Genomic DNA, 57,848 nt, shown 5'->3' with positions numbered 1-57,848 from the left:
AATTTGTATGTAAGAGAAATATGGAAGATAGAGGCTCTTTTGAGTTCAACTATGGCAAGTGAAGATGTTGTGATCCAGAAAATGGCCACAAAAATGAAAGACAAATATGACAAGTATTGGAGTGATTATAGCATGGTGTTGAAATTTGGGGCTGCACTAGATCCAACAAAGAAGCTCAATTTCTTGTCATTTGCGTATAAACAAACTGATCCATTACACTTTGAAGAGAAGGTGAAAGTTGTGAAGGATAATTTGACCAGGTTGTATGGTGAGTATGTTAAAAATGGTAGTCATTCCGATTCTGATGCAAGACATTCAAATCAAGCACAATCTTCATTTAGAGGAGGCAAGGCAAAGATGCCAAAGTCATTGTATGTATGCGATGTAAGTTGTGTTTAGTTTCATTTTTTCAATTTACAATGTTCTTAATTCATTTGCATTTTTATTTGTCAATTTACACGATTCTTAACTCAATTGCTTTTTTATTTGGTAGGAGTTTGAAGAGCATGAAAGCCAAGCGGTTACTGTTGCCGGAACATCTGAACTTGATATTTATTTATCCGAGCAAAGACTTCCACCATCAATTGGTTTTGACATATTAGCTTATTGGAAGGAGAGAAGTCGTAGATGCCCTGATCTTGCAAAGATGGCTTGTGATGTATTAAGCATTCCAATAACAACTGTGGCCTCTGAATCCGCTTTTAGCATTGGTGCTCGAGTTTTAAACAAATATAGAAGCTCTTTGAAAGATGAAACAGTTCAAGCTCTCATGTGTGCACGTAGTTGGCTGCATGGTTTTGATGGTATGATTTTTAATTCAAGAATAACTACTTACAATTAAATAACTATATATATTACAAGTTATGATATACTACCATTTTTTTCTTGTAGAATATGATAGTGATAGTGATGAAGATGAAGATAAGCAGGAAATCATCATACAAGAAAATATGGATTTTTCACAAGAAGGAACAAGCCATTAGCTCCCTCCCTGTTATGAATTATGATGGTATGTTGTGTGTAAATTCATATATTTTGTTCCACTTTTAGAAGCATGTTGCAATGCTGTTTTGTTTCTGTCAATTGTGGTATGTTGTGTGACTATGAGTGTTTCTGTCAACTGTGGTCTGTTGTGTGACTGTGAGGTGTGGCTGGTATGATTTGCGCCAGGTTTTTTAGCTGCTTCTGCTGTGTTCTTGTGTGACTTTCTGCAGTCTGGCATTTCTTGCTTGTTTCGGGTGTTAGCTTGTATAATTCTGCATCATTATTTTGGGTTGTGAGCCATCAATTGTTGGAGACAATTTATGTATGTTGTGCAACTACTGATTTTGTTTTCTGGTTTTTGCAGTTAATTTTTGTTGTAATTTCATTCTTTTGAAGTTGAACAACTCCTTTGAAATTGAAGTGCACTGGATTTTTGAAGTTGAAGGCACAGGATTATTTCTGAAATATCATATTTTGCTCTTTTAATTGTATTATTGAAATTGCCGTGCACCTGGAACGTTGAAGTTGAACTTTATGTCGCTCTTTTGATTGTATTATTGTCGATTTGAATGTAATTCATTGACAATGCCTACTTTAAAATGTAATATTTGGCACATAACAAATTAACATTGGTAATTTGTGAAGTTTAGCATTGATTTGTATTTTTTAGTGTAATTTTTAATTAAAAACTTTAAATAACCGGGCTAGCCCGAAAGCCCGTAGCCCGCAAAGGGCCGGGCTTGGACAATTTTTTTTGAGCCCGTTTATCTTCCGGGCCTTTTTGGCCCGGCCCGCAAAAGCCCGAGCCCGTCATGGGCCGGCCCGACGCGGGCCGGGTAGCCCGTTTTGACAGCTCTAACCATAGGTAGGATATGGAACCCTAATCATGCCAGCAGGAGGTTGACGAGCTGGTGCAGGACCCCTCATTGGTGTTTGCTTAGGCCTATCAGCTGAAGGAACCGGTCCTCTAAGGCCATACCTCCTTGGTGCAACACTCTGAAATTGCAAAATCAATCAAATTAGTCCCTAAAATCATACATAATCAATCATATCAGTCCTTCAGTTAATATACTAGTTGCCAAAACGATCCTTAAAAATTAAGAGTCATACCTGTCCAGCATTTGCAACATTTCCTACAGTTTCTGCATTTCCAGGCACAACATTTTGTGGCACAGAGTATGAAGCATTTCCAGGCACAACATTTTCTGGCACAAAGTTAGGAGCATTTTCTGGCACAACATTTTCTGGCACTTCATTAGGAGCATTCCGAGAATTTTCATCCACAACATCTACATTGCCAGCATCAATCCAGTCCTTTGGTCTTCTACTAACACCTTGCTCCATACAACTTCTTGCATTATGACCAACCAATCCACACCTCCCACATTGCATGATGATGATTTTGGAGGGGTGAGAATGGAGAAATTTTTAGCGGGAAGGAGTAGGTTCAAGGATGTGTTTGATGGTTCAGACTGAAATGTGAAGAAGGAGGAATATGTAATGCAGGGGCAAAATGGGAAAAGCAGGAAAAAAATAAACTGAAAAGTGAAAAATGAACTTTTTCCAAATCAATCAAATTAGTCCCTGAACACGTGGCTTCCTTCTTGCCACGCGTACAAGACAACACAGCATGCAGGGCGACATGTCAGCATGGCTAACGGAGCACTTTGACGGAGGGACCTTTTTGATCGACGTTTCACAAATTCAGGGACTAATTAGAAATTTCGTATAATTGAGGGACTAAGTTGGCCGACGCGTGAAAATTCAGGGACTAATTTGATGGTTTAGTCCTTCCAAGTTGCTTATATTTCTATATTAAAGGTACAAAATGCTTATTTCTAATTGCCATTAAAAAAAAAGGTACAAAATGCCAAAAACATGTTTGTAAATTGTATCGCACGTCATCAAAATTCAAAGTGCAATAATTTTAAGTCTTAAATCCAAAAGATTATTTCCCATTCCTCGATTTTTTTATTAAAAAAACAACAAAATATATTAAAAAAAATAATTTAATGAAAGGCAAAATCACATGAAGTAGCATATAGAGGATGATGCACCCATAGCACTTATTAGTAACCAAATAAATAGAAATAAGGGTAAGTTACATTCACCCCCTTGAGGTATTGTTAAATAGCACTAACACCCCCTCTAGTTTTCAATTAAACATTAACCTCCTTTAAGTTTTATTTAAAATGACAAACACATCCCCTCCTTCTAACTAGCCGTTAACACCGTTAGTTTGTCTTCAGTTAATTAACTTCATATGATTTTCTTCATAGTGGTGTAATTAACTTCTGCCTTTTATTTGCTTTGATCCAAGATTCCATAGAAATTGCAATGAACTCAGTAAAATGGTATTGAAACATAAGGAATAATACATTTAATTGTATCACTATTCAACATGGATAGATAGAAGAATAAAAAGGACCCGGAGAGAAGGAATCCAATTGAAAACCATTGGAGTAATTCAAATTCATTTTCACTTAAAGAGCAATCAGAAATCTCCCCCTATTTTTATGCTATTTCTCCTCCCACTTCTTCTTCTATCTCGAGGGAGAGATTTAAAGAGCAAATCCATCAGCAAATATATTTCAATTTTCAATTGAATTTGACTATGTTGGCTCCGTGACTTCTTCCAATTTTGATGATTTTATCTCTGATTAAGTTCTAACTTAGCGTTTCTCTCAACGATTCTGTCTCAGATTTAGTTCCGTTTTGGTTATTCATATAGTCACTACCTAATTTCATGAACAAAAAAAACCTTAAATGTGTAAACTGTCAACATTCTGATTTCAATGACGGCTTTGTCAGCGGTGAAGACGAAACAGGGGAAGAAAATTTACAAGGTGCTGCTTTAAAAGAAAGGTAACAACGATGACAAAAACATGATAATATTGTTGAGTAAGTGAAGAGGGTGAGGTTTTTGAAAGGGTTATTTAACTGAGAGCTAACGGTGTTACATGGAGGGGAGGTTAGTGTTTAGTTGAAAACTAGAGGGTGGTTAGTGTAATTTAAGAAGACCTCAGGGGAGGTGAGTGTGATTTACCCTAGAAACAATGATTAACGTATGGGAAATGTTAACGAGTGCCCCCGGGGCACTCTTTAAGCACTTTAATTAGTAAGTTCTTTATGAAAAGTTGTGTATTGAGTGCATTGGAAATTGTAATAGTTGACTTTTTAAAAGAATAATTTCTAAATTTGGTATGCTTAAAGAGTGCCCCGGGGCACTCGTTAACAAGACCCTTAACGTATTAATTCTCCTAAAAAAGTTGATGAAGTAGCAATTCTTTCTCTCTTTCCATAGTATTTTATTTTGCTTATCAATTCTTTCTCTTTTTAAATCCATAAAAAACGCACAATAAATGTAAAGTAGACCCACAATCATTATTATTATTTTGGATTTTGGGTTCACAAAAAGTGACTATTCACAAGTTTTTTTTTTTTTTTTTGACAAACTATTCACAAGTTATTTACCGCATAAGAAAATATATGTGTGAAATTTGTTATCCCAAAATTATCGAGATACATCAAACATAAGAACATGATACATATGCACCCCCCAAACAAATTAAAGAAGAGGTTGCAAACTCCACTAATGGAGATTAGAAAGAAAGAAAGAAAAACCTTAAATCTATTGCTAGTTGACAAGGTTCATCGCTTGCTTAAATCTAATGGAGAGGGAGGTCGCTAGTTGACAAGATTCATCGCTTGCTTGCTCTTGATTGGGAAGTTGTTGTTCACCACTCTTACCTTGAAACAATGATTTATATAATTTACAACATGAATCTTTGAACCAAATATGAGAAAGATGCCTACAGAGACACATATGATCGTGCAAATGTTATTTCCATATTTGCAATGATACATTTGTCACTTTCATTCACTTTATACTCATTTGATATCTTTAAGTTATTGAATTTTCCATGTCATTGCTTAGGAGTTTATTTTAGACAATACAAAGATTTGTCTAACTTATAGAACTTGTTTTCTTGTCCATGAATCACAAGACCATTTGGTTTTAGTTTCTTTTTCAAAACACAAATGCAAATAATTGATTTGCAACCATAGGCAAGTCTATTAAGCGTCATGTTTCGTTAGGCTCTAGAGAATCCATTTCATCGTTTATAGCTTCTTTCAATAATTTAGCATCCAATGAGGATATAACTTCTTTAAGGCTTAATGGATCTTCTTCGAGTGTATAAACCATATAACAAGATCCATACTCCTTAGCAAGTCTTGATTTCTTACCTCTTCGGGGTTCTATAACATCTCATACGATATTTTCATAACTATTTCTGATTAATTGAAATATGATCAGATTTAGTGCTTCCAATAGCGCCTCCACTAGTGCTCCCACTATTCTTTAATTTTCATAGAAGTCGACATTGTTTGATTCTATGATCACTTTAGAATTTATGTCATAAAACCATATGTTTTGCTATTTATAGCATTCCAAAGAATACACATCCATAGACTATACTAGTGTGTTTAACTCTCTTGGATTCTTGCATCAAAATATTGGCCTAACAATCTCAAGTTAAAAAATAAAATAAATTGGGTTTTATTTTCTTGAAAACTTCATAAGTGTAAATTTTGTTCTTATACTTGAAAACTCTATTTAGAACAAATCAAACAGCTAAGAAAATTTCCCTCACCAATGCGACATAGTGTCAAAATTAAGCATGAATGCAATAACTAGCTCGGTAAAGGTTCTAATTTTCTCCTTTTCAACTTCACCGTTCATTTTAGGATAATAAGATATAGTTGTTTCATGAATAATTTTGCACTCTTCATAAAACTCATGTATTATTTTATTGTTTCATTTTATTTTCTTGTTCCCAAAAAAGAAACATGAATTGCTTAGTTGGAATGACAATCTATGTGGATATGATACTTTACTTACACTTTATTATTTGGTAAACGATTTGATACACTTTCCTAAATCAGAATATCAACAAGCGTTTAATTTAAACTTGATTGACTTGGATTGAATTCCAAAGTTATATGTAAACAATTTTGAAAAATAAAAGTGATGATGTATTCAATTTTTTATAAAGGAATTGAAATTTATTTCAATAACAAAATCAATATTTTCGTAGTGATAGAAGCACATAATATGATCCACATTTTCAATGGGTTTTGCAATTTAGTCTGTTTGCAGCAGAGCAAGAGTTTATGAGTTATCCTGGTTATTTATTGCATAATGTTAACAGCAGTTAGGATTCTTTGAATCCCCTTTATTCGTTTGTTGGAATTAATTAATAGTCAAGCCTTATTCAGTTTTTAGTGTTTTTTCTCAAAGGTTTGGGTTTATTGCCCTCAAGATGTCAATTGCAACCTTCCACTAGAGTTTCAACGTGTTTCAGTGTTTAGGGTCGTCAGTTATGTAGGAAGATACACTTACGTGCGTAGAGGTACGTGTAGGTTCTTACTTTCTCAAAGGTATTTGAAAAAATAACATATAATAGGGTTCCTAAATTCTCAGTGTCCAAAAGGTACCCCCGTCTATTGATCTTAGAAGGAAATCAACACACTCACCTCTCGGTATAGTTCTACAAACGGGAAGTCCTATCTCGTCTACCTTACCAAGGATGAAAGAAGAATGAAGTTACTAGGCCGATTTAAGTCATGAAGTCAATGTGCTTCGCTAATTACCGTAATCGTTATCTTAGTTACTTCCTGATTCGGGCAGGTTTACACCAATATTAGGTTTGTCACCTTCCTAAGTACCGTTATCGCTAGGTGGTTAGCTTCAAAGGACACAAATAAATGAATAAATACTTAAAATATATATATAAAAAAAACAAAATAGAGGTTCATCTTAGAACCCCAGCTTAAAAATATTTTGTTACTTGGGGTGACTAAAGACAAATTACAAAAGAAATAAAACATACCCTAGAGACTTATAGTGAGGGGAGAGACTCCTCTCTTGAAGCTCCTAGTGTTTAGCTTCCTCTTGAACCACTTTGTTTTGAATTAAAAATTATGAATGAGATGAGTGGTATAAATAGGGAGAGTTTCCACCTGAAGTTGGACTTAAAAATTGAGCTTTTTCCACTAAAAAATAGAAAAAAGCATTATGGCCCGCTCATCCCACACTTGGGGCGCATGGCTGGGCGGCCAAGTGTATTTTTCTCGCACTTGGGGCGCACAAGTGTATTTTTCTCCACTCTTGGGGAGCATAGCCCACACTTGGGGTGCATGGTGCATGCTTGATTTGCATGGACCAGTGTATTTTCTTGCGCGTAAACGTCTGTTTCTTTGTCTTCTTGAGTGTTAGCTTCCATATAAGATGTCTTGAGACTTGGAAACAGAATTCTTCCCTTTGTAATATCTTCTTATTTCTTCGTAAATTACATCAAAACACCTCGAATTTCTCGGTTTCGGGAAAAGTAGAATCACATGACTCAAATATAGAAAACATTACAAATGTCACAAAATCATAGACAATTACTCTAATAGCTCTTTTAATTTATTCTAGATGAAAAACCTGCTGAAAATAACTGAAAAAAAGCATTGTATTAAATAATTTGAACGAAAAAAGTTCGTGTCGTCACAAAGGCAAAAATTTAAAATGGGATAAAAGAATTCAAACCATTTCGACCACTGAGAAGCTTACTGCAATGAGAATATATAATCAGTTTTAATATAGTTGCCAAAAAATACAATAGTAAAAATACAACTTCACCACATATATTGTTTATGGTTTCAAAGAATTTGGATTACAAGACTTTAATCAAGTAAGAGTTATGTTATCCAGCATCTTAACTAAATATAAATCCATATAAACTATAACTATACTCCTACGGATCATATCCAACATCTTATTTTAACGTCGTGTATTGGAAATAAGTTGTTTCTATGGATCTTGCGTCAGTTAACCTTAGCTGGAGATGTACACTGAGGGAAAGATGAAGTTATAATTGAAATAAAATAAAAGGAGTATATAATCGATTAAGGAAGAATATTAGACGAATAATTCATGAAGCTTAATCCTGACAATATAATCTTTGTACTCTTGTTTTATCATATAAATTGCAAAGACTAATTCATGAAAACAAAGAAACTCTTATCTTTTCCTACTCAAAACAATTTTAGTTGTTGAACGACTTTGATATTGAACGATCCTCTGTAGTTCGACAAATTATTTTGGGATAAACCGACATACTTACTGTTGTACAAGGATTAGTAAAATCCTCTTTATCAACTAGCGAGAAAAATATATATTTATGTATTTTATTATTCAAAGAATTGTTAAATTAAATATTTCATTTAAACATTATCTGAAAGTGTTTCCTGAATCCTAAAGTGTTGCTAAAATAATTTAGAATGCTATCTGAAATATTTTGGTGCACAAACTGTAATATTTGTGTAATCTAAGATATTTTGGTACTCAATATGAAATATTTTGGTACCTAATCTGAGATATTTTTGTACTCAATAAGAGATACTTTGGTGTTAGATCTAAGATGTGAGTTACTTTTTCACAAAGTTGTGTTAGATCTAAGATGTGAGTTACTTGTTTACAAAGTTTCTCACATATTAGTAATGAATTTTTTCTATAAATATAGAGAATTCACATAGTTTATTCTACACATTGAAAAAGGGTTTTGAGTTATTAATCACCTTCTTCTCTTCTCCCTTTGACTTGTTTTAACGAGTTATTCTCTTCTTCATCTTTTCTTTCTGTCCCTTCAATTTCGAGGTAATTCGAAATTCCAAAACTAATATTTTCTAATTAATTAATTTTCTTTGGTTTTGTGTTTGTTTATGATCGGTGTTAATTTTTTTTCCCTTCCTTTTCTCTATTTTTTCTATAAGCTTGAGACTTTGGCAAGTAAATTAGGTTAATATGTAATAATTTATGGGTGTTGCTTTGTTCATCCGTGACCTAGCAGCATCATGCTCCTCCTTCTAGATAGATGATGTTGTTGTGTTTGTCATGTTGATGAAACTAAAAATACTTAATTCGAAAGAAAAAAAACTTAAATTTTGCCTACAAATAAATTAAAATTGATTTCTAATACGTGTTTGGCATGGATTCTCATACTAATTTTATAAATATGCATCAAATTTTTGAGTAGCATGCATAATCGTTCTAAGATTTAATTTTAATTTTTTTTTTATGGAAATTTTACTTTAATTATAAAAAGAGTGTTTAAAATATAGCTTGTTAAATTCAAGCACGAGAATCAATTTGTCAAAATTTGTTTGTAGCCCTTATTTTTATTTTTATTTTTTATTTTTAGAAGAATGGGGGATGAACAAAAGAAGGCTTTGATGGATATGTTGTTTGACGCCAACACAGTAAACAACAACGACCTTGTTAGCAACAACATTCACGTTATTTTCATAATTGGAAATGATGGAGCTGAAAGGACTGCACTTGCTAATCTTGTATACAATGATGAGGAAGTCAAGCAATATTTTGAGTTGAGAAAATGGGCATCGGTTTCTAAAATAGAAGATATATTTAGTATTGGCAAAAAAATTATACCAAATGAGAATGAGGATTGGGTAGACCTATCCTATAAACTCGTCGAAAAATTTAAGGAAAAGAGATATTTGCTTGTGTTGGATGATTTGGAGTTTAAGACTTCTTTTTATTGGTATGATCTGATTTTACTTTTGAGTAAAGGAAAAAAAGGAAGTAAAATCATTGTAACCGCAAAGAGCGAGCAGTTGGCATTGAGAACGAGAGCAAGCAAGATTTTTCTATGAATCAACAACATTTTGCGGTACGGAGGATATGGGATATGGAAGTTACTTTAGCATTTTTCTATGTTTCAAAATAATTGTTACTTTAGCATTTTTCTATGTTTCAAAAGAATATACTCTTATTTATTGATTTCAACTCTACTTGACTTCTCCGCTAACCACAGTTGATAATGATGTTTTAGTAAATTGCACTAATATACCCTTATGACGTATATATAGGATTTGAAGTGATGTGTGTGATGAAAGTTAGTTTTTTTTTTTTTTTTTTTTACTACACGAATTCTATGTTATTTGTGATTAGAGTTTGAATTGTTAATATGTCTAAAAGCAATGGTATTGGTATGCGTTTTCAGTAGGAAAGTTTTGTTCCAGACGCTTAAAAATCCTGCTGAACCGTTATTGTATTTCTTAACAATAATTCTTAGCCATGATCTACGAATACACCAGAGTGAAATAGGACAGGACAACCACGTATATCTCTGTTAAAGCAAACTATGGCAGTAAGACAATTAAAATCAACTATAAAAATAAAAATCTTCCCACAAAAGATCCATAGCAGCTGCAGCATTGTCAATTGCTTTGCAAAGCTTCGTGTAATGATCCATGCGATGTTGTCTTAAATCAAAAACAAGTAGCATGAACAAGTGATATCGCCAACATGAAAATATAACTGAAGGATAATTCTCTTAGGTCTAGTATAACATAAAAAGATGTGAATGAAAAATAATTACTTTTATTCTCTATACACCAAAAGATGAATTTGCTGCGACAACACTATGGCGATACTATCATCCAGATCCAGCTCATGATAATCATGCCTAGCTTGTAAACATACTGTGAAACAATGCTATTTATTTTTGCCTTTGAACCACAATATCGTGAAGTAAACTATTTTCACAAGAAAGGGGGGTTTGAATTGTGACCTGTTTAAAATATGCCTGATAAAAATTTCTCAAGTATATATATACTTGGATTAGGTTAGTATGTTAATTAATAAAAAGAATAATATTGTGAAGTGTGTGAGACAAAAATAAAAGAGATAGGGAAAAGAAAATCACACACAAGAAGTATCCTGGTTCACCCAATATGGGTTAGTCCAGTCCCCACAATCCTGTGAGATTATCCACTAGGTAGTTGTGTTAAGTAACGTTAACCACAACTCCTCTTTTATCTTCTTTTTACACAAATGAGTAACTTTTACTCTTTGCTAGATCCGACTGATCTTTCCTGCAACCGAGTAAATCTACCTTTGCTTTTACAACCAAACAACAAACGAGTACAAATCACCCTTGCTAGATCTACCTGATCTATCCCTACAAACGAGTGATTTAACCCTTGTTTTTTTTACACACTTGTTACCTACAAGCTTTACAACCCAATAAGAAATAAATTCTTACTTGGACCAAATATCAAATAAAATTGAGTAGTGCTTTACTAAAAATAGCTCAAGAACAAAAGAGCAATTTCTAGTTCACTGGAAATAAAAAGAGAGAGCTTTGTGTATTTTTGCTTGTGTGTATATTGCTTTGCTTTCTCAAAAATTCGGTGGTTTGTTCTTGCACCCAGCATGTGTATTTATAGGCACAATTGCTCAAAGAATTTTGCTTGCTCTTTCTTCCCACGTGAGGAGCGTATAAGATTGCAGGATTACAGCTCATGCCTTTTGTGTTCTCACGTGTGTAGTGTTATGAGCATCACAGCTCATTGTAATTCATCAATGTCCACGTGTAACAATTCTTGTGGCTTAAAAGATAAATATCCATCTTGCAAGCTATCAACCTTTTGCTTTGTCCCTTTTCACCAAAAAGAAGTATTTTGTTTGTACTTTGCAATATGTCATTTGATTGGATAGAGAGTGGTTTAGGAGACATAATATACCAATATTCAAAACCAATATTCAAAACCAGTTGTTGTATTGAGCTTGTGTATGCCAACGTGCTGCTCAATTTTGGGCATGTCTAATTTCATCCAATTCAATCTTAACCAAATATTTCTTGCTTTGATCATTGTATGAGGTGCTCAAATAATTTTTAAGGAACTTAGTTATATCAATCCTTTTGAGTTTAAGTTCCTGCAACTAAAAATACTCATACAAAGATGTTAAATACAATAATATCAGAATTCATTTATAAAGTAAAATCTAAATATATTTTTTCATCTTTAAAACTAAAATAGGAATTTATGAATATTTTCTCAACATTCTCCCCCTTTTTGACGATGACAAAATATATTAGAATTTGATTTATAAATGTGTTCCGATTAAGCTCCCCCTCAATTTGATGAAAATCTTTTGAGGTCTTTTTAAAAGAAAAGGATTACTTAAAAAAAACTAGGCTCCCCCTCAATTTGATATTCTTTGTAAAAAGAATTAAATTATATTAATAAGATATAACAAGTCTTTTTACCGAATTGATTTGAAAAGGATGATAGGGACCCCTTTTTTTTTAAACATAGTCATACTTTTCTTAATAACAAGAATATTTATGTTCTTCAAAGAAGCTAAGTGACTAATTAGAACAAAATGACTTGTATTTAACAAAGATAGAATACTTAAGATGCATAAATCATTAAAGTTCCAAATATTATTACATAGGCTAAATGACTATTAGAACATTCAGAACTTGCATTTAACATGGATAAGGACCAAAATACATATAACTTAGAGATTCCATTTTTAGCAATAACTTGCTAAAGTACAAAAGACCATTTCTAAGATTCTTAGCTAGAAACAGAAAGACATATAAATAGTAAAGGAAAAGGCACCCATGTGCTTAACAGTCTACAACCAAAACATATAAAGGGCATTTTCAAATTCGTTTCATGCAAGTATTCACGTAAGACACTTGCTTTCTCCCCCTTTTTGTCATCTTCAAAAAGATAGCATAAGATACCATAGACATAGCATGCTACTGCTGATTTGGAGGTGGGTTGGATGAAGAACCGGGATCATGGACAGGAACAGGAGCAGACATGCCAAAGTATTGGAACATGAATGACACAAAGCATTCACGCAAATTGTTAACATTTCCTCGAAGAGAGGCAACCTCAGCAAGTATCATCTCATTGGAGATGATTGAGTTTGTTGGTTCGATTGGAGTATCCCTTTTTGGAGAAGTTTCAGTGGACTTGAAGCTGTCAAAGGAGCTGAAATGCGAAGGAATGGGAAGATCACTCAAAAGAGGAGTGTCATTCTTTGGAGAATTAATAAACCTGTTCAAGCAGGAGGAACCAAACAGAGCAGAATTTTCGCAGTCAAAAAGAGGGGTTGTAGGATTTGGTTCGACATTGCCATCAAGTGACAGTTTAAGATCAGTTGAGATGTTTGGATCAACAAAGTGATGATAAGTGTTAGGAACATCTAGAGGAGCGGATTGAGAGGACAAGTGACTTTCCACGATAACTGCATTCACGAGACTTAGGAGTGGATTTTCTTCTTCTTCCTCTTTGAGAAATTCTTCTTGTGGAAGTGGAATCTGATGCAAACCTAGGGTTTCAATACCGTCATGAAGTTTGATGTGAGCGATGTTCCTACGATTGAATGGTTTCAGATTCTCTGCGGCTGTTTCTCCTATGAAGGAAAGTTTGAATTCATGGAAAATTTTGGTAAGAGCCATAGAGTAGGGAAGACCACCGTTCCCTTTTGTGTCTTTGATTGCAGCAATCATGTGTCTAATGATCAAATATGGAAGATTGATCCTTTTTCCACGAGTTAAATGATACAAGATCATGAGATCATTATCATTAACTTTATACATGTTGCTGCTCCGAGGCAAGAGACAGTGAGTGCATATATTATGCAGAATTTTGTACTCGTTTTTCAAAGAAGTTACAGCAAAGTCTTTGGCTGGCTTGATTTTACCAAAAAACTCATATAACACAGTGTTCCTGTCAGAAATAACCTTATCATACCATTTCCTTCCAAACAGTTTTACACCAGAGTTAGGTATATTGAGGACTTTAGCAAGGATGTCAGTGGTTACAATGATTTGAGTTTGATTCATGAAGCAGATGATAACATCATGTCCTTCAAGCACTTCAGCAGATGAGTAGAATTGTTGAACAAGATTTGGATAGATTACTTCATCTAACTCGCAAAACTCTTTCCACCCAATACTGGTCATTACATCATCAATCACGATTTTCTTAGATTTCATATCCTCAAAGTCAAAGGATTTGCTTTCGCAAAGAGGTCTTGAAAGAATTCCAGGAGCTGGGTTTGTTAGATAAGGATTCAAGATCATTTTTTCTTTAGTGTTGACAGGTTTTGAGATGATATCTTCCAGCAATTTTTCTTTCTTGGCCACTTTTCGATCGTACGGTAAACAGGCTAAAGGAGATGTTTTGAGTCGTTTGGCAGGGTGTTGAGTTTGGATGCAGGAGTCTGATTCATGTTCAAGATCAATGTAGGAAACTTTTGAGGGTTTAGTTGATAATCGAATGGATTGTCTGAGTTCATTTGAGAAGGATTGTTTAGGTTTGTCGTTTGGTGTTGGTTTGAAAAACTCATCAAAGGTTTCAGTTTTCACTGGAGCTGAAGTTGTGATGCTTTTTGGTGGTGAGAAAGAGTAAGGATCCTTTTGTGATTTGAGAATGATGTTTGAAGGAATGGAGAGTGATTCAGAGAGATAGGTGAATGAAGCTGGAGGGGTCGATGGTGGTGAACGATTAGGAGAGAAGGGAGTGGTTTGATCAACCGAAAGAAGAAGTTCAGAGAGGGTTTGTTTTGAGTTTTCCATTTGGTTGGGTTTTGAGAATAAGGTGAATGACTATGGATGAAAGGATTTTTATGGGGAGGAGAAGGATTGGTGGAGTGGACAAGAGTGATGGGTTTGAGTTGATGTTAAGCGCAGAGTTATGTCTGCGTAACCAGAAAAGAAAATGATGAAATTTTAGGTTAGCCTTTTGTTTAAGGGGAGATCAAAGAAATGAACGGTCAAGATTTGTTTAGGGGAAAGGATCTTGTCGGATTAGTGTTTTGAAAATTGAAGAGAGAGAACGCGTGAGTTGAGATAAAAAAGGAGAGAAATTAACTCAAATGAGAATTTGGTGGAGTAAAGGAACGATTTTTATGGAAAGAAAAAAAAATGCAGCATTAATTTTTCTTTTAAAAATAAAAACCGATCTTCCACTAAAGGTTTTGTAAAAATATCAGCTAATTGATTTTCTGTGTTAATGAATAAAAGTTCAACTTCCTTTTTATTCACATGATCACGAATAAAGTGATGTTTTATTTCGATGTGTTTAGACCTGGAATGCTGAATGGGGTTCTTTGATAAATTTATAGCACTGGTATTATCACATAATATTTGAATATTTGCGTACCTGAGGGAGAAATCCTCTAATTGATTTCTAATCCATAATACCTGAGAGCAGCAGTTTGCAGCGGAAATGTATTCAGCCTCTGTGGTGGATAGTGCTATAGTACTTTGCTTTCGACAACACCAGCTGACTAAGGCTTCTCCTAAGAATTGACATGCGCCACTTGTACTTTTTCTTTCGATTTTATCTCCGGCGTAGTCGGCATCACAGTATGCCATGAGGTCAAAATGTGATCCCTTTTTGTACCACAAACCAACACCTGTAGTGCCTACAAGGTACCTGAAAATTCTTTTAACCGCAATGTAGTGTGATTCTTTTGGTGCAGTTTGAAATCTAGCACATAGACCAACTGCAAAAACAATGTCAGGTCTACTAGCAGTTAAATATAAAAGAGATCCAATCATTCCTCTATATTCTTTTTCAGGAAAATCTTTTCCATTTTCATCCTTGTCAAGACTAGATGAAGGATGCATGGGAGTAGTCATAATTTTGGCTTCATTCATCTTGTATTTTTTAAGAAGATCTTTGACATATTTTTCTTGACAAATGAAAATACCATTTTTATGTTGTTTGATTTGTAATCCTAAAAAGAATTTCAGTTCTCCCATCATGCTCATCTCAAATTCACTCTCCATGAGTTTTGAAAAATCATCACACATTTTTTCATTTGTGGATCCAAAAATGATATCATCAACGTACACCTGTACAATTAATAAATCATTTTTGTCAATTTTTCTAAAAAGTGTGGTATCAATTTTTCCTCGAGAAAAACCATTTTTGATCAAAAAGATACTCAATCTTTCATACCACGCTCTTGGAGCTTGTTTAAGTCCATAAAGAGCTTTGGTTAGTTTAAGCACATGATTTGGTTTTTCTAAATTTTCAAAACCTGGAGGTTGATGAACATAAACTTCCTCATTTAAAAAACCATTTAAAAAAGCGCTTTTTACGTCCATTTGAAAAAGTTTTATGTGTTTATGAGATGCATATGCAAGAAGTATTCTTATGGCTTCGAGTCTAGCCACAGGAGCATAAGTCTCATCATAGTCTATGCCTTCTTGTTGATTGTAACCTTGGGCTACCAATCTAGCTTTGTTTCGTGTTACTTTTCCTTCTTCATCCATCTTGTTTCTGAAAACCCATCTTGTACCAATGATGGAATGAGTTTGAGGATTAGGTACAAGAGTCCAAACTTGATTTTTTTCAAATTGAAGTAGTTCTTCCTTCATTGCTTCGATCCATGATTCATCAATGATTGCTTCCTTTATCGATTTTGGCTCGATTTGAGATATCATTGCTAAATCATTTGTTTGAAAGGATCTTCTTGTTCTTACTCCATCTGCGGTTTCACCAATTATTTGATCTTGTGGATGGTAATCAACTGTTCTCCATGATTTTGGAGGACTTTGAGGAGCTTCTTCGTTTGAAGATTGTTGGTGAGAATTGTTGATGATAGGGTTGATTTCTTCATCTTCTTCAATGATTCTTTCTTGATTTTCAATTTCCTCAAATTCATCAAACTTAATGTGCATACTTTCTTCCAAGATTCTTGTTCTTAGATTAAAAACTCTGTACGCTTTTGAAGTTGTGGAGTAACCAAGAAATATGGCCTTGTCTGATTTTGAATCAAACTTACCCAAGTTGTCTTTGCTGTTTAAGATGTAACAATAACATCCAAAAATATGAAAGTAAGAAATGTTTGGCTTTCTTCCTTTCCAGAGTTCATACGGGGTTTTGTTTAAAATCTTTCTTATTGAAACTCTGTTCAAAACATAGCAAGATGTATTTATGGCTTCAGCCCACAAATATTTCTCAACATTTGATTCATTTAAAATAGTTCTTGCCATTTCTTGCAAAGTTCTATTTTTTCTTTCTACAACACCATTTTGTTGAGGTGTTCTAGGACAAGAAAAATTATGAGATATTCCACTATCATTGAAGAATTGTTCAAAGGATGAGTTCTCAAATTCTCCCCCATGATCACTTCTTACAGAAATGATGTTGGCTTCTTTCTCATTTTGAACCTTTTTGCAAAAAGTTTGAAATGCTTCAAAAGAATCATTTTTGTGTTTTAAAAATAAAACCCAAGTGAATCTGGAATAATCGTCAACGATTACAAAGCCATATTTTTTTCCACCAAGACTTTCTATTGAGATTGGACCAAATAAATCTATGTGAAGAAGTTCAAGAGGTCTTTGTGTTGAAATAAAATCTTTTGAATGAAAACTACTTTTGACTTGTTTTCCTTTGACACATGCTTCACATATTTTGTCCTTTTCAAAGTTGATCTTAGGAAGTCCACTTACTAGATCAAGTTTTGATATTTTAGAAATTGTTTCCATACTTACATGGCCAGCCCTTTTATGCCAAATCCATTTGTCTTTTTCAAGAGATATAAAACAGGATTCGACAGGGAGTTCATCTATGTATAGAACGTAAACATTTTTAAACCTTGATCCCGTAAATAGAATTTTTCCTGAAGATTTTTGTCTTACTTCGCATGTGTGTAGTTTGAATAATATTTCATATCCACTATCACACAATTGACTGATGCTAATTAAATTATGTTTTAATCCTTCCACAAACTGAACATTTTCAATTTTTGCAGAATCTTTCTTACCAATAACACCTGTACCTTTGATTTGAGATTGCTCATTATTACCAAAGGTAACGAATCCTCCTTCCTTTTTGATGAAGGAGAGGAAGCTTTGTCTATCTCCAGTCATATGTCTTGAGCATCCACTGTCCAAGTACCAGGGCTTTTTCTTGACTGTTATGAGACATTCCTGCAGTAGAAGTTAGTAGTGCCTTAGGTACCCATATCTTTTTGGGTCCTTGATGGTTAGTGTTATACTCAGAAAATTTCTTTTTATGAAACTTAATGGAACTTGTTTTGTGATTAACCCTTGGTTTTTGAAAGGTTTGATTCTTCTTTTTCCTAAAGCAGAAAGGTTCTAAATGTCCATATTTTTTACAAAATGTACATTTGTATTTTTCACAAGTTTTCTCATTTCTTTCAGGAATAAAAAAATTCTTATAAAGTTTTTGTTTATGATTAGTTCTGAAACCTAATCCTGCTTTATCAAAGACACTTACTTGAGATCCCATGATTTTTTGAAATGTTTCAGTTGATTTAACAAAATTTGAAATATCATTTTTTAATTGTAAAACATTTTCTTTTAAAATAATGTTTTCCTTTTGAGAGTCATTTTTATTTTCAGAGACTTCTTTTGATTGAGAATTTTGAATATTTTCAATCAGATTTTTGTTCTCTTTTTCCAACATTTCTTTTTCCCTTTGTAGTTTAAGATTTTCACTTCTCAATTCTGCACATGTTTGTTCTAAGATTTGAGAGTTATAAAAAAGATTATCAAACAAATATTCGGTTTTTTCACATGATGAGCAAGGATCAGGATTTACCTCTTCATTGTCTGATTTTGCCATTAAGCAAAGATCTGCTTGTTCATCTTCATTTGTTGATTCTTCCGGTTCATCCCATGTAGTTAAGAAGGATCTTTGATTTGATTTGAAGTTGTTTGATTTTGTTTTGTTTAATGGACATTCATTTTTGTAGTGTCCAAGTTTGTAGCAACCGTAACAGGTAACCTGACTTTTGTCAACTTCAGTCTTTGTGTTTTCTTTCCTTGCTGAAAAGTTTCTTTTGTTTTGATCTCTTCTGTGAATCATTCTTTGAAGTTTTCTGGTGAGAAGAATGATTTGATCTTGATGATCTTCGTCATCGGGTTCTTGTTGTTGATTGTCAAAATCCATTTCTAGTTCTTGATTTTGTGATTCTTGATTTGTTTTGAAAGCAATCATTTTACTTTTGTTTGAGGACTTGTCCTCTTGCAAAAGAACTTCATGTGCTTTTAGAGATCCTATAAGATCTTCTAATCTGAGTTTTTTCAGATCTTTTGCTTCTGTTATAGCTGTTACAATATGTCTCCAAGATTTTGGGAGACATCTTAGAATTTTTCTTACTCTTTCATGGACTGTAAAGTCCTTTTCAAGAGAACGTAACTCATTCATAATGATAGTAAACCTTCCATACATTTCATCTATGGTTTCGGTTTCTTTCATTTCGAATAGTTCAAATTTACGAACACCAATGTCAATTCTTGTTTCTTTTACATGACTGGTGCCTTCATGATGTATTTTTAGTGTATCCCAAATTTGTTTGGCATTTTTGCATTCTTGTACTCTATCGTATTCTTCCCTGCTCAAAGCCATGGTTAGAAATAATTTAGCTTTAAAGTTTAATAACATGCGCTTACCTTCCTCCTCTGACCAGTCTTCTTTACTCTTTATATTTAGATCTTCATCATATGGAATATAGTCTCCATTTTCAACTATGGTCCACATGTGATTATCTTGTGATTGTAAAAATAGTTCCATTTTTCCTTTCCAGTAATAGTAGTCTGCTCCTTCAAAGAGCGGTGGTCTATTTGAGGAGCCTCCTTCGGACATAAATTTTATTTTAGACATATTTCCTTTTCTTGGATCTTCTACACCGTTGGGTGTTTCGGTTTTGAATTTTCTTCCTTCTACACCGTTGGGTGTTTAGGTTGTGTTGAGACTTTTCTTCTGAATCTTTTTCCTCCTGCACCGTTGGGTGCGTAGGCTTTTTAGAGGCAGAGCTCTGGTACCAATTGAAGTAAACTATTTTCACAAGAAAGGGGGGTTTGAATTGTGACCTGTTTAAAATATGCCTGATAAAAATTTCTCAAGTATATATATACTTGGATTAGGTTAGTATGTTAATTAATAAAAAGAATAATATTGTGAAGTGTGTGAGACAAAAATAAAAGAGATAGGGAAAAGAAAATCACACACAAGAAGTATCCTGGTTCACCCAATATGGGTTAGTCCAGTCCCCACAATCCTGTGAGATTATCCACTAGGTAGTTGTGTTAAGTAACGTTAACCACAACTCCTCTTTTATCTTCTTTTTACACAAATGAGTAACTTTTACTCTTTGCTAGATCCGACTGATCTTTCCTGCAACCGAGTAAATCTACCTTTGCTTTTACAACCAAACAACAAACGAGTACAAATCACCCTTGCTAGATCTACCTGATCTATCCCTACAAACGAGTGATTTAACCCTTGTTTTTTTTACACACTTGTTACCTACAAGCTTTACAACCCAATAAGAAATAAATTCTTACTTGGACCAAATATCAAATAAAATTGAGTAGTGCTTTACTAAAAATAGCTCAAGAACAAAAGAGCAATTTCTAGTTCACTGGAAATAAAAAGAGAGAGCTTTGTGTATTTTTGCTTGTGTGTATATTGCTTTGCTTTCTCAAAAATTCGGTGGTTTGTTCTTGCACCCAGCATGTGTATTTATAGGCACAATTGCTCAAAGAATTTTGCTTGCTCTTTCTTCCCACGTGAGGAGCGTATAAGATTGCAGGATTACAGCTCATGCCTTTTGTGTTCTCACGTGTGTAGTGTTATGAGCATCACAGCTCATTGTAATTCATCAATGTCCACGTGTAACAATTCTTGTGGCTTAAAAGATAAATATCCATCTTGCAAGCTATCAACCTTTTGCTTTGTCCCTTTTCACCAAAAAGAAGTATTTTGTTTGTACTTTGCAATATGTCATTTGATTGGATAGAGAGTGGTTTAGGAGACATAATATACCAATATTCAAAACCAATATTCAAAACCAGTTGTTGTATTGAGCTTGTGTATGCCAACGTGCTGCTCAATTTTGGGCATGTCTAATTTCATCCAATTCAATCTTAACCAAATATTTCTTGCTTTGATCATTGTATGAGGTGCTCAAATAATTTTTAAGGAACTTAGTTATATCAATCCTTTTGAGTTTAAGTTCCTGCAACTAAAAATACTCATACAAAGATGTTAAATACAATAATATCAGAATTCATTTATAAAGTAAAATCTAAATATATTTTTTCATCTTTAAAACTAAAATAGGAATTTATGAATATTTTCTCAACATATCGCTCAATTCCTTCAATGTGTTTCGCCAAGATATATCATGGATGTTGTCTTCTGGTGAATTTTGTTGGCACATTGGCATCTCTATCAAGTGGTCCGTGGCAGATAAAACCAGACGTGTTGACATGACTCCTCTCAATGCATAAAGACGATTGACAACAAAATGACAGGTCCCCTGCATAGATTGAGGTCTAGCAGAACGATTACGAGTATTAAGTCGATATATCTGACTAGGTAGTATCTCTCCACCCACCACATAAACTTTGGACAAAAAATGCCTTCATATAGACCAAAAATCAACATCAAAACATAATTATTGGAATCCTAGTCGTTCAAATAAGTACTTAACTATCAACCTATTAGTTTGTTATTATGCTATGCAATCTATATTCAGGGCAACAAAAGGAAGATGGTTCAAACTTATGATATTTGTAACCTTAGGGAATTTAACAAGGATAACAACAAGGGTTAATCTAGCCATTCGACGAGTTTTGGATGGGGAAGCATCCAAAAAATGTGTATTTTGCGGAAAGGTGGAGGAAACGGCGGTACAGCTTTTTCTTCATTGTGATGTAGTATCTAAAGTTTGACTTCGGGTGATGAGTTGGCTCCAAGTTAATTTTATAACCCCTCCAAACCTTTTTGTTCACTTTGAGTGTTGGGGGAATGAAGCAAAATCAGGGAAACTAAGACTTGGGTTCTAGTTGATATGGAGCGCGACGATTTGGGCAATTTGGAAGAGGCAGAATGAGATTATTTTCAATAATGGCACTTTCGAGATGGATGAAGTAGTGGAGAGGATCAAGATGTTAGCTTCGTTTTGGAGTATGAGTCGGTTGAAAATTGCTTGCTTTGTGTTTGTATTACAAGTGATGTTGGAACCCACGGGAATGCTTATCTCAGCCGTATCTGTTTTTGTGAGCGGTGGTTTTTTGTTGTTTTTATCCTGTTTTGAGGTTCTGTTAGCGGTGGTTCGGTTGGTTTTTGTTTGGGTGCCCTGTATTGCATTCATACTGGGGTTTGTATGCTGGTATGCTTGGCTTTTTGCAATAATATTGGTTGTTTCAAACATGACAAGATAAGCATTGAAATCCTGATTGTGCACATGGAAAATAGAAACTTCAGACAGCAAAAGGAAAATGGTTCAAACTTACCAACATGTGAAACATTACATTACTTAACAAGGATCGAAATTTCTGCAAGGGAAACATGAAAGCATTTTACACGACCAAATTCTAATGCTCTTCCATAGATAAACTAAACGAGCAAGAGAATTTTAGAATATATTTTTTTAAAATGTCACAAATGTTAAACAATCTTTTGATCACATACTAAAAGAGTGAAAAATATATTACAAAAACAATAAACATGATCATACTAATTTTTTATAAAGTGTAGGAAGCAAGGTAGAAACTCACAGCATGTACTCAAGATATTCATCATCCTTGTACTCCTTCAAGGTGCAAATAGTTTGTTTCCTTCTTCTCTCGAAATGAAACTGAGTCGGGCAAAACACATTGGAGCACTCACCAGTTATAAATCCATAAACTCTATCATAACAAATAAAGGCTCACCATGGTGTTCTGGTGGGTCTTTCAAAGATATCTTCCCTTACTATAGCCCTTGTGTCTCTGTATTCTATCTAATAGTATATCGCCACCAACTTTATTACTAAAAATAAATGTACACTACTTTCAACCCCCCACATAATACATAAGTTCATGTCTCTCGGAATAGCTCTCTTCTTTGCTAGATTGTCTTTTGTTTTGCTAGTAACCTATAATTATCAGCATGAAATACCACCAAATTCCTTGTGTTGGGACGTGCCTGATGTGGATTTAGATATCTTATTTTTGTATACCAAGTAATGAGTTAGTTTGACAGGTTAGTATTTATTAGTTTGACAGGTTAGTATTTAATTCTTTGTATAAGTAGCAAATGTTCACAATGTAAATAGTAGTGATCATAATTAATAAAGAAAATTATGATTTTATCACTCATTCTCTCAATTCTCTACAATCCCTAAAACAACATTTTCTTAAAAATTACTAAAGAGTTCTATCAAATTGGCGACGAGACCCTTGTTCGATTGATCAATCCTCGAAGCAAAAGTGTGTGCAATATGTGAAAGATTGCGTCTTCAAGTTAAAATAATGGAGGTTTCGGCGCATTTACTGTTTCTTATCGCGAAAAACTACGATAACTGGATTATAAATATGAAAGTGATCTTTCAATATCAAGATGTGCTTGATATAGTTGGAGATGATATTCGTGTGCTTGAAAAAGGCGTTACTAATGCGCATACCACCGCGCATTAAAACACGAAGAAAAAAGTGGGAAAAGCATTGTTCCTTATACATCATCAACGTGTTGGTTTTGATATCTTTGAGAAGATAAATATGCATTGTGAAGGTGCAAGGGAGGCAAGGGATACAAAGAGAAAGTGTTTGATGGATATGAATAGTTGAAAAAGGTGAAGTTACAAACATTAAGAAGGGAATATGTGCCCCTTTAAACGATTGATAATGAAATTAGGAGTGGATACTAACATGGTCTGGTTTATGTTGTACTAAGCTACAAAAAATGACTATCTTTTTTTGTTTGAAACTAATTAATTTGGACAACATACCTTTTGTGAGGAACCATATTCACTCAAAAAATAAAAAAGTGAAGAAATCATATTGAATCTTCTAATTCTTATAAAATAGTTCATGTTTTTAATTATCCTCACTACTAAAAAATTACACAATAAGTTGTAAGTGTTTTTCATAACAAACACATGATCAAAAAGACATGTCTTCCAATACCATACAAAATGCCATGTGATCACTTTATTATAAGGGGAAAAAAATTCGAGTACCACTTTTAGTCCTTCCCAATTGTGGCCATGGTCAACGCAATCATTACCCTTTCTAACATTTTAAGTTGATTCCCCCCCACTCCCCAAATCCATTTCAATAAATAAAATTCAGTTTTAGTTTAACATAATTATAAAAAAATATTTACGATAATATATATTTTAGTGTTAATAAAATAATTAGTTGTATCAATGAATATGTTAATAAAAGTATCTTTGTGCATCCGTCAAAAAAAAAAAAGTATCTTTGTGCAAGTACAGCAAGGATCAGCCATGTTAGTCAAATGTTGTTCACTAAGGATCACGCACATAACTAACACATGAATTAAGCTCAAAATTCTGACCAATAATATGCCAATAATTTTTATAAGTATATAACAAATAAACTCAAGAACAAAAACATCCAAGCTAAACAACAAAACAAAAAATGGTCCATGGAAAGATCTATCTCTCTCAGTAAACTAAACACTTGAAAGGACTTCAAATTAGAACAATGGAGATAGTACAATATAAAATGATTCAATAAATGAATATTTAAGCTATCATATGACTTCAAACTAATAAGTAAAACCGACCACTACTCTGTCTCTGACTTCATACGGACGGAATTGCTTCTATCGCCAACGACGAACCATGCACATAATCGTAGCAATAACTTTGTTTGATGGTGATAGGATGTATGCTAACTCTTTCAATATGATCTAGCATTTGGTGGGTCCAAGCCAATGACACGTCCAGCACAAATGAATCGTCCACTGGCTTTCTCCATAGGTCCATCAAATCCTCTTCAAACGAATGAAAAGACAATGACGGTTGATAACCTTGAAGATTTTCACAAATCATGTTTCCTTTGATGACATGCTTGCAAAGGTTACCTTGCAATGACCAAGAACAATTACAGAATGCAAATTCAGATCCCGGATTCCTATCTGCGTAAGCTGTTGTCTTTCTTGCTCGCAGCTTTGGCAAAGAGGCGGTCTTAATCGTCCAAGGTGACAGCAGAGTTGGGAATTTGAAGTGCTCGATGCCGTGGCGTAGAAGCAATATATCACTCCTTCACATTCTGGAAAGAATCACTTAGCGAAACGATCAAGCCAGTAGCTTGAATGCAACTCAGTTGTTAGCTTGTGGACTAACCAATCTACTCTTTGCAGCGCTTCGAGGTGTGAATCATCAAAAAGTTTGGCTTTCAGTTTAACATGGTAAGCTTCTAATGCTCCAGAGGCTTCCTGGCTTGCCTGTGGAAAATTTCTCATTATCGAAAGACACATTTCTGCACAACAGAGGAAAGGAAGGGTAAGGACACCACAAGCAAACATAATCAACGACTAATTAACTACAAGCGAAACATTTGAAGCAAAATGAAGAAAACATTTTAGCTGTAATATATTGTGAAGCCTGGATATGTAGTCCTGGCACGGCTGCAATATGATACGGATACGAGAAATTTTTAAAATTCAAATATTATAAAGCTTAAGATACATACATTATCAAAAAAAATTATTCAAAAAAAAAAAGTATATAAATGTAGAATACTTTTAAGAAAGAGACAGTGATCATTCTACATTAATTTTTATTTTTATTTTTGAAAGAATCATTCTACATTAATATACACCTATAATGATCAGAATTTACAAAAAATAATACTTGTAATCAAAACTAGTTTAAAAGATATATCTTAAGTTTTATTTTTATCTGTCTAAATAAATTGTAAAAGATGATAGTTTTTTAACTTCTAAAAACATGATGTGTACTCGTCCGTATCACCTGTGTATCACCCCCAATGAAGTCATATCCTGCAGTATTGTGTTTGTATCATATCAGGATGTATCTCATATTTATCAGGTAAAATACTTTTTATAAAATAAAATATAGTTCTGGTACTTCTAGGATACTTATCCGAGCGTTCCTTAGGAGTATTGGTATTCGAGATGTATCCGATCCCGAAAGTACGATACATCCCCTACTGTGCTATATCCGGATATGTATGCTAATATGCCTTCATCCAAACAAGTATATTTTATGTGTATGCAAGAGAAAAAACAAGGAGAAAGATCTAACCAATCATGGGCACTCAGGAGACTCTGAAACATTCCAATCCAGTATAAATTGTTCATGGCAAGTGAAGTATTAGTGCCTCCCCAAATGCTGTATACTATTGTCCATAGACGCTTAAAAATCTCCCGCTGAACCTCGATATTATTGTAATTCCTAACAAAAATCTGTCTCAAAAGATCAATATCAGCTGCAGCATCATCAATTAAAAATCCACTGACTTTCCACCCAGACATAACACTACGAGCTTGAACAGTTAAAACTTTCAGCCACTTAGACACATCAACCCTTGCAAACCTGTGTGTTGTCTTGAATCAAAAACAACAAGTATGAACAAGGGATACTGCCAACATGAAAAGAGAACTAAGTTAGGTTGGATGAAAATACACTGCAATGTGAACAAGATAACTAAAGGATAATCATGAATCAGCTGCAAAGGATTACTTCGAATCTCTTTACACCAACGGATGAGTCTGCTGCAACAACACCACGATTACCAAACCATTTTCTGTAGCTGCCATTCTGTTTGGATCTATAAGATGAAAGGATCTCACTCTGAAATATCCTAATGAAAAAAAACAGATTCACTATTGTGTTCGACCCACATGCGGATTCTACCTTGATCATCCAGATCCAGATAATGAGTAGACCTTTTGATAATCATGCCTAGCTTGTGAACATACTGAGAATCAAGGCAATTGACTTCTGCATTTGAACCACAATATATATCGCTCAATTCCTTCAATGTGTTTCTCGAAGATATTCTCTTCTGGGATGCTGAGATATATCATGGACATTGTTTGCTGCTGAATTTCATTACATATATACGGAATTTTCTTGGCACCTGGACCAATGGCAAGTGGTCCATGGTAGATAAAACTAGACATGTTAACATGACTCCTCTCTTTGTATACAATAAGCGCAAGTGATGGACAAGCATAAGTTTGACAACAAAATGACAGGTACAACCACGCATTGATTGAATCTAGCAGAACGATTACGAGTATCAAGTCTATATCTCCGATTAGGTAGTATCTCTCCATCCTCCCCCGTAATCTTCTGATCCGAATGAGCACCAGTACCTTCATAAACAGCAAAAATTCAACATGAAAACATAAGTATTGAAAACCCATTTGTTCACATGACTTCTTAACTATAAACTTATCAGTTTGCTAGTATGCTATGGAATGAATCTAAATTTAGGGCAACAAAAGGAAAATGGTTCAAACTTATGATAATTTGTACCTTAGGCAATTTAACAAGGATAAGTTTTCTAAAAGGAAAATATGACATCATTACACAGAGAACAAAGTTCAACATGATAAGATAAGCATTGGAATCTTGATTGTGCAAATGGAAAATGGAAACTTCAGACAGCAAAAGGAAAATGGTTTAAACTTACCAATATGTGAAATCATTTATTTTAAACTGCACACCACCAAATTCTTATGGTCTAATACTATTTTTTTTTATTTCAGTTATCATAATTTCAGAAATGGTTTATGGAATAATACCTGGTCTAAATTTTGAACTGCTGGAGATAAATCAATTGATTCCGTCGGTGAAGCAACTTTGGAAAGTACTGAATAATAAACCTTGTATTTTTCAGGATGAATCTTTGCTACGTTCTTCAACCTTATCAATATAAGCAACTTGAAGTGATTAGCACTTGGAATTATAACATTAGTGCAAAAAGTAACAGGACATTCTTGCTTAAGCAATAACAAGTTGATTTGAGACTTACTGAATCATTGGATTCAAAATATCTTCGGCCCTAGGATCACCAGATTGCTTGTACTAGTTTACGTCAATACCTAGGCCCTATACAATTCCTGAAAAAGGATTTCTTCTTCTGACCTTCCTGAGTTTCTTAGTTCTTATAATCAAAACATTGAAGGAATTATTTCCATGCATCAGAAGTAAATCATGATCTGAGCAAAAGTATACTACATCATTATAGTATGAGAGGAATAAAGTACATCATAAGAGGAGAATGGACATAAGTTGTTGATAATTAGCATATGGATCCCACTAAACTTACTACTTCCATAGTATAACTTAGACTCCAAAATGGGGACAGATTAGAAAATGTAAAAGAAAATATGAGTCTTACCCATTTCTACCGTGGTTGGTTTCAGCTGTTGTGCTTGATAAGACATACAGGCCAAGATATTGTTACGGTTCTGTTTGTGCCTACTTTGGTCTTCTAATGAAATTTTAACTTAAAGAATTATCGTAAGGTAATCTTTTGCATGGCAGTGCATCCTACAGTTAGACATATAAAAACAGTGCTTTTACTCTTTTTATGTGCTCATCAACTCTTTAAAAAATATTTTGTATAACTCTTCATTCATGAAACCGTTATGTGAAAATGTCAATATATCAATCTTTGTCAAACTTATTTCTGGATGTATATTGCAGTTAACAAGAATTTACATTTTCTCGCACTCCTCAAGAAACAAAAGTAATAATATTTCAATAAGAATCAAAGAATAAGAGAAACATATTTCATGTACTACTACCTTAAAATCTGTTTACCATAGACTAGACACTGCTATCAAGATCTATGCGATAAATGCAAAGTTATAACTGAATTAACCAGAACACAACTTAATTGTCAACTAACTCCCAGAACAATTGGACATAAATAAATGTACCTTACTAGCAAGTAAGAAAGGAGACCATTGGATGAGGTTCAATGAACGATCATTCCATCATGGTACAAGCACAAGGTACATTTCCCTAAATATTTGGTTGCAGTGACTTATTATCAAAAAAATCTCAATATTGAAATTTTTAATTTTCACCATGGACAGAGAATTACAGTATTGAGAAATATTCCATCATTGTACTACCTGCTGCCCATTATATCCTCCTCCCTTAAGCCGGTAATTATTATGTTCCATAACTGTCCATATTCATTGCCTTTACCAGAGGAGACCTGAAACACAACCAGTTTTCCAAGAAAAATTCATATATGTTGATAGAGAAAGTATAGATTATGTTAAACAGCATATTTAACATGTGTTTATTAGGTAAACAATAATAGCTAGGAATTAACGATAGATTTACACAATTTAAGTTACAAGGTTCCTACTCTGATTATGAACATTTGGGTAAGTCATCATAGTTTCTCCATCATGCTTTACACCTCATCAGGTCCGTCCATACGAAAAAAAGTCCAATAGAGTAAATAGAACGCAATCCAGTGTTGAAAGTACACTGAAACAATTCTTCAAATCATAAAAATCAGAATGGTCAAAAACAAATTCAAAAAAATCAGAAGCACACCCTGGCTAATGTATCATATATTGGTTTTAATACTTTAATCAGAATGCCTCATTTTCACCACCATAGACAGGCTTAACATGTTAACCCTGTCGAAGAACTAACATCCCAAATTCGGGTCAAACAAACAACCAAAATTAGCTAAAGCTCAGCACACTGATAAGCTTCACGTTAAGAATGTTAACCACCACCTCCCAATCCATCTCAATAAAGAACAAAGTTCAACATGATAAGATACGCATTGGAATCCTGATTAAGCTTCCAATTATTAGTTTTTTGCTCTGTTATTGATTCAAAACTTCAGACAGCAAAAGGAAAATAGTTTGAGCTCATCAACATGCAAAACATTAGGTAAATTAACAAGGAACAAAATTTCTACAAGGCAAACATGTCATTTCACACCACCAAATTCTAATGCTCTACAACAGACAAACTAAACAAGCAAGCAAATGCTAGAACATTTTTGTTTAAATGCCACAAAAGTTGAACAAACAATCTTCTGATAACATAACCAAAAGAGTAATAAAACAATATAAAAAATAAAAAAACTTGATCATAATGATTTGGAATAAAGTGTAAGAATGAAGGCAGAAACTCACAGCGTGTACTCAAGATATTCATCATCCTTGTGCTCCTTCAAGGTGCCAATAGTTTGTTTCTTTCCTCTCTCGATATGAAATCGAGTTGGGCACAACAGATTAGAGCACTCACCAATTATAAAAGCATTAACTCTATCATATCAAATAAGGACAACCTCATCATTGTGTTCAGCATTTCCAAACTTAGTCAAAGTCAACGGTAGAAAACTCCTCCTCTGGTACGTCTTACAAAAGCATCTTCCCTACTGATAAGTGTGTTCGTAACCCACTTGTCATTAGATTAGTCGGTGCTTTAATGCGAAGCATAGATAAAGATGAAGATTGGGAGGCTATGACGCGTATGGATCTTTGCAGGATAAAAAAATGATCAAGATGTCATATTTCAATTAATAAAGTTGAGCTATGATCATCTTTCTTACCTTTTTAAAAGGTGTTTTACGTTCTTCTCACTCTTTCAAAAGTATAGCTTCATCAACGAGACAGCTTTAATTCGACTTTGGATTGTTGGAGTCTTCATTTCAGATGGTGATGTTGAAGACTAACTATACTCCACATATCCTTCTTCCAAGATGTTCATAGAGATGGCCATGACAACATATTTGGATTGAGAATACACGATTTGATGCATGATTTTGATAATGCAATCCATAATAACAAGTATGTCCAGATCAGCTGAAAGAAACAAGGACAATCAAATAATATCGATTAAGTAACTTGTCATATTTCATTTGTCGAACTGATCTGTTCAGATGCATGGTAAGCTCTAAGTGGTCTTCTTGAGGTGGACAAACATAAGACATTCTTGTTACTGCGTGATCATACCTGATCCGGTTATTGAAGAACCTGCAACAAAACTGATCATATCCACATTCAAAAAACTTGTATTGGTGAGCTCAGTTATACGCGTTATCTCGACATTTTCGATAGCATTTGTATTCAAAGTCTCCCATACTCTTTGATAAAACTGTACAATTTGGAGACTTTTTACTCAATGGATGGATGTATGCAAGTGGATAAAGGACACCACATAAACTATAAATGTTTCATTTTAGTGAACTTTCATGTCTTTTCCTTCCATTTTATAAATCTCAAAAGTTAGTACAGTTTGGTGAAAGAGTTTGGGATACTTTGAATACATGTGCTATCGAAAATGTCGAGATAGAGTGTATGAATGAGTTCACCAATACAAGAAGGAAGTTTGATGGTGAACATATTCTAAGAGTCGGGACACCTATTTTTTTAAATCGGAGATGATTAGTTACATTGAAGGATTTTCAAACCGCGAATCAGCATCCTATAACAAGAATGTTTTTAATATGTTCCCTCATGAATACCACTTGAGGTTGCAGTGAATCTAAACAGAATGGTTAGAAAACGAGACATGACGGTTCCTTAATGGATATTACTTAGTTGCGTTCGGCTAATCTGGACAAACTTGTTATCAGAAATTGCAATAGCAAACTCATACATTTAGATCATGCATGTCCCATTATGTTGCGATGACCATCTCTATGAACATATGTTGAATAGAGTAATGAAGTGCTCTTCGGTATCATCATCATCTGAAACGACGCTTTCTGCAACCCAAACGGATTAACGTTGTCTTGCTGATGAAACTATCCTTCTGAAAGAGTGATCAGAATGAAAAGCACCTCTTAAAAAGGTGAGGCGGCCTAAAAACTCGCGGGTTTCTAAAAAAACAATGAAGTCAATGCCAAAGTTTATTAAAATAGGGAAAATGTCGGAAAAATCTTCAAAACAAAAAAATAAGGTCTTTGAAACCAGATTTTAGGTTCGGGAGTCGATTATGCATATTAGCACCCCTACGACCTCTGTTAAAAAACGGTTAACTCTTGTTATTGTGCAAGATTTGTTAACTTCTAAAATATTTATTTCTCCTTATTAAAATTAAGTTTTTAATGAAAATGCAATGTTTAAATATAGAGGGAAAAAAAGGTTTTTTATTATTGTGCTTGACAAGATTTTGATCTTGCTCCTACGTATCTACTGGTGCGATGGAGAATTCAAAGATATGTAGTTCTGGGATAGAAAATGTTTGTGTGTTGGTTTGTTTTAAAGAAAATGATTTTTGTTGTGATTTGTTTGGTAAAAGTTAGCTTGATAAAAAGAAGTTGCTGATTTGATGAAAATTAATGTTAGAATGTGGGAAAATTAATGTTTGATGAAAATTAATGTTAGAAAATGATTTTGATTGAAGTTTGCTATGATCAAACTAAAAGAGGATTTAGGGTAATCATCGACTTGGAGATTTTTGTGATGGGCAAACCAAAAAAAAAGATTTAGAGTAGTCACCTGACTTTTAGATTTTTGCAGTGAAAAACCAAAGGAGGATTTGGAGTAATCACCGAGTTTGAAAATTACATAGTGACAGAATCAAAGGTGGATTCGATACATTGACTACTTTATTATTATTTTTTAAAAAGGATTGCGAAAAGTTGATTATGATTAGTTTGATTGGTTATATAAGCGAGTTTGAGAACGAACAAGTTGTAAAACTTAGTTATAACAACTCGAGGATTAAAGAGATGTGCATCCAATTAACCCTCTTAAAATGATATGAATCGAAAGTGAGCTTGAGATTGATCAAGTCATACAACTTGTGTCCTGGCAACTCGAGGATCAAAGAGATATACATTCAATTGACCCTCAATTAACCCACTTCCTCATGATTTCTACAGCAATTGGAAGCCAAATAAGTCCCAAATTAGTTCTCGGCAAGACTCTTCATATTGAAGGTTGAAGATGAGAGTGTTACAGAGGCCACCTCCTCACTCACTTCTCGTGGTAACTAGTATAGCTTACTTCCTCAAAATAACAGTCAAGCAGTGTTGTCCCTCGACTTTTTGGTCCAGTTTTACGCGAAGCTTTTCCGGATCATAGTCATCAGAGTCAGGGATACAAATTTAAAAAGGGAAAAACCCAAAACATCATTTGAAATGGATAACCATTTATCAAACTGAAAGCGTTTTTACAACTTGTTTAAAAGAAGCTTAAGTATGTAACTAAATAAACTCATGCAAACATATTTCATAACCTCATCATGTCTCAACCAGAAAAGTGGTTTAGCACGCGATGAGCTTAAACGCAAAAATAGAAGTGAAATAAGAAATAAATAAAAACACCATTGCATAAATCAATTAGTAAGTTTAGAGTTTACAAAGGTGGATTACAATCTAGGATAGAAAGGAAGGAGCTTTTTTTTATTAATCACTCAAAATAATCTTAAAATTCTAACTATATATGAGTTAGCTATCATGCATTTATAGAGAATGGATGAAGGGTATACTATGAATTTGAGATGTGAAGTGTGGTTGCTAGGGTTAGAAGCTTGAAATGGCCGTTGAATTGGATTAGAATTAAGACTCTAGACACGACAAATAGATTGTCTTTTAACAGTACAAGTATTCCTTCCTGCATGTGCCTTTTGTAATTTCTCATGCGAGTTGTCCTTGTCCTTATCCTTCGGGAACCAACAAATTCCTTATCATTGCATTGAACTAGCAATCATTGCTTTTTAACTTTTTTGTGAAAATTTAAATGTTCATTTGATAGTCATTTGATTTTTGTGAAAATATATTCAACATAAATCAAGTTACATTTCACTACTTTTTAACCAAGATAAATTTTACTTTGTCAAAAAACTAATATTAGTTTTACAGTCTTTTGACCAAATAAATGTCAGATAGTTTTTTTTTTAGGTAATTTTGTTTAAGGGAAATTTTAGATAGTTAAATAATGAAAAAAAAAAAAACAATTTTAATTATATAAATGTTTACCTTGCAGCGCACCTTTCGAGCAAAAATATTTATCATATAAAGGGTTGTTCTAGCCAGTTCAAGCCACAAACAAATACATTTAAAATAAAACCTTACATTCATCATAGTCAAGCCAAACCAATCTCTAGAAAAAAAAACAAATGAACAATCGAAACTATAAAACCAATATTTAAGGGTAAATAAATGAGAGTAGAGAATAAATCTATTTACTCTTTGTCTTCGGCTTAGGGTTTCTTTTCTATTCAAAAAGAAAGTTGGTGATTAATTATGAAAGAAAAATGTTAATCCATTAAATAATTTTACTAAAACAAAAAATGCATAAAGAAATGGATGTTTGGACAACTAAAAAAGAGAAAGAAAAAAAATTCATCTTACTATTAACCTTGGCCACACTAAGGAAACCATTAGTGGAAAATGACTATAAATGAACAAAATGTGCACAAAAACACTCTAAAGGACATCGAAAGTATTTATGGACTTTTAATTTATTAGGAAATGAGATTTTTGAAGAAATTAACCTCAACCACGAGAACCGAAGAAATGTAAAGAACTGGTGGGTGGTGGCTACAACCCTTCTTTCCATTGTAGCAAATCAACAACCTCAACCTCACCCTCAGCCTCGCCCTTGTCTACTTAATTGTTAAATAAATCCCCTTAATCATGAAAAGATATGAGAAGTGCATGGAGACAAGCGAGGAATGCACATTGAGTAGACTACAAAAGAGACTAGCATAGGAACGATGTGCAAGGAAGAAATGTGCACAGAACTCACTGAAACCAAGAGGAATGCAGGAACGACGGAGGATCGAGCGAGGAAAGAACCGACTAGAATAAACTCATAAGGAACAAAGTAATTTTCAATTTTGTTGGAAGACACAATGGGTTGGTCCTTTATAGTGTTTGGTGATGGAGGAGTTGTTTTACCTCATTTTCACCAAGAGGGAAATATGTTGGAGAGATTCTAAATCTATGTTTTCGTGAAAGAAAGGTTTTAGGAGCCAAATCGGAGGAATATTTTGTTTTTAATTTAACTTTTAGTAAGAGATGGATTAATTCAGAAATAGGGACAGAGTTTATTTGATATGGAAAAAATCTGCCTTATCACAACAACTTATAGCATATACAAAAACAATTTAATTTTAGTTTATCTTTTGCTATAGAAATACCTTAAATAAACTTACACATAAGTGATTATCTTGATACATGTTTGTGCTACAAGCTGTAAATAAGTTGTTTATCCAAATAGGGCATGATCACCCATATAGATGGATAACACAAGAATCAAGCTCAAAATTCTGACCAATAATATGCAAACAAATTTTATATGTACACAACAAGTAAATTCAAGAACAAAAACATCACAGCCAGAAAACAAAAAGAAATGATCCATGGAAAGATCTATCTTCCTCAGTAAAATTAGAACAATGGAGATCGTACAACAATATAAAATGATTCAATCAATGAATATTTAGGCTAGCGTATGATTGTGGAAACTAGAGAAAAATATGAAACACTAAGGAATGACTTCAAACTTTTATGTAAAACCGACCACTACTCTGTCTCAGGAGTGATCACCTAGAAGTATTGTCAAGCATAAAAGCTAAACAAAACATACGGACCGGAATTGCTTTTGATTCCTCCATTCTATCTCCTACAACGAATCATGTGCATAATAATAGCAATAACTTTATTTGATGATGATAGGATGTATTCTAACCCTTGGTAGAAGTTGCTACTTCAAAGTAGAGAAGAGGCAACAGAGCTAGAATCCAGAGATATATATTTAAAGAAATTCTTTAAATGAAATCCACTTTTCACTAAGTAGAGTTATCATAGGTTAAAACATCATGGACAGAATCAGTCATCTTAGTTTTGACAATCTTTTCCTTCCGATTCTTCTTATACATAACAACACTTTTCGTGTTACGGTTACCAGAATGAGTAGCCGAAATTGAAGATCGTTTGCCAATGATGGTTCTTCGTTTCTTTGAAACCCATTTCAGAGGCATATTTTTTACTACAGTACCAACCAATATCAGTGGAATTATTCAGTTGAACAAGTTTTTGAATTTGATCTAGCATTTGGTGGGACCAAGCCAATGACAAGTCCAACGCAAACGAATCTTCAACTGGTTTTCTCCATAGATCCATTAAAACCTCTTCAAATGACTGAAAAGACATTGATGATTGACAACCTTGAAGATTTTCACAAATCATGTTTACCTTGATGACATGCTTGCAAAGGTTACCATGCAATGACCAAGAACCTATCACAGAATGAAAATTCAGATCCCCGATTCCACACTATATGTGTTAAGCTGCTGTCTTTCTTGCGCACAACTTTGGCAAAGAGGCGGTTTTTATCGTCTAAGGTGACAGCAGAGTCGGGAATTTCAAGTGCTTGTGCCATGACGTAGAAGCAATATAACCTTCTTTCACATTCTGGAAAGAATCACTTTCATCAGCGAAACGATCAAGCCAGTAGCTTGAATGCAACTCAATTGTTACCTTGTGGACTAAACAATCTACTCTTTGCAGCACTCCGAGATGTGAATCATCAAAAAATTTGGCTTTCAGTTTCACAGTGGTAGGCTTCTTGGCTTCCCAGTAGAAAATTTGTCATTTTTGAAAGTCACGTTTCTGCACAGCAGAGGAAAGGAAGGGTAAGGACACCACAAGCTAACATAATCAACGACTAATTGACTACACCCGAAACATTTGAAGCAAAATGAAGAAAACATTTCAGATGTAATATATGGTGAAGCCAGAATATGTGGTAACAATACGGCCTTGTAACGTTATCAAATTTTTTAATAAAAAGTTATATACATGTAGAATACTTTTAAAGAAAGAGACAATGATCATTCTTCATTAATATATAACTATAATGATGACAATTTACCAAAAAAGACTAATACTTTTAATCAAAACTAGTTTAAAAGATATATCTTAACTTTTATTTTAATCTATCTAAATAAATTGTAAAAGATGATAGTTTTTTAACTTTTAAAAACATGATGTGTACTCGAGTGTATCTCGTTCTTATCACACCCATTGAAGTCATTGATGTATCTAATATTAATCCGATAATATCAGTGATGTACATGATAGCGATAGCCGGTACTTCCCCTACTTTGTTGTATCCAGATATGCAAGGCTATTGACTTTTGCATTTGAACCACAATATCGCTCAATTCCTTCAATGTGTTTCCCCAAGATATTCTCTACTGGAATTCCGAGATATATCGTGAACATTGTCTGCTGGTGAATATTTTTGGCACCTGGACCATTTGCATCTCTATCAAGTGGTCCGGCAGATAAAACCAGACGTGTTGACATGACTTCTCTCAATGTATACAATAAGCGCAAGTGATGGACGTGCATAAAGACAATTGACAACAAAATGACTGGTACAACCCCGCATTGATTGAGGTCTAATAGAATGATTACAAGTATTAAGTCGATATCTCTGACTAGGTAGTATCTCTCCACCCTCCCCGTAACCTTCGAAGCAGAATGAGCACCAGTACCTCTATATAGACCAAAAATCAACATGAAAACATAAACCCTGGTCGTTCACATGAATACTTAACTATCAACCTATTAGTTTCCTAGTATGCTATGGAATCTAAATTCAGGGCAACAAAAGGAAAATGGTTCAAACTTATGATAATTTGTAACCTTAGGGAATTTAGCAAGGATAAATTTTCTAAAAGGAAAACACGACATCATTACACAGAGAACAAAGTTCAACATAATAATATAAGCATTGAAATTTTAGACGGAAAAAGGAAAATGTGTCAAAGTTACCAACATGTGAAATCTTACGTAACTTAACAAGGATCGAAATTTCTACACTGGAAACATGAAAGCATTTCACACAACCAAAATCTAATTCTCTACCATAGACAAACTACACGAGCAAGAAAATTCTAGAACATTTTATTTTTAAATGTCATAAAAGTCAAATAATCTTCTGATCACATAGTAAAAGAGTGAAAAACACATTATATAAACGAAAAACTTGATCATAATAATTTTTAATTAAGTGTAAGAAGCAAGGAAGAAACTCACAGCCTATACTCAAGATATTAACTATCCTTGTACTCCTTCAAGGTGTCAATAGTTTGTTTCCTTCAGCCAGTGATGTGGCTCTGCATAGTAAGTTGGAAACTAGCCTCTGCATATTAATTCCCAGCCAGTGATGTGGCTCCATCAAAACCATTGAGAATCCTAAACATTCAAAAATAGATGTGCACTACTTTCAACTGCTCCACTCCCACAAACACATAAGTTCATGTCTCTCAGCATAGCTCTCCTTGTTGCTAGATTGTCTTTTGTTCTGTCGGTGACCTATAATTATCAGCATGAAATACCACAAAACTCCGACCAACATATTCCTCATTTTGGATTCAGCATGTGCCTGATGATTTTGTTGAAGAAATTTCTGTGACTCTTGTGTGCCTATGTGAATTTGGATATCTTACATAGTACTGAGATTTAAAGAGTAGATTTTAACGTATAATTTTGTGCAGATTTTTTATCAATTACTATTTTTTTTATTTCAGTTATTATAATTTCAGAAATGGTTTATGGAATAATACCTGGTCTGAATTTTGAACTTCTACAGATAAATCAATTGATTCCGTCGGTGAAGCAGCTTTGAAAAGAACTGAATAATAAACTTGTATTTTTCTGGAACTTTTCCATGCATTCGAAGTAAATCATGATCAGAGCAAGAGAATATTACAGCATTATAGTATGAGAGGAATAAAGTACATAATAAGAGGAGAATGGATATAAGTTGTTGATAATTAGCATGTTGTTACCTCTAAATTTACTGCATCCGAAGTATAATTTAGACTCCAAAATGAAGACAGATTAGGAGATGTGAAAGAAAATTAGGATGCTACCTCAAAAAGATATACAGGCCAAGATGATTGTTAAGGTTCAGTTTGTGCCTACTTTGGCCTTCTAATGAAATTTTAAGTTAAAGCATTGTCTTAAGGTAATCTTTTGCATGACAGTGCAAACTACAGTTATACATATACAACCTTGCTTTGACCCTTTTTACGTGCTCATCAACTCTTAAAAAATATTCTGTATAACTCTGCATTCTTGAAAGCACTACGCCAAAATGTCATTATATGTATAAACAAGTTCACTATCATCATGAACAGATGGTCCTAGCTGACCGTGAGGAATATCATTAAACCCATTCTGATTCCGAGTTTCGAAAGGTTCAATTGAAGGTTCTTTCGTGATCTTTTCTTCTTCAGCAAGATCACCTTTTCTTGGTGTGTGATCAAAAACAAGTTTCCTGAAACAAGTTTAACTGACACCGGTGAGGTCACAAGCTTCCTCAGCAGGGATGGTATCAATTTCACGTTCATTATTTAGCGTCAAAACATCATCAACTAAAGAATCTTGGCCCTCTTCGCAATTATGTCTAGTCTTATTTGCATAGGTGTCTACTACATCCTCCACGATGAGATCTTCTGTTACTGTAGTGATTATTTTAATCTCAGCACAATCATCTTTACAAGAAACATCGATACTCATCCCTTCTTCTTGCTTTAATTTTTCATAATCCCTATTTTCTCCATCACAAAGTGAAACCATGTGCTCACCAGTCTTCTCAATACTAACAACAGGTTCGGTGACAGAATGTTCTTCAACCGATTCCACAGACGTCGAAAACGCTTGGGTCATCCAAGCAGCGTCGATCTCCTCTTTCAACGGCATAAGAATTCTTATAATATACGTTATCAAAACAGAGTGTTTAAAAATATCTTTAACCGTCTTACGCGAGTTATCTGCCATTTTGAAAGCATGTCTCAAAAGGTCGGTCAAGGAGTAATCTTTGTTGTAACAAAACGGACAACGATATATTGAATCAAAGATTTTAAATTTGTAGTAATCATCCTTCAACTTTGTGTAATATCTATGCTCATAGTATTCCAAATCAGATTCATGGGTATGTTTTGATTTTCGGTACGTAACAATAGTAGGGATGTTATTATATGAACCCTAATAACCGGAATTGGTTCTCCTCCTTTTGTTCAGATTGTTTCTGTCGTTGTTGTTGTTGTTGGCGTTGTTGTTGTCAACCTTAATTGTCCACGCTGCCATATGATCTGACAGCGCTTTGATGTCGTGGTAAGAGTCGCGGTTATGCCGGCAAACTCTGCCCTCGTCATAAGTTGATCTCCCATGGCTGATCATGTTAGAAAAAAGAACAGGAGAAACCTGCTCTGATACCAACTGACGCAGTACGGAAGCAAGGGTTAGCAAACGCTAAACCTAAAAGATAAAGAGACAGGTTGCAAGCCGCAAACCTGTCAAATAAGGGTTTCCGAAATCCACCAGAATCGAGAGAAAATCTCGAATAATTTTATTGAATCAAAAAGCTATAAGTTGTCTCTTAGATTACAACTGTTAAGCATACATAGGGAAATAACAAACCCTAATGGGCCTAAAATAACAAACTGAAAACAAAATAGAAAATTCTAGAAAATTAGGCTGAAATAATAAATACTACTAAATTACTAATAAAACCCTCAGGCATCAAGAACACATAACAAATAATGATTTAGAGAAATCATTGTTAGTTTGTATAGTTTTATTTATTGGATCGGTAATCATTAAATGAACTATGTTAGAAATAATCTGCTCAGTTGATAGTATTGGAATGTGGCTGAGAACAAAAACAAACATCAAACATTATCTATGAAGCAATGACACCGAACATGACATGGATCTCCTTTGGTTTTTTATTTTATTCATTAGTTTTTTTTTTTGAAAGGATTATTTTATTCATTAGTGTAGACACCAATAATAATTTAAGAAAATGAAAGTGATTAAATGTAACCGCATTGTCGGTCCCTAGACACGCTTAGCTTTCGATCTGAAGTGCCGCGCTACATAAAAGATTATTTAACATAACAACCCACCTCTGTTCCCTATTCTGATTTATCCTCATAACCACCGCTGATAACATAATAGCCTCCTTCAAAAGAGTTTCTGGAGTAGCACTCTGAGGAACACCACCATTCTCCATCAGCGTAGATTCAATAAAAGCAGCTGATTGGCCGAATCTTTTCTCAAGGTCCTCTCGTGACATACGTTGTGCTCTGTCACCATCAAATCCAGAACCTGAAAAAATATCCATAACAATTGCTAAAATTAAATACCTAAATCATACTTTAGGTTAACACAATTTTAACATGAGATACAATACAACACTCCAAAGAAGCAAGAAAGCAAGCTACATTTCTTTTCAGCAATTGAAAATGACAACGTTAAATATGGCAAAAATACTTGATAAAAAAAATAGTTTGAACTATGGAACTATTATGCAACGAACGCAGGCCTACCTTCTACTCCTTCTTCAATATCCTCCAGACTGAAGATCGACACAGTTGGACCGACGTGCTTGTTATACTTTTTCATGTCTGATCCTTTCTTACTATATTTTGAACTCTTCTTTCTACTTCCACCACAGAGTGATGACAGAAACCCAGGCTTTTTATGTTTCAGTTTAAGAGTTCTTCACCGTATAAAGCCGTCCTATTGAAGACACATCCAGTACCGACATAAACTGGACATAGCAAACATGTTTACTGAGTATTAAATTCTTCGTTTTCTCTCTTAAAAGTAAAATGATATATTTATCGAGTATGATCATTTTTTTTCTTCGTAAAATTGATTCTAATTTGGAGTTGATATTTAAAGTTTGTGATTCTAAGCTTTGTTTTTAGTTTCAAATTTAATGTTCATTTGATTTTTATGAAAATATATTCATCATAAATCAAGTTACGTTCTACTAACTTTTTTAACTTAATGTTCATTTGATTTTTATGAAAATATATTCAACATAAATCAAGTTACGTTCTACTAACTTTTTTAACTAAGATTAAAATGTTTATGACACACTTTAGATATGCCACGTAACAAAGAAAACTACAAATGGTAAAGTTGAAAGTATTTTTATGAAGCAAGGTAAAGTTGAAACTATACTTTGATCGAATGGCTTGTGGCACATTATATAAAGAGTTGTTCTGGCTGAAAACTATCAAAATAGAAACCACACCAAAAATTTAAAGTTTGAAATACTTTAACTAAAACAAATATGATGCAGGAGGGTTTTATTAGTAATTTAGTAGTATTTATTATTTAGCCAAATCTTAGTAGTTTTCTAGAATTTTCTATTATTATTACGTTTTATTTTATTTTGACCCACGGGTTTGTTATTTCTTTTACTATATAAGCAGAACTTATGTAGCCTAAGAGGCACACTTTTGATTCAATAAAATTATTAGAGATTTTCTCTCAATTCTGGTGGATTCCGGAACCCTTATTTTGATAGGTTTGTCGCTTGCAACCCTATTTTCACAAGTTTGTCGCTTGCAAACTTGTTCTTTTCTATCTAGGTTTAGCGTTTGCTAACCCTACGCTTCCGTACTGCGTCAGTTGGTATCAGAGCAGGTTTCTCCTGTTCTTTTTCTAACGTGATCAGCCATGGGAGATCAACCGGTGACGAGGGCAGAATTTGACGGTTTACATACGGCCGCCAAAGCTCTGTTAGATCAGATGGTGGCATTAACAGCTAAGATCGGTAATATCAACAACAACAACCTCAACTACAACGACAAAAACAATCAGAACAGGAGATGTGGACCAATTAGGGTTCGTGGTAGAAACATAGGGTTTAGGGTTCGTGATCAGATGGTGGCATTAACGCTAAACTTGTTCTTTTCTATCTAGGTTTAGCGTTTGCTAACCCTACGCTTCCGTACTGCGTCAGTCAACTTGATTGTTTCACAAGTTTGTCGCTTGCAAACTTGATTGTCCTCAATAATTTGATTGTTTCTACCACGAACCCTAATTGGTCCACATCTCCTGTTCTGATTGTTTTTGTCGTTGTAGTTGAGGTTGTTGTTGTTGATATTACCGATCTTAGCTGTTAATGCCACCATCTGATCTAACAGAGCTTTGGCGGCCGTATGTAAACCGTCAAATTCTGCCCTCGTCACCGGTTGATCTCCCATGGCTGATCACGTTAGAAAAAGAACAGGAGAAACCTGCTCTGATACCAACTGACGCAGTACGGAAGCGTAGGGTTAGCAAACGCTAAACCTAGATAGAAAAGAACAAGTTTGCAAGCGACAAACTTGTGAAAATAGGGTTGCAAGCGACAAACCTATCAAAATAAGGGTTCCGGAATCCACCAGAATTGAGAGAAAATCTCTAATAATTTTATTGAATCAAAAGTGTGCCTCTTAGGCTACATAAGTTCTGCTTATATAGTAAAAGAAATAACAAACCCGTGGGTCAAAATAAAATAAAACGTAATAATAATAGAAAATTCTAGAAAACTACTAAGATTTGGCTAAATAATAAATACTACTAAATTACTAATAAAACCCTCCTGCATCAAAATAAGTTCAAGCCACAAATAAATATATTTAAAAATAAACCTTGTATTCGTCATAGTCTTTTTTTTTTTTATGACACCGTTTTTGTTATGACACCGTTAAAAATCAAAAGTCTAACCAATGTTTGTTATCAAAAGAAAACATTGGAAAGAAAACATTGTCTCCTATAACAATATTCCTTAGCTATGATCTACGAATACGCCATAGTGAAAATAGAACAGGGCAACCAAATATTTCTAATGCAAACAACAGAGTTAAGAGTTAAAACAAATAAACTCAACTATAGAACGGTAAACCACACTCATTTTAAAGAAATAAACAACTGGCCTCAAAAAATCAATATCAGCTGCAGCATCGACAATTAAAAATCGACTAACTTACCATCTAGGCTCAACACTACGAGCTCGTTAATTAAAGCTTTCAGCCACTTAGATACATTAGGGCTTGAAAAGCTCCATGTAATGATCCATTCAACAAAGCAAGTAGCGTGAACAAGAGATACAAGTCAGGTTGTTTGAAAATACACCGCAGCATGTGAACAATAAAACTAAAGGATGATTCTCTTAGGTCTAGCATAACTTAAAGGATGTACACAATAAGCGCAAGTGATGGATGAGACGTTTGACAACAAAATGACAGGTACAACCCTGCATTGGTTGAGGTCTAGCAGCATGATTTCGAGTATTAAGTCGATATCTCCAACTAGGTACCTTCACACAGAACAAAATTCAACATAACTTGGATGACAGAGCCAAAATGATACAGAGCACAATTGTATTCATGGGATAAAAGCTAATTAGGAGTCATTTTTTATTATTAAAGAATGGTAAATTCTTAGTGTACATAATTATCTTATTTATCAAACTACTAACAGAATTTTATTCTCCTAACAATTACTGTTCTTAACAATGACAACATAACTATTGGAATCCCGATTGTGCACATGACTTCTTAAGTATCAAAATATCCAGTTCGCTACCATGTTATCTGTAAGAGTTAACTTAAAATTAGGTTCTGGAAAAATCGTGCCACGATTCATAAGCAACGTGCCACGATTCAGAAGCAACGTGCCACGATTGGAAGAAACGTGCCACGATTGGTTGAAAGCAGTTCCTGAGGCAAGCACTGGAAAAGTTGTGCCACGATGGAATCGTAACGTGGCACGATGGTACGCTGAAGGAAATAACATAAACGTATTTTCATTGAAGATTTGTTCCATATTTTAAGGGTTACTTTTACTATAAATATAAACCTTGTATCAGATGAAAAAGTGTGTAGAAAAACAGGGTTTAGAAGCCAACAAACAAACTAGGGTTTATAGAGAATTTCTCGTGGCAACAAACACTAGGGTTGGGATTGTTTTGATTCACCTTAGAACAAAACACTGTTAGGATTGAGTCTCTTGGTCACGGGAAGAGATTGGGACTTGGGTAGAATTAGGTTTGAAGACTGATTCTCGTAACCCTCAATATCTCTTTGTAAAGAAACTCATATCATTATAGTGGAACGGAGAGCTGCTCTCTCCCCCAGAGTAGGTCATCATTAGACTGAACTAGGCAAACAGATTCTTGTGTTCTCTTTCTTCCTTTCATCTCTTGTTGTTTTATTTGTGTTTGAATTAATTTTTGTCACCCGCTTGATTTGATTGCTTCGTACTAATTTGCTCCACGCATCAAGTTTTTATTGGTGTGGTTTTCACAACGAATTCACAACAATTGGCATCTTTTCACCGGTGGTAAAACATTGTTCTATAAGGGTATTTATGGCGATTGTTAACATGTATGATCTTGAGTTAGAACAGATGGATGTGAAGACCGCATTTCTACATGGAGAGTTGGAAGAAACTATCTATATGCAACAACCAAAAGGTTTCGTAGAAGATAATACAAAAGTATGTTTGTTGAAGAAATCTTTGTATGGGTTAAAGCAAAGTCCAAGGCAGTGGTATTGTAACGTCTGTTTCGATTATTTAATTATTTTAATGAGTTTTAGAATATATTTATATGATTAGTGTGATTTATAAGATTTATGTGATTTATATGATTTTAGAGAAATTTATGAGACGTTGTGACTTATTTTATTGTTTAATAAAATAAGATTCGAAAATAAAATAAATATTAAGTTGTGGGGTTATTTTGTGTAGAGATATATTTGTTATTTGATGTAGAGATATATTTGTTATTTTGTGTAGAAATATATATGTTATTTGATGTAGAAATATATTTGTTATTTTGTGTAGAAATATATTTGTTATTTTGTGTGGAAATATATATGTTATCTGGTGTAGAAATATATTTGTTATTCAGTGAAGAGGTATATTTGTTATTTGGTGTTAAAATATTATATACATATATATTTTGATGAAATATGCTATTATGTGTTATTTGGTGTATTAATATTATTAAGTGGGAGAGATATATATTTAATTTAGAAATAAATAAGATTATGAGGAAAAGAGTAATTTTGAGGTGTAAGAGAAATTAGATGAGGGGTTATAAATAAGAGAAGTTAGGTTTAGAAAGACATAGAACGTACGATCAGTTTTTGGAGAAAACAAGGTTTAGAGAGAAGAGATGAGAAGAGAAGAGAAGAGAAGACAAAGAGAAGAGAGAAGAGGCTGCATCGATTGTTAAGGTAAGGGTGAGACTAGCATTCAATCTTATTATGTGTATGATTCTAACGATTAGATTTAACAAGTTGTAGGAAGAGTTTTTGAGAGATTGAAGAATTAGGGTTTGAGTGAGAATTGAGGATTAGATGATGAGAAGTTGTTAGATTGATGTAGAAATTGTGTGCAGACCTTAGATAATCCATGGGTAATCATAATCATAGAGCTTGAAGTGAATTTATGTTGTTCTTGAAGGTTTTCATGAAAAATGGGTCAAATGGTGATTTTTGTTGAAAGGGTGTTTTAGTTCAAGTTTTATATGGATTTGGGTGTCTTTTCATGTTTAGAAACGTTTAAACAAACTTTGGGACCAAATTTGGGCTTAGGGGATTCAAAATTGGGATTTTGGGATGAAAATGGAGTTTTTCCGAGAGCTATCTCAGACAGCATTCTCTGTTTCATGTTTTTGCATCTTTTTCACACATTTCAGTTTTGAATTGGCTTTAGATTGAAACACGAAAGTTGTAAGTATGGATGTTAGCTTTCTAATGCCGTTGGTTTGACTTCAAAAGGATATACAGAACTTGAGTTATGGTCAAATTACTGCAAGTAGGTCACTGTGAATTTTTATGGACTTTCAGCACAACTTTTTCGAATTTAAAATGAAAACTGGTATTGATCAATACAGAATTGGTCTTAGGCGTAAACATGAAAGTTTTAGATAATTTTGTTAGCTTTCCAGTGGCTTTAGTTTGACGTGAAAATGATCTTTGGTCTTTGAGTTATGATAAAAATACTACACGGAGGTCTTAGCGAAATTGCACAGTGATAGCATTCTCTGTTTCATGCTTTTGCGTTTTGTTCATATGTTTCTGTTTTGAATTGATCTTTGTTGTAAACATGAAAGTTGTTAATAATTGTGATATCTTTCCAGTAGCCTTGGTTTGACATGAAAATATGTTGTGCATGATCATTTATGTTCTTACAAAGATGCATGATGAATTGTTGATGTTTGAATATAATATTAATGATGATCTGTGAAGTTGTTATAAGATGATTTAATGTTGTTACTAATGATATATATAATCGTATATGCATTATGTGTTATTATGATGCTTATGTTGATGTGATGCTTAAGATGCTATTATTATCATTTGATATTGTTATGTTATGATGTTGATATGATGTGACTTATAAGTGCTGCATATGTTGTTGTTGATCTAAGACGTAAGCTATTCATGAAGTTTCTAAGACGTAAGATGTTGAGTCCATGCATACTCATTTAAAGATGAGGGCTCATGCCCTGGAGCTTTTTCTCAACGACGACGAGGGCTCATGCCGTAGGAGCTTTTGCTCAACGACGATGAGGGCTTATGCCCTAGGAGTATATTTATGCTCAACGATGATGAGGGCTTATGCCCTAGAATGGTACCACATGCATTTGCATTTCATGATGATTCGAGATGGTTTAAGACGTTAAGAGTTGCATAGTTGAGTCAAGATGATTTAAGATGAAGAGTTGCATAGTCGAGTCAAGTGGTTAAGTTATGATGTTTAAGATGATGAATGATTATGAAGTTGCTTATGATGAATGATTATGAAGTTGTTTATGATGATTGATTATGAAGTGGTTTATGATGATGATGTTATGTTGATGCTATAATGATAATTATTATGATAAGTTGATGATATGATGCTATATGATTTATGATATGATGTCTATAATTATTAATTGATGATATGTGATGATGTTTTATGAATATATTTATGATGATATATGATGACGTTTATGTTTGTACTTATGATGCTATAAGATGATGTTTTATGATTATATTTATGAAGATATATGATGATGTTTATGATTGTATTTTTGATGATGTATGATGAAGTTTAAGATGTTAGATATAATTGTTGAATTATATGCCTAATATTATTGTTTAGTGAAATCTCACCCCTTCTGCTTGAAAATGTTGCTCTTCGTATGGGTAACTTGCAGGTAACCTAGATTAGTTACGGTCGTGAGTGGACTCCTCACAAGTGTGTGTCTTAGGTGCTCTGATACGTAACAAGATGAGATTATGTCTTTACTTTCTGTTCCTTACGTATTACTTTATGAATCTTTCGAGAATTGAGGTTGAACTAAGTTTTATGAGATTTTATATTGAGGCCCTTGTGCCAAAGATTTTTTAAGTTGCCAAACTATTTCGCTGCGAAGTTTTAAATATTATGTTGTAGAACGTTTTGAAGGATAAATCATTATTTATTCTATTTATGATTTTTAAGAAATGTGACATTCCGTTTTATGATGAAAAACTCTGATTTTATTTAAGAAATTTTTACGTTGGGAAAACGGGGTGTTACAGGTATTGTCGGTTTGATGAGTTCCTAGTAAAGACTGGTTTTGTGAGAAGCAACTATGATAGTTGTGTGTACATGATGAGAAGAAATGAGAAAGTCATTCTCTACCTTCTCATTTATGTAGATGATATTCTTATGGCAAGTTCTGACATGCATGAGATTCAGAATCTCAAGAAAAGATTGAATGATGAATTTAAGATGAAGGATCTTGGTAATACAAAGAGGATACTTGGTATGGATATCATGAGGGGTCGAAACAAAGGTGAGTTGTTCTTATCTCGGCAAGGTTACTTGAGGAAAGTGATGGAGCATTTCAGAATGAAAGATTATAAGGTCGTTGGCACTCCTCTTGGTCATCACACAAAGTTGTCAATAAAGCAGTGTCCTTAATCCGATGAAGAGAAAAGCAAGATGGAGGGTACTCCCTATGCAAGTTGGGTTTGAAGCATCATGTATGATATGGTTTGTAGTAGACCGGACTTATCCTATGCAATAAGTGTGATAAGTCGGTTTATGGCAAATCCGGGTCAAATGCATTGGCAAGCTTTGAAGTGGGATGAATGGGTCTTTGAATGGTGGTCTGAAGTATACAAGGTCACCACCAGGAAGGGATGCTTTGGAGGGATGATACGACACCGATAGGACCGTCTTGAAAACAGGTAACTTGACCCTAACCGCGACCTGCCGGTAGAACCATAGTTATCAAATAAGGAACTTGACCCTAACCGCGACCTGCCGGTAGAACCAAAGTTATCAAACAAAGTGCGACCCTAACCGCGACCTGCCGGTAGAACCAACACTATAAAAGTTCTTATCCCAAGAACAAAGGAAAAGTTCTCACAATCGAGAAAACTCAAATATATTAATCTTCAAATTGTGATTTGAGAATTACATGAGCTTCTTATTTATAGCCTAGGCTTGGAATACTAAAGATAAATTCCCACTACCATGCATTTACCAAATACTTTGATAAGTGCATGTTTATTACCTAGAAAATGGGCACTAACATGCTTAAAATTCCCACTAGCCACTATAATAACTTAGAGCACTACTTTGAAGCATTTGGAGAGGCTAGGAGAATACAAAAGACCATCTAAAAATTCACCCAAAATAAAAAACGAAAATTGCTTATTAAAATGATGAAAATTGGATTTTTAATGCTTCTTGTCATGTGATTTTTTTATAGGTTTCCTTCCACATGCTTAGTGAACTCTTGATCTCATCATTCTCCCCCTCTTCAAGAGGATTTGTCCTCAAATCCAAACCAGTATAAAATGGAAGTGAGTTATGTGGAAATTGTTCTCCTTTTGATTCTTGGACATAAACATATTTCCAAATCTCATAATTGTTTCCCACACTTTGAGGAGGTTCTTCTTCATTCACTTGATTGCCTTCATGAATTAGAGAAGAAAGGTTAGAATATTGAAAAATATTAGAAGAATTCCAACACTTAGCCGCACAAAACAATCTAGATGAAGGTACAAGTGTAATAGTAGGCAAGAAATTTCCAACATTTTTATCTCCCTTTTCATTCACCTTATTCACCTTATTCTCTTCATTTTCCTTACAATCTTCTTTCCCCTCTACTTTTTTCTCCTCATCGACCAAACTCTCAACGATTTCTTTCTCGATCTCTCTTTTCATGATTTGATCTTGATCCACTTGATCATGTGTTATAGTGATTTGACGAGTTTTAAATGAAAATGTGTATGCTTTGGTGTGTCGATCATACTTTGCTCGATGTCTGTGCTGCCACGGAAGCCCAAGTAACAAATCCATCGTTTTGGAAGGCACCACATCACATAGAACCTCATCTTCATATTCTCCAAGTATGAATGACACTCTTACTTGTTTCGTCACGAGAACATCAGCCATATCTTTAAACTCTGGATCCTCAAGACTATAAAGTTTGTATGGTTTTGGATGCTCAAGTATCGGAAGTTCCCACTTCTCCACCATGGTTGTACTGGCCGTGTTGATCCAATATTTTCTATCAATGTACAAGCCACAAACTTTATCATTCACAAGACACCTTGTAAAGAAACAATTATTCCTTTGTTTGCCTTCCATGAAGAACAACTAAAAGATACAAACTTGGCAACAAAAAATTCCTTCTTTCTTGTTGAACTTTTTTTTTCTTTTGTTTCTGTTGAATAAACTTTTTTTTCCGTAAAGTTGCTTCTTCTTTTTTTTTTGTTCGACTTATATTTTCTTGTTACCACTTTTTTTTTTTTGGGAATAGGAAAATAGGATAAGGTGATATTGGTACTATCAACTTTATTTAATCTTTCTATTCCAAAAAAAAAAAAAAAGTAGCATTACCGAAGAAAAAATAGGATAAGGTGATATTGATACTACACAATTCAAAGGAATAAAACAAGAAAGATGACACAAAATAAATAACAATGGTGGAACCCTTTATTTGTATATTTTTTGTTAAAGAAAACAAAATCTAAGATAGATAACACCTGATTTCAAGAGCCGAAGCTCTGATACCAACTGATACGACACCGATAGGACCGTCTTGAAAACAGGTAACTTGACCCTAACCGCGACCTGCCGGTAGAACCATAGTTATCAAATAAGGAACTTGACCCTAACCGCGACCTGCCGGTAGAACCAAAGTTATCAAACAAAGTGCGACCCTAACCGCGACCTGCCGGTAGAACCAACACTATAAAAGTTCTTATCCCAAGAACAAAGGAAAAGTTCTCACAATCGAGAAAACTCAAATATATTAATCTTCAAATTGTGATTTGAGAATTACATGAGCTTCTTATTTATAGCCTAGGCTTGGAATACTAAAGATAAATTCCCACTACCATGCATTTACCAAATACTTTGATAAGTGCATGTTTATTACCTAGAAAATGGGCACTAACATGCTTAAAATTCCCACTAGCCACTATAATAACTTAGAGCACTACTTTGAAGCATTTGGAGAGGCTAGGAGAATACAAAAGACCATCTAAAAATTCACCCAAAATAAAAAACGAAAATTGCTTATTAAAATGATGAAAATTGGATTTTTAATGCTTCTTGTCATGTGATTTTTTTATAGGTTTCCTTCCACATGCTTAGTGAACTCTTGATCTCATCAAGGGATTTGTGGATGCGGACTATGCAGGTAATGTAGACACTAGAAAATCTTTATCAGGATTTGTGTTTACTTTGTTCGGTACAGCAGTAACTTGGAAGGAAAATCAACAATCAGTTGTAGCTCTTTCAACAACTCAAGCAGAGTACATTGCCCTTGTTGAAGGGGTCAAGGAAGCCATATGGTTGAAAGGTATGATTGGAGAAATGGGGATTAGTCAAGGGTGTGTGAAGATACATTGTGATAGCCAAAGTTCCATTCATTTGGCAAATCATCAGGTATATCATGAAACAACAAAACACATTGCATTTATTTGCACTTTGTTAGAGACATGATTGAGACAAAGGAGATCATGGTGGAGAAAGTGGCATCAGAAGAAAATCCAGCAGACATGTTCACCAAGGTGGAAAATCAGTAGATCATGATGGTTAAATTGGCATCATCACTGATTTGAAGTCAAGGTGGAGAATTGTAAGAGTTACCTTAAAATTAGGTTCTGGAAAAATCATGCCACGATTCAGAAGCAACGTGCCATGATTGGTTGAAAGCAGTTCCTGAGGCAAGCACTGGAAAAATCGTGCCACGATGGAATCGTAACGTGGCACGATGGTACGCTGAAGGAAATAACAGAAACGTATTTTCAGTGAAGATTTGTTCCATATTTTAAGGGTTACTTTTACTATAAATATAAACATTGTATCAGATGAAAAAGTGTGTAGAAAAACAGGGTTTAGAAGCCAACAAACAAACTAGGGTTTATAGAGAATTTCTCTTGGCAACAAACACTAGGGTTGGGATTGTTTTGATTCACCTTGAACAAAACACTGTTAGGATTGAGTCTCTTGGTCACGGGAAGAGATTGGGACTTGGGTAGAATTAGGTTTGAAGACTAATTCTTGTAACCCTCAATATCTCTTTGTAAAGAAACTCATATCATTATAGTGGAACGGAGAGCTGCTCTCTCCCCCAGAGTAGGTCATCATTAGACCGAACTAGGAAAACAGATTATTGTGTTCTCTTTCTTCCTTTAATCTCTTGCTGTTTTATTTTTGTTTGAATTAGTTTTTGTCACCCCCTTGATTTGATTGCTTGGTATTAATTTGCTCTGCGCATCAAGTTTTTATTAGTGTGGTTTTCACAACGAATTCACAACATTATCGATTCCAAGTTCAGGACAGTAAAACGAAAATGGTTCAAACTTATAATCGTGTGTAACAGTAGGAAATTGAACAATGATGAAATTTTCTAATAGGAAAACATAACATCGTTTTACATTACCAATTTCCAATGATCTACCATAAACACAATATAACAAAGCAAGAAAATGCTAGAAAAATTCAACAAAATGTCATAAAAGTAAGGCAATATTCTGATCACATAAACAAAAGAGTAAAAAATAAATTCAGGACATTAAAACGAAAATACACTGAGTAAGAATGTTATACCACAGACAAACTAAACAAGCAAGAAAATGCTAGAACATTTTTTTTTACAAGGGAAACATAAAATCATTTCACACCACCAAATTCGAATGTTGTACCACAAACAAACTAAACAAGCAAGAAAATGCTAGAACATTTTTTTTAAATGTCACAAAAGTTGAACAATCTTTTGATAAAATAACCAAAAGAGTAAGAAAACATTAAAAAAATGATCATAATGATTTTGAATAAAGTGTAAGAATGAAGGCAGAAACTCACAGCATGTACACAAGATATTCATCATCCTTGTGCTCCTTCAAGGTGCCAATATTTTGTTTCTTTCCTCTATCGATATGAAACTGAGTTGGGCACAACACATTAGAGCACTCACCAATTATAAAAGCATTAAATCTATCATATTGGGCAACCTCGTCATTGTGTTCAGCATTTCCATAATTAATCAAAGTCAACATGTTGACTTTGATTAATTTTGGAAATGCTGAACACAATGACGAGGTTGCCCAATATGATAGATTTAATGCTTTTATAATTGGTGAGTTTTCTACTGTACAGTAGAAAACTCCTCCTCTAGTGCGTCTTACAAAAGTATCTTCCCTACTAATTCAACTAGATTCTTGGCTATCGTGAGGAAGTGTATTGGTAAACCACTTGCCATTAGAGTAGTCGGTGCTTTAATGTGAAGCATAGACAAATATGAAGATTGGGAGGCTATGACGCGTAAGGATCTTTGCAAGATCAAGAAAAATTATCAAGATGTTATATTTCAACTAATAAAGTTGAGTTATGATCATTTTCTTTACCTTTTAAGAGGTGTTTTACCTTCTGCTTACTCTTTCAAAATTATAGCTTCATCAACAAGAAAACTTTAATTCAACTTTGGATCCTTGGAGGCTTTATTTCAAATGGTGATGTTGAAGACTACTTCACAACTATACTCCACATATCCTTCTTCCAAGATGTTCATAGAGACGGGCCATGACAACATATTTGGATTCAAGATGCAAAAATTTAATGCACAACTTTGCTACTGCAATCCATAATAACAAGTATGTCCAGATCAGTTGAAAGAAACAAAGACAATCAAATAATATCGATCAAGTAACTTGTCATAGTTCGTTTGTCGAACTGATCTGTTCAGATGCACGGCAAGCTCCAAGTGGTCTTCTTAAGGCAGACAAACAAAAGACATTCTTGTTACCGCATGTTCATACCATATTTGTTATTAAAGAACCTGCAACAGAACTGGTCATATCCACATTCAATAAACTATGCATGCTGACTTGTAGGAATATGATCAACTTTAACATTCCTTCAATATGTATTGGTGAGCTCCGTTATACGAATTATCTCGACATTTCTGATGGCACTTGTATTCAAAGTCTCCCGTACTCTTTGATAAAATTGTACAATTTAGAAACTCTTATACTCAATGGATGTATAGGCTTGAGAAAGTCGCCAAAAAATACGTGGAAATTAACAAAATTTCAGCATTTAGAATTCATGGGTTGTTCTTTATCCACTTGCATACCACTTGGCTTAGGTAAATTGACTACTCTTCACACTATAATTCCATTTCATAGTGTCGGAGCTAGTCAGCTTAAATATTTATATAATTTGACATAAGTGTTCACTGTTTCAAGCAAGGAATGTTTATGGTCTACTCCAACAGAAGATAAAGGAATGACGTTACATAGCAAGTCGCATCTAAAAATGTTTGAAAAGTGTCTTACATTGTAACTTCATTCCTTTAACTTATGTTGAAGTGACCTTAAACATTCCATTGCTTGAAACGGTGAGCATTTCTGTCAAATTATCTAAGTCTCTTAGCTCATTAGCTCAGGCTCTATGAAATGGCATCACAGTTTGAAGATTAGTCAATTTACCTAAACCAGAAGGTATGCAAGTGGATAAAGGACACCCGATAAATTCAAAATGTTTTATTTTAGTGAACTTCCCTGCCTTTTCCGACCATTTTCTAAAGCTCAAGCGTTTATCGAGTAAAAAGTTTTAAATTGTACAACTTAGTGAAAGAGTTTAAATACCTTTAATACATGTGCTATCGAAAATGTCGAGATAAAGCGTATGAATGAGTTCACAAATAGAAGAAGGATGTTTGGTGGTGAACATATACATATTCTAAGAGTCGGCACACGTAGTTTTTGTAATGTGGATATGATCAATATATTGAAGGGTTTTCAAAATATGAATCGCATTAAAATGTTGTTATAACAAGAATGTTTTTTAATATGTCCCCTCAAGAATACCACTTGGAGGTTGCCATGAATCTAAAAATAATGGTTAGAGAAACGAGACATGACGTACTTGTTATTAAACATGTCCCCTCGACTGATATGGACAAACTTGTAATTAAAAATTGCAGTAGCAAAGTCATGCAAATAGATCATGCATCTTGAGTCTCATCCATGACCATCTCTATGAACAAGAAGGATATGTTGAATAGAGTAGTGAAGTACTCTTCGGCATCATCATCATCAAGCTTTCTGCAACCCAAAGTCGGATTAACTTTGTCTTGTTAATGAAACTATCCTTCTGAAAGAGTGATCAAAATGTAAAGCACCTTTTAAAAAGGTGAAGCGGCCTGAAAATTCAAGAGTTGCTCGAAAAACAATGAAGTCACCACCAAAGTTTATTAAAATAGGGAAAACGTTGAAAAAACCCCTTTAAAACGAAGAAAAAAAATGGTCTTTGAAATCAGATGTTAGGTTCGGAAGTCGATTATGGATAGGAAGGTGTTAATCCATTAAAAAACGGTTACTCTAATTAATTGTGCAAGATTTGTTAACTTCTAAAATATTTATTTCTCCTTATTATTAAATGAGAATTAAAATTAAGTTTTTTTAATGAAATTGCAATGTTTAAATATAGAGGAAAAAAAAGGTTTTTTTTATTGTTTTATTTGACAAGAGTTTGTTCTTGCTCCCACATATCTTCTGGTGCGATGGAGAATTCAAAGTTACGTAGCTCTTGGTTTGTTTTAAAAAAAATGATTTTTGTTGTGATTTGTTTGGTAAAAGTTAGCTTGATAAAAAGAAGTTGCGATTTGATGAAAATAAAATGTTAGAATGTGGGAAGTTGATTAAGATGAAGTTTGAGATGATTAAACTAAAAGAGGATTTAAGGTAATCATCGACTTGGAGATTTTTGCGATGACCAAGCTAAAAGAAAATTTAGAGTAGTCACCGACTTTTAGATTTTTGCAATACAAACCAAAAGAGGATTTGGAGTAATCACCGAAGTAGAGATTTACCAAGCTAAAAGAAAATTTAGAGTAGTCACCGACTTTTAGATTTTTGCAATACAAACCAAAAGAGGATTTGGAGTAATCACCGACGTAGAGATTTTTGCGATGAGCAAACCAAAAGAAGATTTAGAGTAGTCAGCGACTTTTAGATTTTTGAAATGATCAAACCAAAAGAGGATTTGGAGTAATCACCGACTTTGAAAATTACATAGTGACAGAATCAAAGGTGGATTCGATACATTCACTACTTTATTATTATTTTATAAAAAGGATTGCGAAAAATTGATTATGATCAGTCTAATTGGTTTTATAAGCGAGTTTGAGAACGAGTAAGTTGTACAACTTGTGTTCTGACAACTCGAGAATTAAAGAGATGTACATCCAATTAACCCTCTTAAAATGATTTGATTCGAAAGTGATCTTTTGAACGATCAAGTCGGACAACTTGTATCCTTGCACCTCGATGATCAAAGAGATGTACATCCAATTAATCCTCTTAAAATGATTTTTTTTGAAAATTAGTACAAGAACGACCAAGTTGTACAACTTGTGTCTTAGACTAGGATCAACAAGATGTCACATATCAGTTAATCCCGTTTATTAAAACAAAACTTTATTATTTAATAAGTTAATTAAATATGTCAACGTATAATAAAAATAAAAACATATGATAGTGTTTGCATAGCAATAAAAGAAAGTGGACTAACGAGCTTGAGCCTCTTCTCTATTTTTTGGCCTTCTCTCTTAATGTTTGTTCTATTGTTTTTGTTTGTTTTGTCTATTGTTATTTTTGTTGTGTTTTGATGAATGGTTCGTCAAGGGTTGGTTTTTATGGATATGAGAATGGTTTAGTGAAAATAGTTGATGGTTCAAAAATTGTGGTTTGTTGTTGATGATGATGATGATGAAAAAATGGTAGTGGTTTGTCTAACTCACCACATTTTGTTATCTTCCTTTCTGTTTTTCGGTTCTGACCCCTCCTTTTGCTTTGATTTATTTTTGATATAGATTTGGGTAAATATTGAGAAGATGATTGAAAAATGGTGGTGATTGTAGTTGAGTTTAAAGGGAAGTTTGGTGTGGAAAGGAAGAAGGTTTTTTTTTTTTTTTGCTACACTGTCTACATTTTATTCCTGCCTCCCTTTTTTTTTCACCCTCTCTCTATGATTTTCGGTTCCCTTTATAGACCACACTGATGCAATTTTTGTCCTTTGGATTAGGTTGTAAACCATACATATGTGTGTTTTGGCAAAAATTTTGGTTAACATTGATAAAAGAGGGAAGGAAGTGACTAAACTTTTTGGTTGTGTCCAAATTTGGTGAAGCTAAAACAGTTTTTGGGAAAGAAAGGTAGAGTGCAAGCAAGCTTTGCTGATAAAGAAAGGTAGACCGTTCTACTTTTCAGATTTTTTGTTTACTTTTTGTTTATTTTATTTTATTTTATTGTTTTTGTTTATGTTTTTTTTTTATAATAATAAAATATGTAATTGGATTCAATTGTGTAAGTATGCTACAACTATTGGGCTTACCTAATGAGTTTGATAAAATTCAATTCTCATATTTTATGGGTTTTTATGATTTTTTAGATATTATGATGAAAATTAACAATGATGGAAAAACATATATTACGATGCGCGAGGAAGAAATGTACACAACACATACTGAAACGGGGAGGAACGTAGGAACAAAGGAGGAACGAACGAGGAAGGAACCAACTAGATTAAACGCACAGGGAACAAAGTAATTTTCAATTTTGTTGGAAGACACAATGGATTGGTCCCTTTTAGTGTTTAGGGATGGAGGGATTATTTTACCTCATTTTCACGAATAGGGAAATATGTCGAAGAGATTCTGAATCTGTGTTTTGGTGAAATTAAGGTTTTAGGAGCCAAAACAACTTATAGCATATTTGATATGGAAAAAATATGCCTTACCAAAACAAGAGAAAAATAGAGACAGAGTTTATTTGATATGGAAAAAATATGCCTTACCAAAACAACTTATAGCATATACAAAAACAATTTAGTTTTAGTTTTTTGCTGTAGAAATACCTTAGA

The 57,848-nt window shown here is 33.9% G+C and overlaps 2 protein-coding genes and 2 pseudogenes across 2 annotated transcripts; all 4 read right to left on the bottom strand.

The window, feature by feature from the left end:
- Positions 1-1,839: 1,839 nt before the first annotated feature.
- On the bottom strand, positions 1,840-2,769 carry LOC146898579 (uncharacterized). The gene is made up of 2 exons (XM_085736580.1): positions 2,095-2,769; positions 1,840-1,980 (listed from the first exon to the last, which is right to left on the bottom strand). The coding sequence occupies exons 1-2, from the start codon at positions 2,374-2,376 to the stop codon at positions 1,840-1,842; spliced, it is 423 nt and encodes a 140-aa protein (XP_085592706.1). The 5' UTR covers positions 2,377-2,769.
- A 9,483-nt stretch (positions 2,770-12,252) lies between these two features.
- On the bottom strand, positions 12,253-14,639 carry LOC146898578 (uncharacterized). The gene has a single exon (XM_085735010.1). The coding sequence runs from the start codon at positions 14,436-14,438 to the stop codon at positions 12,609-12,611; it is 1,830 nt and encodes a 609-aa protein (XP_085591136.1). The 5' UTR covers positions 14,439-14,639; the 3' UTR covers positions 12,253-12,608.
- A 9,755-nt stretch (positions 14,640-24,394) lies between these two features.
- LOC146898577 (uncharacterized) lies at positions 24,395-31,260 on the bottom strand (annotated as a pseudogene).
- Positions 31,261-35,093: 3,833 nt separating this feature from the next.
- On the bottom strand, positions 35,094-53,387 carry LOC146898576 (uncharacterized; annotated as a pseudogene).
- Positions 53,388-57,848: the final 4,461 nt, after the last annotated feature.

This window comes from Medicago sativa, chromosome 8, assembly GCF_051527215.1.
Source record: "Medicago sativa cultivar Bolivia chromosome 8, Bolivia_mono, whole genome shotgun sequence".
NCBI classification, from domain to species: Eukaryota; Viridiplantae; Streptophyta; class Magnoliopsida; order Fabales; family Fabaceae; genus Medicago; species Medicago sativa.
This window is presented reverse-complemented; position numbering and strand designations above follow the sequence as displayed.

Excerpts from the sequence above, each read along its gene's own strand:
- LOC146898578 (XM_085735010.1), bottom strand. The coding sequence starts at position 14,438 with ATGGAAAACTCAAAACAAACCCTCTCTGAACTTCTTCTTTCGGTTGAT.
- LOC146898579 (XM_085736580.1), bottom strand. The coding sequence starts at position 2,376 with ATGCAATGTGGGAGGTGTGGATTGGTTGGTCATAATGCAAGAAGTTGT. Across the intron at positions 1,981-2,094 it reads ATGTTGCAAATGCTGGACAG|AGTGTTGCACCAAGGAGGTA; the intron begins GTATGACTCTTA and ends TTGCAATTTCAG.